General features: G+C 45.0%; 1 protein-coding gene across 1 annotated transcript; it reads left to right on the forward strand.

Moving 5' to 3' along the window:
* The first annotated feature begins 27,274 nt into the window (after positions 1-27,274).
* Positions 27,275-56,808, forward strand: LOC122929554. The gene is made up of 8 exons (XM_044283173.1): positions 27,275-27,300; positions 27,433-27,477; positions 38,842-38,928; positions 39,510-39,729; positions 41,041-41,186; positions 50,358-50,468; positions 51,933-52,026; positions 56,754-56,808. The coding sequence occupies exons 2-8, from the start codon at positions 27,466-27,468 to the stop codon at positions 56,774-56,776; spliced, it is 693 nt and encodes a 230-aa protein (XP_044139108.1). The 5' UTR covers positions 27,275-27,300; positions 27,433-27,465; the 3' UTR covers positions 56,777-56,808.
* Positions 56,809-72,089: the final 15,281 nt, after the last annotated feature.

Below are 72,089 nucleotides of genomic sequence, written 5' to 3' on the forward strand. Positions count from 1 at the left end.
ATGGCCATCACTGGTGCGTGGCTGGGGAGATACAGAGGACACAGACGATAAACCTCCCACAGAGGACAGCTTTTCGTTGCCTCTGGGCAGCCTGGCACACATGAGCGATTACATGCTGCAGTGTCTCCACAATGACCGCCGAGTTGGACACATTCTAACTTGTGCATATTACTGGGTGGCCACGCTGCTGGATCCCCGTTACAAGGACAACGTACCATCCTTAATTCCGTCACTGGAGCGTGATCGTAAGATGCGCGAGTACAAGCGCACGCTGGTAGACGCACTGCTGGTGGCATTCCCACCTGACAGCCGGGGCACAGTGGAAGCACAAGGCGAAGGCAGAGGATGAGGAAGAGGTTGCCAATGCAGCTGGGGCACCGCCAGCACCTCAGAAGGCAGGGTTAGCATGGTCGAAATATGTAAAAGCTTTGTCAGCATGCCACAACAACCAGCACCACCAGCTGATATGGAAAGTCTTAGCAGGAGGCAGCATTTCACCAACATGGTGGAGCAGTATGTGTGCACACGCCTACACGTACTGAATGACGGTTTTGCCCCCTTCAACTTCCGGGTCTTCATATTGGGCACATGGCCTGAGCTTGCCCTTTACGACTTGGAGGTGCTGGCCTGCCCTGCAGCCAGTGTATTATCTGAATGTGTGTTTAGCATGGCAGGGGGCGTCATCACAGACAAGTGCAGCCGTCTGTCCACAGCCAATATGGACAAGTCCACGTTCATTAAACTGAACCAGGCATGGATCCCTCAGGACTTGTCCGTACCTTGTCCAGAATAGACATGTATACCGGCACTAACCAGCTATTGTTATACTGCAGCGCAATTGCTCATGTTTGTATTTTGGATATTTCACACTCTTTTAGAGTGTACCCTAATTTTAAAAAATAAAATTTAATCCAAAAACCTGTGTTGGCTACCTCTTCCTCCTCCACCGCCGCTTCCACCTACACTGCTACGTCCACCGCCTCCTCAAACTCCTACTCCATATGGAACTCCACCTCATTAATAAAAAAAATAAAAATTTATTTGTACGTGTTTTATTTTATATCATTTCACTACTTTGTAATTTACATTTTCGGGTGAAGTTTACTGTCACGGCTGAGGATGGGGAAAACCCTCAGCCGTGCGATGCCAGAAGATGTTAATGGATACTCAGCCAGAACAACAGAAATAGGGAGCAGGTCACCTCCTATTGCGTCCCTAATCTGACCCTAAACTCCTAACCGTATGAGCCAACCCTGATGGTAGGAGGGCTCATACACCGGAACCTAATAGTCCCTGCTAGCCCTCAGGGTGGCCCTGGACTAGGAGCTGGGTAGACAACCTGTTCCTCCTGGACGCGGAGAAACAGGAGTCTAAAGTGGCCAAGCTATAAAGAAAGGGGAACAGAAACAGTCATATGGCAATGGCAGGTAAGTGCAACTAGTACCACACCTACCTGCCACAGACAGAGCCTGGAACCCAAGTATAAGTGCTGCTGTCCACAACAACACAAGAGACAGAGCACACACACCACACAGGAAGCCAGGAAACCATACGCTGCAATAAATAAGCATAACACACAAACACATCCTCATAACATCGTGTATCACAATTTATGACCACAAGGGTGGCCCTCACTGGCAGATGGTATATGGGACCAGGAGAGTGCCTCCAGCTTACTACAAGGCTGGAGTACCCTTCAGACATAGAGTCTTAACTGAGGCTATATAGCCCCTGTAGCCACACCCACACACAGACACACCCAGTGTACACACACTAGGAAGGGAATTAACCCTTCTCACACCAGGGTAGGGAAAACAGCCACTTAAAGGAGAAAGTGCACACATAACTAAAACTCTGTGCACACCAGACATACAAAAGACACACCTAACAAAGACAGGTTGCCAGGTGCAACCGCATGCACATTGCAGCAAGCTGCCTAGCACCAGCTCAGGCTGCTATACTGCGACAATACAAAACAACTTGTTCCCCGCGGCAACCACAAGTGAGGCAACATACTAGCGGCCCTCACCTGTGGTTGAACATGGCCGTGACATTTACAAATTTTTGGGTGTATAGTACCACTGCTATACCTAGTAGGCCGTTTAAAAAAAAAAATTGTCATTAACATTCAAATTCACCAATTTTTCAGTGTTATATACTACTGCTATACCTAGTAGACAGGTTTAAAAAAAAAAATTGTCAGTTTTTGGGTGAAATTCACAAATTTTTAGGTGTAATACACCCCGTTGACAGCTTAATAAATTTCAATAATTTTTCTGTTACATTCTTGGGTTGACATTATACAATTTTAGACGTGAATAAACACCTGCTATGCATAGGTGACAGGGAATAAAATTTCATATATTATTCAGTAATTAATGCGCGCCACATCCTTTCATTTAATGCTTAAACTTTGAAAAGTTTTCACACTTTTGCGCTTTAATAATTTCTCCCATATTTAAACTCTATAATTTTAAATTTGAAAAAATGAATCCTCCCTTGGATGTGGTCTCTCTTTCTCATGCTCCCTCTCTGGCCTGGAACCCTGATTCCCTGCCACCCGTGATCACCATGGTAGGCGCATAAAAGAACATCGAAAGTTGATAGAGCAGATATCAAATTGGATCGTGCCTTACAACTATTGGGTGTCCAAGCTGGACACATGTCACGAACTGGCGCTCTACACTTTGGAGGTGCTGGCCTGCCCTGCCGCCAGCGTTTTGTCTGAGCGGGTATTTAGTGCTGCTGGGGGCATAATATCTGATAAGTGCATCCGACTGTCAACTAAAAATGCTGACAGGTTGACTCTTATCAAAATGAACAACGCCTGGATTGCCCCTGACTTCTCTACTCCACCAGAGGAAAGCGGCTGAACATAAAGGCACTTTAAATGTGGCTTTTATGGTGTATTGAATACACTGTATTTCCATGCACCCCTTCCACCACAAAAAAGGGTATATGGTTCAATCTTCCTTTTCTCGTCCTCCTCCATCATATCAACATGTTTATTAGGCTGCCCTCGTTCCTAATGTTTTAGAGGGTCAGCTCAGCAGCAGGCCCTCAACCATAATTTTTTCAATGGGCAGTTCAACAGCAGGCCCTCGCCCCCAAATGTTTTAGAGAGTCAGCTCACCAGCAGTCCCTGAACCATAATTTTTTCGATGGTCAGCTCAGCAGCAGGCCCTCAACCATAATTTTTTCGATGGTCAGATCAGCAGCAGGCACTTGCCCCTAATGTTTTAGAGAGTCAGCTCACCAGCAGACCCTCAACCATAGTTTTTTCGATGGTCAGCTCAGCAGCAGGCCCTCGCCCATAATTTTTTCGATGGTCAGATCAGCAGCAGGCACTCGCCCCTAATGTTTTAGAGAGTCAGCTCACCAGCAGACCCTCAACCATAGTTTTTTCGATGGTCAGCTCAGCAGCAGGCCCTCGCCCATAATTTTTTCCATGGTCAGATCAGCAGCAGGCCCTCGCCCCAAATGTTTTAGAGAGTCAGCTCACCAGCAGTCCCTGAACCATAATTTTTTCGATGGTCAGCTCAGCAGCAGGCCCTCAACCATAATTTTTTCGATGGTCAGATCAGCAGCAGGCACTTGCCCCTAATGTTTTAGAGAGTCAGCTCACCAGCAGACCCTCAACCATAGTTTTTTCGATGGTCAGCTCAGCAGCAGGCCCTCGCCCATAATTTTTTCGATGGTCAGATCAGCAGCAGGCACTCGCCCCTAATGTTTTAGAGAGTCAGCTCACCAGCAGACCCTCAACCATAGTTTTTTCGATGGTCAGCTCAGCAGCAGGCCCTCGCCCATAATTTTTTCCATGGTCAGATCAGCAGCAGGCCCTCGCCCCTAATGTTTTAGAGAGTCAGATCACCAGCAGACCCTCACCGCTAATGTTTTAGATGGTCAGATCAGCAGCAGGCCCTCACCCCTAATGTTTTTGAGGGTCACCAGCAGGTTAGCAATCATAATTTTTCAAGGGTAAGTATGATGCCCTGCACCGTGCCAAGTAGGACGCACCAGCAATCATCAACCACGGCACACCAAAAGGAGCACTGTTTGCTCCGAAACGCATTGTCTACCTTAAATAAAGAAAAGTTTATATCTAATGCTTACCTGGTCTAGTGCCTCTACCAAGGGTGCGGACCCTCTCACGGGCTCCATCCCTTCCTATTATATTGTTCACCTCACAAGGACTGGCAACCCCTTCAAGTGAGGACCAGATGACACTGGCAGCACCGACCTCCCACTATCACCAATGTACACTAGTGTTGTGCCTAGGATAGCGCAACCACACAAGGTGAGCCAAAATTTCTCCAAACGACCCTCTCCATCACGTACATACCACCCTATCAGCGCCTTTCCCCCTATTCTTGCCCTTCTCTTATGTATAATAAAGGGTGTATTGGAGTGGCGGTTCCTTGCAATTTTTGGCAGCCCTTTCACTTAGTGCATAGGCTTTATGAGTGTAGGAGTCCCACTACCTGAACAATTGTACCACAATGTGAATGAGGCCCTCCTTTATGTGATATAAAGGTTTTATTGGCGTGCCTTGTCCTTGTAATATTTGGCAGCACTTGCACTTTATATACAAGTAAATATACAGGAAAGAATACTTCCTAACATTTCGGTTTTGTGCGTATTATTGTCAGTCTGTAAAATTGGCCTACTACTCGGACAACATCATTCCCAGCAGCAACCTGGGAGTCCAAGATGCATCCAGACATCCTCCCCATGCTGTTTCCGAACCATTTCAGGTGTGTTGCCATCAATTTCTGACCTTTTCCTGTGAACCAGATACCCTCCCCTTTTCAGAGCAGGCGGTGCCTGGTTTAATGCTCGGCCTGGTCTCAGTAGGGTGGCCAGACATCCGGTTTTAGGCTGGACATTCCAGTTTTCTGTCTCCCTGTCCTCCGTCCAGCGCAGGGCCTGGAGGGACACAGGGGTGTCCACCCTTTCAGCAGCTCACGCTCAGACAGCAGCACTGCGCTGTCTCAGCGTGAGCTGAAGCAACTGACTAGGGCTTCTCTCACCCAAACTCAGTCACTAGAGCCGCAGACATGGCTCCCTGTCGCTGACTGAAGGGGAGAGAAGCGCCCTGGGCTGCCCCCAGCTCACCTTCCGGTCTAAAAGTTCTATCCTATCCTCCCCCATGTTTTTCCAGCCAGTGGTGGGGGAGTGGCCTCACCAGACAGAGAGTGGCGGCACATGGTTTGGGGCCTTGTGGGTGTGCTTTGGGGCGTGTCCGGTGAGGTCTGGCTTTCTAGGGTGAAGCCAGTAGCCACCCTAGGTCTCAGTCTCTAGGATTCTAGTCACCAACACTGTAACGAGATGATGCATCAGCGGATGACTGTGAATCGAACAAAGGTTTCTCCAACAAGCGTGCAGTACCGCAGTGTATGCTCCTTAGCTCTCATCAGCATTCCTGGCAGCAGTCCTCCTTCCTCTGGACAGGATCAGGGTCTCGGACACTATCAGCTTCACTTGGCTGCAGCTCTGGTCACTAAAGGGTGCTCCCACACCTGGATGTCAATGGATTCTCTCCTCACACAGGTCCTCAGTGTCTCTCTCAGCCTCACTCTAAAATGGCCGCTGAATCACTTCCTCCTCCTGGCATTTTTTTAATTCCACCCCTGAGAGTTTCCAACACCACATGAAATGCAGTCTTTTGATGTGCTTAGTGCCTCCTTGTGGTCAAACAGCAGAATGACAATCCAGATCATTTAAATTCATTTATACAATGTTCACACAAAAAGTTTTCTCATCTCACATCATCTTCCACCCACTCCTTATCCCTGCTCTCCTTGTTGGTCTGGACACTGCAGAAAGCCGCAGTTGACACCTGTGTTTCGTAATTATCATCAGAGACGTGCTGCGGCGGTGCTTCTACATCCTCAGACATAAGTGGTTTGGCACTCAATCTCTTCCACTTGTGGAGCAGGGCTAGGCGGATGGGCTACGGAAACCCCATCAGCAGAGTCATCACAAAGCATAAGTGACCATTGCATGACTTGGGGCTCAGACTGCTTGGCTGATGTGCAAGGGATTGAGGAGGAAGACGGATGCCTGTGGGCTGCCGGTGACAACTCTGAGCTTTCAACAAGGGACCGGGTGGGAGACAAATGTGTCAGCCATCAAATTTACTACTGCCTTTACTTGTTCTGGCCTCACCATTTGTACAGCAGTATTCAGGCCTACAAAATGACTCCGAACGTCCTGTTGCCTGCGTGCACCAGAGGAGGGTGTTTAATTTGGGTGTGTAGCTGGCACGGATCGACAATGCTCTGCAGCAGGAGCTCCACCAACACCAGCAGCACCACGGCCATGTCCCTTATTTGATGCTCTCCTCATTTTTTGAGGGCACCCTCAAAATTGACAGCCAGATTAACCATTTTATTTCTGTGTCACGGGTGCAAAGGAGGTGTATCTCACCCCCAAAAAATGGCTATAGGTCACCCACAGCAATAACAGCCAGATTAAGTATTGTATTTCTGTGTCACTGGTGCAAAGGAGCTGTATTTTACCCCAAAAAATAGTGTTTATGGCACCCACATAATTAACAGACAGATTAGCAATTATATTTTCCTGTCACGGATGCAAAGGAGGTGTATCTCAACCTAAAAAATGGGTTTATGTCACCCACAGAATTAACAGACAGATTAACATTGTTTTTCCATTTTGCGGGTGCAAAGAAGGTGTATCTCACCCCAAAAAATGGGTTTGTGACCAACAGAATTAACAGACAGATTAACTATTGTATTTACATGTCATGGATGCAATGGAGGTGTATCTCACCCCAAAAAAATGTGTTTATGTCACCCACAGAATTAACAGATTAACCACTGTATTTCTGTATCACGGGTGCAAAGGAAGTGTATTGGTCCCCAAAAAATGGCTGTAGGTCAGAATTAACAGCCGGATTAACTGCTGTATTTCCGTGTCATTTCATTTCAACAAGCCTTATTCAGCATCTGAACACCGAACCCGGACTTCCACGGCAAAGTCCTTGTTTGCGTGCTGTGTGTTGTCAGCATCCGTATGTCCATGCCCTGCAGAAAATATAGAACATGCCTTTTTTTGTCCTTATTACGGACAGGGATAGGCCCATTCTATTATGTGCCGCACATACCGTTCCTCGAAAAGCAGAATGCATGCGGCCACTATCCTTGTTTTGTGGATCCATAATTTGCAGACTGCAAAAAAGGCAATGGTCGTGTGCATGAGCCCTTAGCCACTTCAACCCCGCTAGCTGAAACCCCCTTAATGACCAGGCCACTTTTTACACTTCTGCACTACACTACTTTCACCGTTTATTGCTCGGTCATACAACTTACCACCCAAATTAATTTTACCTCCTTTTCTTCTCACTAATAGAGCTTTCATTTGGTGGTATTTCATTGCTGCTGACATTTTTACTTTTTTTGTTATTAATCGAAATTTAACGATTTTTTGGCAAAAAAAAGACCAGGTAGCAGGTATATTAGACGCTGTTATCAAAACAGGGTCTAATATACCTGTTAGGGGTTAAAAAAATCACATCTCCAGCCTGCCATCGAACGATCGCCGCTGGCAGGCTGGAGATCCACTCGCTTACCTTCAGTTCCTGTGAACGCGCGCGCCTGTGTGCGTGCGTTCACAGGAAATCTCGGCCATCGCGAGATGACGCGCCTGATGCGTCATTGAGCGCACAGCTGCCGCCTCCGGACCGCAGATCTGCGTTAGGCGGTCGGGAGGTGGTTAGGGAACGGCTATGCGGTGACAAGAAAGTCGCACAACATTTCATATAATGTTTGTCAATGGTGTCATAATGCAACATGGGACATACTGTGACTAAAATGTAACAGTTTTAAAAAATCAAGGCATGTTAGATTTTGGGTTGCACTTCCCAAGTCACATTGAATTTAATGGAAGTTGTCAAACATGCACGTTGCCTGGAACTTAGCTGTGCTTTCAGAGCCAAATCACAGTTCTAAAACAGTTGTGTGACAACAAGCCGCACATAGTCGTGGCTCTTACTACTGAACAAAGGCTAAACAATTTGGTTCTAATGAGTTTATAATGATACAATTGCATGGAGGTATTGCGGCTTTGTGTCAACTAGTTCATAACTGCGCCACATTGCTGTGTGCTTCTTTTGTATCTGTTTTTGTCAGTACTGTCTGAGATCTGTTCTTTTTGACGGCAGGAATAGTACTCGACGAAGGACTTTCCCTCCTATTAAAAATAGCGGATTTACATGGAAATGGCTAAGGCCTTATGCACATGACCGATCAGCAAAATGTGGACACCTTCAGTGTGTAATCCACATTTTTCTCCCTCCCATTACTAGAAATGACTATTCGTGTCCACAATATGGACAAGAATAGGATATGTTCTATAATTTGTAGAAAGGACATACGGATACAGACAGCACACGGATGACATTCATTTATTAGCGGACCCATAGAAATTAATGGGTCCATGAGCAAAAAGTACAGCCGTATGCATGAGGCCTTATGAACCTGACCGTATGATTGGTCCACATCCTATCCTAATTCATTTTAATGGGGCTGCAAAATATACGGACAGCACCGTATGTCAGTTCCGCGGCCAAGTAGAGGGCATTTCTGAAGAAAACAAAAAAGAAATGGAGGCAATAACTCAATCCGCGATTTGCTGACCGCAGAACAGATATGATCATGTGCATGAGGCCTAAAACAAATGGAAAATAAGCACAACAAATGCTCAGAATAAATTATCCATTTTATATATTTTATTTTTTTTCTGTTCTGCTAAGGTCTGTTTTACAACTGTGTTCGGCTAATCCCAGAACCGGCACTGCCGGAATTCCATCCAGCTTAATTAACTATAATGAGGACAGGCAGAGATCCGGTCGCAACCCGGCAAATATACAGAGAATTGACCAGATGAAAACCTCATGGCAGTTTTCATCTGGCTGATTCTCTGCATATTTGCCGGATTGTGGCCAGATCTCCGCCGGTCACCATTATAGTTACTGGGGCCAGCAGGTGACAGGTAGAATCTAGCAGTGCCATATCCAGACATCTCCGGCAGGCTGCTCCCTGCCAGAACAGCCTGCCAAAGATGGTAAACGCTAATGTGAAACTAGCCTAACTGATCAGAAAAGCGGAAAACAGTCATATGAACGTGGTCTTACCTGTGTATTTGAAATCTCCTGTTTTTTGCTTCAAAAACTGCATTTAAAAGCCTGATTGAGTGGAAGCCCCCCTTACGTTCACACTTGCGGCAGAGTGATTCGGCAAGCAGTTCCGTTGCTGGAACTGCCTGCCAGATCAATCAATCTGCATGCAAACGGACAGCATTTGTAGACGGATCCGGATGTGGATCCGTCTTACAAATGCATTGCAAGAACGGATCCGTCTCTCCGGATGTCATCCGGAGAAACTGATCCGTTATATATATATTTTTTTCTTACTTTTACCGGTCTGCGCAAGCGGTATTTTTAATGCCGGTTCTGGCACTAATACATTTAAATGTAAATTAATGCCGGGTCTGGCATCTGATCTGGAATTTTGGATGGAGATAATACCACAGCATGCTGCAGTATTTCCTCCGTCCAAAACACAGTTTAGTGGCTGAACTGATTTCTCCCCATTCAGAATGCATGGGGATATAACTGATCAGTTCTTTTCCGGTATTGAGCCCCTATGATGGAACTCAGTGCCGGAAAAGAAAAACGCTTGTGTGAAAATACTCTAAGCCTACGCCCGTTATTTGGTCAGTGAATTCTATCAGTGGTTGTGAGCCAAAACCAAGTGCAGGTCAAACACACAGAACAGGAGCAAATCCTCCATTATACCTTATCTCTGTGTAGGTCCCACTTCTTGTTCTGGCTCACAATGGCCTCATGCGCATGGCCGTTGTTTTGGTCCGCTTCCGAGCCGCAGTTTTGGTGGCTTGGATGCGGACCCATTCACTTCAATGGGGCGGCATCCATTGCTCCGTTTTGTCCTTGAAGGAGTTAATGGATGTAATTGTGCTAACGATGCAGCATTCATTTAAAACACATGTAGGCTTTGGCCAGATTACTTGATGTTCAGTACAGGGCAGGTTTCCTTAAGGAGCAGAGGTCTGGTTTTGTGTGTATGCAGAGTGCCCATAATGGAGAAGGATAATACTAATAATCAGGGCAGTGTTGATGTGAAGGTAAGATGCTGCAGGTAGTACTGTGAGTATTATCAATCTCATCTACTGTTTCCTACAGTTCATGTTTTCAAAGGCTGTATAGGGTGTTAATGAAGAAATGTTTGTGGCTTCTGTAAGGTTCAACTAACTCCAGGCTCCCCCCAAAATATGGCTGTAGGCAGGGGCATAACTACCGTAGCGGCAGACCATGCGACTGCTATTGGGCCCAGGGCAACAGGGGGTCCAGTCTTAGTTGGGATTATCTCCTCTTCTACTGGAGGTGAAAACTTGGTCAGGACTCTACCCTCTAAAGGAATACATTATAGCAAATGAAGCAGTAGAAAGTTCAGGTGCTGTCCGTATGTTCATTCTGTGGCCCTGCAGAATATCTAGAACATGCCTTATTTTTGTTACGGCAAGGCTAGGACTGTTCTATTATAGGCTTTTCCTGCTTTGTAGAAAGTGAACCCAGAAAAAACGTTTCCAGTATGTGCAAATAACACTGCATACTGCCCTACTAATATATATGATGTGCTCATCTTACAAATGTATTTTAAGTGCAGTTGTACACTTTAAACCTTTGCCTTAGAATAGGTAGCAAATTTTAGTTTTCTGATGCATACGATACACTTAAATATGGTGTTTGAGATGGAAAGGTGTGTGTGTGTGTGTGTGTGTGGTTCTTCTTCTCTTTTTTTTTTTTTTTTTTTTTTTTTAATTGCTGCAGTTCTCAGACCAAAAACTGCTCCTCTAACCCAAACTTTGCCGTGCTGCAGCTGGACCTTCGGCCCACCCCCATTATAGTGAATGGGGCCGGAGCAGACTTCCGGCGGAACGGTGCATTAGAGGCTGCTAGTGTGAAAGCAGCCTTACATGAGAACAGTAGAATTGTGTTGAGACACGAACACACATTATAATACTGTAAATTTAGGTTAGAGAAACAGTGTTCGGTCTGGAAAATGCACAAGGAGAGTGTCTTCCAAACTGAATATGCGTGAGGAGTAACCCTAAGGTGTTATTCACATGGTCTGTTTTCTCTTTAAAATCTGATGTCCCCGATCTGAAAAACGTAGTGGGGATCATTTGTAAAGACTGACTTTTCACATTGGTCTGTTTCCCCTCTGCATTGCCAGAGGATGCATGTAACTTGTGGCGAGTTGTGTACCTCATCATAAACTGGGCCCACCTCCGCCAGTCTGTGTGCCATTAGTTAAAACTCTTTCCAGGTGTAAATGTTGGTAAGTCTGTTGCCACTTCCAAGTCACTCGAGTGCACAAAAAATCCTTGTTTTTATATGTTGGATTAGAGGAGGTTTGTGTAGTACCCTAGAATTGGTCTGAGCGCTGAAAGCAGGAAGGTTTGGCCTATTGATTGTTTACAGGGGGTGTAATTGTGGCCTAGGGTCCATGGCCCAGATTCACAACTGCTAAATGTGTTGTAAGCTTAGACCGGCTGTCAAGACCTGTAACGGATTGATCATAGTAGCTTAGGATGAATGATAAATGTGATGCAGGGACAAACTTTTTTTATTAACCCTATACCAGGGTACATGTGCTCCTTTTTTAGTATGTTAGAATGGAAAAAAGTGTAAAATCTGTGCCTATACCGTATGTTTATTTACAGGGTTTCTGCGAGTCCCTGAGGAGCCAGTGCAGAGTATGGGAGTGGTAGTGGCCCTTATGAGATCTCATGGTGTACTCCTTGAGGTCTCATGCACACGGCCGTGGCCGTATTGCGGGTCTGCAATATGCAGGCATCGGCAGTGTGCGGGACCATTCACTTCTTTTCTTTTGTGGTGGGGATGGATCATGGACCCATGCAAGTTGAATGGGTCCCAGCCGCCACACAGGCGTTGCCTGTGCTTTGGGAAGTTGCTGTCCCCAATGCACGGAACAGCTGCAAAATGACTGCATGAGGCCTCAGGCTGTTGAAATGGTGATTTAAGGAATTGGGCCAAAATTAAGTGTTTCTTTACTTGGTGCAAAACTGGAGTTGTAGTTGTATACAGTGAAATTTCTCTACCCAGATGAGGTATGGTGGCTGGCAAAGTAGCGGTTCCTGAACTTCTGACTAACCACTGTAAGCTGGCACATGTGGCTGTAGGTGTCCACTGGGTAAAAATGGTGTCTTATGAGTTGGCCTGCACTTGGTTTAGGTGACAGTTGTCTGAGCCATAGTCCTTCACCTGTATCGCTGTGGTAGTCACTCTGTAGTTTAGCAGATCTGTAATTTTGTCTTTGAACTCTCTGGAGTAGTGGTCTCGGATGAAGAGTTGGTTCTCTTGTTCCTAAGGCCTTATCAGCAGGAGCAAACAGATGTGCTTCCTCAGTCCTGGCTAATGATGCCCCTTCTGACAGGAATGGGGTGGTTAGCCCAATCCCTATGCGGACAATACATTCCCATCACATACAATTGGTGCATATCGCTAGGATATGCCCATTGTCTGATGGGTGCAGGTCCCACCTCTGGGACCTCGCCTACAACGAACGGAGCAGGGAGAGCTGTGGCTGGAGGACCCTGGATTTCCCAGGTCTATCCACCACTAAGCGCTGCTCCCATAGAAGTGAATGGGAGCGCACTGCGCGTGCGCAGCCCCCTGCTCCATTCATTTCTATGGGGCAGACATAAATGGCCGAGCCATCGGCTATTTTCTGTGGTCCCATAGAAATGAATGGAGGGTGGCTTTCATGCGCGGTGCGTCCTCCGTTCATTTCCCCACTCTGTTCTCATTGTATGTGCACCTCTCGGGCATATACTAGCGATATGCCCCCATTGTATGTGATAGGAATACCCCTTTAAACATAATTTAATAAATCATACTTGCAGATTCCCTCTGGGTATTTCTGTTGGTAGGTCTGGGGTACTGCATATGGGGTGTGCATTGTGCTCATTTTGGAGTGTGCTAAAAGGGGGTCATATGTACTATCTGTGATTGGGGTTGCTACCTGGCTGGTAAACTACTTGCCTGGTCAGTATGATCAGTGGAAGGCCAGGGTCATTATAAAATGTTTCCTGGCTACACTATCTGCTGCTTATTTTCAGTAGACAAGCGGGTATGAGACCACCTTGCTACTAATTGCTATGTTGGGCTGTATAGCAACTTCATAGGCCTTTCTTAATGCTAAGGTTACTTTTCACTTTTTTTTTCATCTTGGGCTACTTTCACACTGGCATTTTGGCTTTCCGTTTAAGATCCATTAAGGGCTCCGACAAGTGGTCCAAAACGGATCAGTTTGGCACTAATGCATTCTGAATAGAAAAGGATCCGCTCAAAGCATTATTTCAGTCTCCATTCTGCTTGGCGCCAAACGGATCCGTCCTTGCACGCAATGTAAGTCAATGGGGATGGATACGTTTTCACTGGTATAATAGAAAACAGATCCGTCCTCCATTGACTTTCAATAGTGTTCAAGACGGCTCCATCTTGGCCATGTTGCAGATAATACAAACAGATCCGTTCTGAACTGATGCAGACGTTTGTATTATCTGAACGGATCCGTCTGTGCAGATCCATGATGGATCCGCACCAAACGTGAGTGTGAAAGTAGCCTTATTTGTGGGGTTGCGGATGCCTGACAGAGGGAGCCCCATCCTTCTGAACTTCTTAGATGCTGCAGTCTCTATTGAATGCAGCATCTAAAGCATTAAATTGCCTGCATCAGCACTTCTCATCTGGGCTGTTAGATCAAGAGCCTGGATATCATGTGAGACAAGCTCATGCTCTCCATGGCATAGATCAGTGCAGAGCCTATACTAGGCTGCTGTAAAAAAGGCTTAAGGCCTCTTAGTGACTGTCATAAAAAAAGGAAAATTGGCACTCACCAGGGGGCTAAGGGCAGCATTAAAACAGGTTTAGAGGTGGATTTTTCCAAGCTATGTGGTTCTCCAAAAGTAAACTTTGCACCCTATGCGTCCTGCACTGCTTTTTGTTCCATCTTTGGGATTTGGAACTGCTGATATGAAATGGTGTTGACATGTGTGTTTTACTGACTTTATCAGCGTAACTGATGTTTTCTGTCTGCTCACTCCCAGCTGCTCTAGGGCAGGGATGCCCAACCTGCAGCCGACAGATTTAAGTCTACAGCGCAGCCTGGTGGAAGTTGGAAGTTTTACCCCTTCTCTAGGGTCTTGAATAAGGACTCGTGTAATTCGGAACGTGTGCAGACCCATTCATTTTTAATTGGGCTGGAAAAGATGCGGACAGCACGCAGTGTACTGTCCCCATCTGCACTTCAGTTCCCCATCCACACTTCCATTCCACATAAGAATAGAACATATCCTATTTTTGTCCAGACACTGACAAGAAAAGGCATTAAAGTACCTAGCATGAGCGGTCCAGGTTTTGCGGACCGCAAAACACTTGGGGGACGTGTGAATGGGCCCATTGTTGGACTATATGCAGGTTTGTGTGCATGTAGCCTTACATGGTGAAAGGTACCCTTTAAGAAAGGTGAAGCTGATGTTCAAAGCCATATAATCCAAATTTGATGCTGTATCCTATAACTTCTAACGTGGCTTCAAGGGTATTCTCCATAAGGTACTAGATATTGTAAGGTCATAAAATGAAATTGGACGATTAAGAGGAGGAGCAGGAGACAGTTGCCTCCACTACAGAGGGTAGTACCCATGGAAGTTTAATTCCATCTGTTCAGTGTGGGTGGGCAGAAGAGGCTGAGGTGGTAGTGATCCTCCTGATGACAGAAAAGTCTTGTCTATTGGTACTCTGGCACACATGGCTGCCTTTCCCACGACCCGCGTGTTATATGCCCTTCTCGACCCCCACTACAAAGAACTTCTCATCTCATTCCTCTGGAGAGGGCGAGCAAAACTTGTGCAATACCAGAAGATCCTTGTTGAGAAATTGCTCCAGAAATTTCCATCTGACAATGCTGGCGGCAGAGTTGGTAGTTCTGCAGCCAACCGAAGAGGGGAACACAGAGCAGTTTCAACAAAGGCAGGGCAACACTCTCCAAAGCCTGGGACAGTTTCATGACACCCTGCCAGCAACCTCACCCTGATTCGCAGTTTAGTGTCACAAGGAGGGAAACATTTTGGAAGGTGGTGCAGGAGTACATGGCAGACTGTTAGCGTCCTCAATGATACCTACTGGGTGTCCAAGCTGGATATGTGACACGAACTTGCGCTCTAGGCCTTGGAGGTGCTGGCCTGCCCTGCCCCGCCCCCAGCATTTTGTCTGAGCGGGTATTTAGTGCTGCTGGTGGCATTATAACAGATAAGCGTATCCGCCTGTCAACCGAAAATGCTGATAAAAATGAACAAGGCCTGGATTGACCATGACTTTCGAACTCCACCAGAGGAAAGCTGATGAACCTAAAGGCACTTTAAATGTTTATAATGTACTGAATATGCTGTACTCCCATGCACCCCTTCCACCACAAACGGGGGATATGGTCTAATCTTCTTTTTTTTTTTTTTTTTTTTTTTTTCTCATCCTCCTCCTCTTCCATCATTTTAACAGATGCTTATTAGTGATGAGCGGCAGGGGCAATATTCGAATTTGCAAATATTTGGGTGAATGTTCGCAAATTCGTGATCTCCAGGCATTATTTTCTTGATTGCGAAAAATTTGCATAAACTGGTATTTTAAAAACAAATATTCACAATTACGAATATATTCGGCGATATTCTAAATATTCGCGAATTCTCGAAGTGCTGATATATTCGTGATCAACACTAATGCTTATTTGTCACATAAAATGCCCTTTGCATATGTTCTACAGGGTCAGTTCAGCTGCAGGCCATCGCCTAATTGGATGTGGTAGCTGTTTCTTGGGCTCCATCTCTGGAATCGAACCATGATTTCCCAGTTGCCCAGGGTCTACATGGTTGGGGCTGAAAATGACCAACAGTTGATAGGGCAGACATCTGAATGGATCGTCGCCGTCACTCGGATGTGCGATTGGCCCCAGTTTATCTAGTTGCTAAAGCAGCAGCAGGCCCTCGCCCATAATGTTTTAGATGGTCAGATCAGCAAGCCCTTGCTCCAAATGTTTTTGAGGATCACCAGCAGACCATCAATCATAATTTTTCAAGGCTGTGTATGATGCCCTCCTTTTATGTGTAATAAAGGATGTATTTGAGTACCGGTTCCTTGTAATCAGTCCTTTCACTTACTGTAGTGTATAGGCTTTAAGTGTAGGATTCCAACTACCTGAACCACAATGTGAATGAGGCCCTCCTGTATGTGATATACAGGTTGTATCAGTTGCCTCTTCCTTGTAATATTTGGCAGCACTTGCACTTTATATACAAGTAAATATCCTTGTATATAATCTTTTTTTTTTTTTTCCCTCTAAAATCTATTATCTTTGGTTTTGTGCGTATTATTGTCAGTCTGTAAAAGTGGTGTACTACTCGGACAACATCGTTCCCAGCAGCGACCTGGGAGTCCAAGGTGCATCCAGACATCCTCCCCATGCTGTTCCCAAACAATTTAGGTGGTGGTTCCATCATTTTCTGATCTTTTTCCTATGAACCAGACACCCTCTCCTCTTCAGAACCGGGGGTGCCTGGTTTAATGCTCAGGTTCTCCCATTGACTTCCATTATACTCTGGTGTTCAGCCTGAGCACCCGAGCACTTTGGTGCTCGATCAACACTAATATTTGCCACTGAAGAATATTTTTATATTTGTGTGGTGTTCTGTAACAGAGAATGTTTTATGTACATCATCTGACCAGATTTATTTTTTGGTAAATGGTTTTTGTCCATTTCCAGATGCTCCCTGCTTATCTTATGTATTAACAAGTAGCAATATGGGTCAGGTCTGCCCTCTAGAGGCAGTATTGGCACACTGCAGACCAAGGATGAGAAGTGAATGGTTGTTCCTGGTTTACCCCTTCTACAGTGTCTATGTAGGGTATAAACTGGCTATCCCTATTTAGGTAAAGTAAGAAATGGTGGAACCAGCAAAGAAAATGTGTACATGTTTGATTTGAATGGTTTTGCAGACATATACACCAGATATATTTTAGAGGACCTTTCATGGGTTTTTGTATCAAACTGGTACCGCTGATCTCCTTCTCACTGGCTGTGATGCCATTCAATCACAGTGGACCCCCTCACAGCCAGGGAGAAAGGGAGCTGTTTGTGTGATATTTAAAGCAAATACTTTACTTGCTTAGCCTTTTTCTGATAAGATTTAAATCTCATGAGAACAGCTCAACCTCTCCCTGGCTGTAAAGCCGTCCACTGCAATTGGGAGGAGGAGATGCCCACTGAGAATAGCAGAGGTCTCCTCCCTGTCTGTACAAATGGTCCGAATCTGCATATAGTGCACCAAAAAACGGCAGGGAGGTTGAGTAAAGGGCCACTTTTGGGGAGGGAAAGTGTGGCCCCTGAAGATGCAACTAGTGGGGGAGATGTATCCAGCTGGTGTAAACTAGAACTGGCTTAGTCGCCCATAGCAACCAACCTAAGCCAGTTCAACTTTACACCAGTTTGATAAGTCCCCCCCCCAAGTGTTTGACCAAATTGACTTTGGATCGATCTGAAGCTTGATTCGCTGAACACTAAGGGCTGTTTCACACGAGTGGATGCCGTGCGTGACATCCGCTGCGTGACTGACAGCCAAGACCCGATGCGGACAGCAGAAGCAGTAACATGACTGATAATGCTCCGTGCCTCTCTGTGATCTCTTTACTACGAAATCAGTGACAACTTTATCTCACTGTGATTTCGTAGTAAAGAGATCAGAGAGGCACGGAGCATTATCAGTCATGTTACTGCTCCGTGTCTCTGCTGTCCGCATCGGGTCTTGGCTGTCATTCACGGAGCAGATGTTGCGCATGGCATCCGCTCGTGTGAAACAGCCCTAAGCATAATTTTTTTTTTTTTTTTTTTTTTGGGGAACTCTATAGTGAACAGATGCCACTGTATGGCATCAATCTGAGGCGTTTGGTGTACATGTTAAAATGAAGGGTGGAATCTGTTTATGGACAACTGTTAGTTCCACCTTACATCAGTTTGATAACTTCCCCCGCTACCTGTTAACCCCTTAAGGACCAGGCTCATTTTCACCTTAAGGACCAGGCCATTTTTTGCAAATCTGACCAGTGTCACTTTAAGTGCTCATAACTTTAAAACGCTTCGACTTACCCAGGCCGTTCTGAGATTGTTTTTTCGTCACATATTGTACTTCATGACACTGCTAAAATTGGGTCAAAAAAGTTAATTTTTTTGCATAAAAAAATACATTTTTTACCAAAAATTTTGAAAAATTAGCAAATTTCAAAGTTTCAGTTTCTCTACTTCTGTAATACATAGTAATACCCCCAAAAATTGTGATGACTTTACATTCCCCATATGTCTACTTCATGTTTGAATTGTTTTGGGAATGATATTTTATTTTTTGGGGATGTTACAATGCTTAGAAGTTTAGAAGCAAAATTTGAAATTTTTGAGAAATCTTCAAAATCCCACTTTTTATGGACCAGTTCAGGTTTGCAGTCATATTGTGAGGCTTAGATAATAGAAACCTCCCAAAAATGACCCCATTCTAGAAACTACACCCCTCAAGGTATTCAAAACTGTTTTTTCAAACTTTATTAACCCTTTAGGTCTTCCACAAGAGTTGATGGCAGATGGAGAAACAATTTTGAAATTTCTATTTTTTGGAAAATTTTCCAATATAATCAATTTTTTCCAGGAGTAAAACAAGGGTTAACTGCCAAACAACACTCAAAATGGGTTGCCCTGATTCTGTAGTTTGCAGAAACACCCCATATGTGGTCGTAAACTACTGTTTGGCCGAACGGTAGCACATAGAAGGAGGGGAACACCATATGGGTTTTGGAAGGCAGATTTTGCAGGACTGGTTTTGTTTATACCATGTCCCATTTGAAGCCCCCTGTTGCACCCCTAGAATAGAAATTTCAAAAAAGTGACTCCATCTAAGAAAGTACACCCCTCAAGGTATTCAAAACTGGGTTTACAAACTTTGTTAACCCTTTAGGTGTTCCACAAGAGTTAATGGCAGATGGAGAAACAATTTTGAAATTTCTATTTTTTGGAAAATTTTCCAATATAATAAATTTTTTCCAGGAGTAAAACAAGGGTTAACTGCCAAACAACACTCAAAATGGGTTGCCCTGATTCTGTAGTTTGCAAAAACACCCCATATGTGGTCGTAAACTACTGTTTGGCTAAACGGCAGGACATAGAAGAAGGGGAACGCCATACGGTTTTTGGAAGGCAGATTTTGCTGGACTGGTTTATTTACACCATGTACCCTTTCAAGCCCCCTGATGCACCCCTAGAGTAGAAACTCCATAAAAGTGACCCCATCTAGGAAACTACGGGATAAGGTGGTTGTTGTTTTGGGACAATTTTTGGGGTAAATTAGATTTTTGGTTGCTCTATATTACTCTTTTTTGAGGCAATGTAACAAAAAAATGTAATACTAAAATTGTTTCTACATTCGCTATTTAGTTTTGTGGAACACCTAAAGGGTTAACATAGTTTGTAAAGTAATTTTTGAATACCTTGAGGGGTGTAGTTTCTTAGATGGGGTCACTTTTTTGGAGTTTCTAGTCTAGGCTACATCAGGGGGGGCTTCTAATGGGACATGGTGTAAAAAAAAAAAACTGTCCATCAAAATCTGCCTTCCAGAAACCGTATGGAGTTCCCTTCGTTCTATGCCCTGCCGTGCGGCTATATAGCCATTTACGACCACATATGGGGTGTTTCTGCAAACTACAGAATTGGGGCAATAAATGTTTAGTTTTGTTTGGCTGTTAACCCTTGCTTTATTACCGGCAAAATGGATTTAAATTTAAATTTTGCCCAAAAATAGGTGTTTTGGCACCGTTTTTATTTTATATTTTTAACACCGTTCATCCGAGGCGTTTGGTAAAAAGTTATTTTTATAGCGACGACTTTTACGCACGCGACGATGCCCAATATGTATGGCTCTCAGACTTTGGAGACACTAAGCAGGCATCCTAAAACTGCGGCCCTCCAGATGTTGTAAAACTACAATTCCCACCATGCCCTGATGATGGCTGTAGGTTGTCTGGGCATGCTGGGAGTTATAGTTTTACAACATCTGGAGGGCCGCAGTTTGAGGATGCCTGCACTAAAACTAATATTTTTTGGGGAAAGAAAAATTGTTTTCGTGTCTCCAAAGTCTGAGAGCCATAGTGTTTTATGTTCTCTAGTGAACTGTTGGGGATTATAAAAATTTAGTACTCCATGGAAGTGTGATACTCCCTGAAGCAATCGATAATGCAGAGGCCCGGATGATCGGGGCACGTGTCACATTGAGTTGTGGTGTCCTTCCGTATCCCCCTCTTGTGACACACTCTGCACTTTTTTTGGGTTCGTCCCTTCTTTCCAGTATGGGGGACCACACCTGGAAAGTGTTGGCCAGGGACGATCCGGGCGCCTCCAGTTCCCGAGGTACTCCGGCCTGCTCTTTCCCGGTCCGAAAAGATCAGGTCTTTGAGGACTGCCTCATAGAATTGGAGGAATGTCCCTGTGCTGCCAGCGCTTCGGGATAGTACAAAAGAGTTGTACATGGCAACCTGCACCATGTAGACCGCAACTTTTTTGTACCATGCCCGGGTTTTGCGCATGGCGTTATATGGCGTGAGGACTTGATCAGAGAGATCAACTCCTCCCATATACCGATTGTAGTCGACGATACAATCGGGCTTGAGGACCGTTGCCGCGGTACCTCGCACAGGGACTGGGGTGGTGCTGTTACCGTGGATTGTGGACAGCATAAGGACATCCCTCTTGTCCTTATACCTGACCAGCAACAGGTTTCCACTGGTAAGTGCACGGGTCTCACCCCTGGGGATAGGTACCTGGAGGGGGTAGGCAGGGAGGCCGCGTTGATTTTTCCGCACGGTCCCACAAGCGAACGTGGATCTGGCGGCAAGGGACCTGAACAAGGGAATGCTGGTATAAAAGTTGTCCACGTACAAGTGGTAACCCTTATCCAGCAGTGGGTACATAAGGTCCCACACGAGTTTCCCGGTAACACCCAGAGTGGGGGGACATTCTGGTGGTTGAATCCGGGAATCTCGCCCCTCGTACACACGAAATTTGTAAGTGTACCCTGAGGTACTCTCACAAATTTTGTATAGCTTCACGCCATACCTCGCCCGCTTTGTGGGAATGTATTGGCGGAAACTGAGTCTCCCCTTGAACGCAACGAGAGACTCATCAACCGCGACCTCCCTTCCAGGTACGTAGGCCTGCTGAAATGTGGCCCCAAAGTGATCGATGACCGGCCGTATCTTGTACAGCCGGTCATAGGCAGGATCACCTCGGGGGGGACATGCTGCATTATCGGAATAATGCAGACATTTCCGGATGGCCTCAAACCGGGGACGTGTCATGACCATACTGTACAGTGGGGTCTGGTATAGGACGTCCCCACTCCAGTATTGCCTGACACTGGGTTTTTGGACTAGACCCATATGCAGCACGAGGCCCCAAAATGTCCTCATCTCGGCTGCACTGACCGGCGTCCAGCCACCGGGTCTAGCCAAAACTGAGCCTGGGTTTTGAGCGACGAACTGTTGGGCGTACAGATTCGTCTGCTCCACCATCAAATTCACCAGTGGGTTACTGAAAAAAAAACTAAAAAAGTCTATTTCAGTAAACCCCACTGTGGGAATCTGGATTCCAGGATTGCCAGCGAAATCCGGAATCTCAGGCTCAAAGTCCACTGGGGGACACCAGCTAAGTTCATCGGCAGGGGGCTCCGGTGAACTTATTTGGTGGGCCGGGAAACCAGTACGAACCCCAGGGCGGCTCGTACTAGGGTGGGCCACAGGATCCCTAGCATGTGTGGCCCCTGGCTCCGCCTGGCGGCGTCTCCGCTGCCTTGGTGGCTCATCGTCATCCGATGATGATGAGGAGGATGCGGATGACAAAAGGAACGTGGGGTCATCCTCATCCTCACTGGGGCTCTCAGAGTCGGAGGCAATCTGGGCATATGCCTCCTCGGCTGAGAACACCCGGCGGGCCATGGGTGTGTGTGTGTGCGTGTGTATGTGCGTGCGTGTAAACCTTTATTCTATGTGCGTGTGTGTGGGGGCACGGGTGTTCACGTACTAAAAAGTCCAGGCAAAAAAAATGTGTTAGGAAAAAAAAAAAAAAAAAAAGTTCAAACTTGCTGATCTGCGGTTCAACGCTGATCAGCGGTAGGTGGGGTGGTGGGGCGGGCGATGCGCTAACAGTGGACGGACGCTAAAAAGTGCAGGCCAGTCAGCGCACGCAGAAAAAAAAAAATGTGGGGGAAGGGTCTGGTGGTGGGGGGAGGGGGTTGGTGGGTGGGGGGGGGGGCTGGTGGTGGGGGGGGGGGGGGCTGGTGGTGGGGGGGATGCGGGGGGGGCAAGTGGCGTGGGGTCTGGGGTCTGAAAGTTGTAAAAAAAAAAAGTTTGGAATAAATGTGTGTTTTTTTTTTTTTTTTTTTTTTTTTTTTTTTTTTTTTTTTTTTTCTTCTAACTTTTCCCTTCTTTCCCTGCCTAACGGTGCCTCTCCCTCACTGACCCTAACCTACCTGGGTGGCGATGGGTGCAGGAGGGTGATGGATGCCGATTTAGGGGGACACAGGAGCTGGTGCTGGACGATGCTGCACGGTCAGGGTGCTGGACAGGAAGAGGAGGGGAGAGAGGAGCGCAGGAAGTTTGAATCTCGCGCCTCTCTCCCCTGCACCAATCAGCACCCTGGACAGCGGCGTTCAGCACCAGGGCCAGCTCCGCCTCTGCAAATCCTCGGACTGCGATTGGTGGTGTAAAATTACGCCACCGATCGCAGTCTTTTTCCGGTTCATCGGGTCACAGGACACCCGAATGGACCGGAAACGCAGAAAACCGCAGGTCTGAATTGACCTGCGGTTTTCTGCGATCGCCGATACGGGGGGGTCCAATGACCCCCCCCTGCGTTGTTACGGGATGCCGGCTGAATGATTTCAGCCGGCGTCCCGTTCCGATTAACCCCTGCGGCGCCGGAATGCAGATTTTAAGTCAGGACGTACCGGTACGTCCTCGGTCCTTAAGGACTCGGGAAATAGGGCGTACCGGTACGTCCTCGGTCCTTAAGGGGTTAAGCATACCTCCTTTTTATAGTATACAATATTGCTGGTTATCCATTTTAGATAATTGGAGTCACGCTGTGGCACTTGGGCGAGTGCTGCGGTCTCTGCTTTGACTTGCTCCGTGCACCTGGACACTTAGTACTGGCTGTACAGGATATTGTGGCAGCTGCAATAGCAAGTTAAAGGGGTTGTCTGGGCTACTTAATATTGATGACCTCTCCTCAGGATAGGTCATCAATAGAGAGCCTTGCAGTTCACCCGGCGGTTGTTTCGTCGCGAACTTTGCTCCTTCGCTGAACAGGCAAATGTATGGCAATGTCTGCCAGCGCCATATTCCTTTGCATTGTGCAGATCTTTGATCCATCAGGTGGGACAGGACAGCCAATTAAGACGTTTCATAACATGCCCCACCCCCACCCCCTATAAATAAACCCGATCTGGCCACCATTTTACATTGAGTCTTTTGCCAGTATAGGGAGAGGTTGATGTGTGGAGCAGGGACACTGTTAGGGACACAAAACGCTAGCTAATAGGGCCACAAAAGGACTGGTATAGGTGTGACATACTGAGGGGTGTGATACTTATAATATACTTTCTAACATTGAAAGTATTGTGCAGCAGTTGTGTCCTTCTGTATAGCTGCGGTATCGCAGCAGAACCAAACTCTATTGGAACAACTAATTGCAACTGGTTTGATATAACAGTTGGGGCCCCCCCCCTTCCCAAAAAAAAAAATGATGGGTTTGATATACCTGCTTCCAGCAAATGATCATTAAGGGTTCTATATACCTGCTTCCACAAATACTGTTTTTCTATAGGGACTTTGTCAAAGGGTCATTTTGAAAATGACAGGCAGAGGAAGAAGCATGCCATTCCGCAGGGGTGGTAGGGGTTGGGCAGGTGCACCAGGCCGAAGCCTAAGTGGTAAGTTGGAGTGCAGTTACGTCAAAGGACGCACCAGAGTTGGTTGAGTGGCTTACTCAGCCTTCTGCTCCTGCACCCTCCTCATCCTCTGTATCTGCACCCTCCTCACGCTCTGTGTGCACCCCCAAAGACACCCCCTCCACTTGAGTCAGAGGAATTATTTTCCCATCCATTCCCAGACCTTACTGATGCACAGCCGTTCTTGACATCGGATGAGGAAGAGTTAGCAACGGCTGCCACACAGCGGTCTGATACCCAGATCAAGTGCAGGATCTGCCCCCCCCCCCCCCCCCCCCCCGTATAGATGCACCACTGCATATGGGGTTGAGCACTTCCTGCTTTTTTAATACCACACCAATCTATAGTTTGTATATTTAATTTTTTGGAGGCGTATAAACTCCCAGTCTGTGCCTTATTGCCTTATTTCCATCCACAGGCAGCATTCTGGTGCACATGTGAGGGCTGGGCTAGATCAGCCAGTTTTGGGTGGGGCTTAGAGCTCTCTGCCTCCTCCCATTGTATGCATGGTTACTGGGAGATTGCATTGAGTTGGACCTTGTGCTCCTGTTATTCGCCCACTGACTCCTGGTATTGTCCGTATGGTCCAAGTATGTTTAGTGTTGGGTCCCGAGCTACATGAGAAACCTTGGTGCAGTGCTCGGGCATGTTCTCCAAGCAGGATATGTTGGCTAATCTCTCAATTTTGCATCAGTAAGAGGGTTAGTAAGACTGCAGAGGGCACCTGTCTTTGTTTGTTATATTGTTACCCAGATCAGCCAGAGTTCCCCACTGTTGCTGCCTACTCCGAGATCTCAGTGGTGGTGAATAGTGTTAATCACAAATATCATCACTTCGAGAATTTGCGTATATTTAGAATATAGTGATAATCACAATTTTGAATAGTCTAGATTTTTTTATTTTTTTCATCACCTCCCTTCTTGCTTGTGGGCCAATGAGAAGGCTGTAATGTTTGTCTAAGCTGAGAAACCTCCCTAGCAACCAATAGGAAAGTTGCCTACCCCTATAAGAACCTCCCCAGCAGCCCTTGTATGTAGTATTTTGCAGATCTGAGACACAGCAGTGTTGCTACTGTGCTCTCTGCTGTCTTGTCATATTAGAGATTAGTGATGGACTAACATCTGCCGGGACGTTTCACAAACGTTCGCAAACCGCAAGTTCGTGGCGGGTCCCATTCATTTTAATAACCCGGACAACGGCAGTGTGCATTCTGCAATTTGTGGACTGCACATCACCGGCACTATAATAGAAAATGCCTAATCTTGTCTGCAATTGCAAACAAGAATAGGACATTTATTTATTTTTATTTTCCTCCTTCTCCGCTGCACCCGCTCCCCAGAACCTACTCAACGTGCCATGCTGGTAACTACTACCTGTATGAACTCTGAGCCTTCATGCTCCAGTATTTGAAGAGGGACCCCGTATAAAAAGCATAAAGGGCAAGGACTAGTACTGGGTGGCAATATACATGGACCCCTGGTACAAATGCAAAATGGCGGACATGTTACCAGTATCAGAGGGCTGTCAGAATGCAGCATTTGCAGGCTTTGCTTCGAGAGATGCTGCATTCTGCTGTTGAGGGCGTTGGCAGAGAAATTTCCAGCCACAGAGAAACTGTTGCGGTACCAATCCGACTGCGCATGCAAGAAGAGGGCAGTTTGAAGATGTGTTGGTCACTTCGGATACGAGATCATTCTTTCAGCCAACCGCCCTCCGCATCCAGCCTCAGGGAGCCCCTTGACTACTGGTGTGCAGGCTTGACCTGTGGCCAGACCTGGCAAAATTTGCTATGAAACTCTTGGCTTGCCCCTTGTCAAGTGTCCTGTTCGAAAGGACATTCAGCGCAGCGGGGGGGGGGGGGGGGGGGTGATCGTGACTGATTAGCGCACTCTCCTGGCTCACAACAGTGTGGACTACCTCACATTTCTAAAAACGAATGAGGCAAGGATCTCTAAGGAATTCAACACCTGTGATGACCACGTTTTAATAGAATTTTGCCTATTACCTTTTATGTGTGTTTGTTTTATTTGGGGCCTGTACTCCTGTGGCCTAAAATAAAATGTTATCTAGGCTCCAGCAGGGCACGTTCTTGAGTTTCAATTTAAGACTCCTAAAATGTCCCCTGATTAAAAACGTATTTTTTTTTTTTTTTGGGGGGGGGGGGGATTTTTGCCAGTGATTGACGATTTTTGCACTTCTAGTAAGTATTTGGCTGCAAATATGACCTAAAGGTTTTGTCATGTTCACCTGCCGTTAAAGTGAATGGGGCCTGTCGCGAACTTGCGGTTAGCACATTTGATCGCCTTCGCGAATCGTCCCGGCCGATTGTCCATCAATATCGGACTGCTAGGGGTCAGACACCCGGCACCCCTGCCGATCATCTGTACAGGGAGACAGTGTGTACGTGCCATGTCCCTTCTCTCTTCCGGCTCACTACTGTAGGCCTATGGGACAGGAGACGGCGCCTACAGTCTCCCCGTACAGCTGATCAGCGTTGGTGTCAGACCTCCGCCGATCTGATGATGACCTATCCTGAGGAGAGGTCATCAACAATAAAAAGCCAAGACAACCCCTTTTTAAGATGTACAGACTAATGCAAACAATGTCGGGGCCGTAGCACTTGCCCAAGATGTATTAAGTCCTCCTGTAAAGTAGTTAATTAAATGCTGTTCAGCCAAATGTCTTTGAATTTCATCCCATATTTACTAATGTGAGTGCACCTAGAACTTGCTGTGATTTGTGGTACAGTTTGGCAAATCTAGACGTAGAGATTTTTTGCACCTAGTCTGACAAGGGGTGGGGCCTTATAGACAACATCTTTGTCCAATATTGCACCACAGTTGTAGTGTAAAAAAATCTGTCTCAAAGTAAACAAACCAATATTTGGTGTAGTCAGAAAAGTCTGTGCTCCAGACTGAGCCCCAATGATAAACCTGGGGCAGGTCTAGACGGCCTGTCTTTGCAATTAGTAAATGCCCAATTGTCCCATTCTTTAGGGGCCATGTTTACCATGAACCATATTACCACTTAATAATTTAGATTGACTAGGTTTTAAACATGCATACTTCAATAGTAACCAAGCCTGTCCCTCTTCCAAAGGAAACCAACGAGGATGCAAAGAATGTATGTGGTGAAGGTTTAAAGGTAAGACCTTTTTATAATCTAGATAGAAAACTGATTTGTAAGGCAAACCATTTCTTGATGGTCATATTTATCCAGACTTTATTTATTCCTCCCCCCCCCCCCCCCCCCTCCTCCTCGACTAACCTCAACTAGGAGTCAGATGGACACGCTAAGAAATCAAGTGGCATGGACTCAAAGGTAAGGGGTTGATGGCCGTGGAGAACTCCTGAGTAATTGGTTTGTGAAGATTGCATGGAAATTGTGATAAAACCCATGCTTTCTTTCTACCTGGTGTGGCATTAAAATTCACACAATCAAACAGCGGTATGCTGCCAATGACATGCTGTAAGCACTAGCTTAGTGTAGTTTATGAATGGTCGCAAGCAAAATGTGGCAGTTTAATACCTACAGAAAAAGTGTGTTAACTGGAGTTCCATTGTAAAAGTCATGTGACCTTAGCAACCAGTCAGATTCCAGCTTTCATTGTTCACAGCTCCTTTGGAAAATGAAAGGTGATATCTGGTTGCTATGGGCAACTAAGCCAGTTCTACTTTACACCAGTTTGATAAATTCCCCCCCCCCTTTTTTTTTTTTTTTTTTTTTTTATATATGCAGTCTGTTTTTATTTTGAGGCTATTTTAAAGCAGGGGCTTTTATTAGCCTTGCCATGTATGGTGTGCAGTGGGTTTCCTGTTTGCTGGATTCCCCTTTGACATGGTAGGCCTCTACGGTGCTCCAGGGGTAGCTTATGTGTGGACCATTTTCTTAGCCATTACCCGTTTGGACGTTGGGATAGTTTTGGCAGGAGAAGGTGACACGGCTGCTGCAAGAAGTGGTGAGCGAGTCTGTGGTGGCATCCTGCCTCACTTCCGTTATGTTGGGACCCATGCACGTGGGATGGTACATTCCATGTGGACACACCTGGTGTGAAAAGCAGACATGTCCCAGAAAGACTAAGAACGTCACATCTGGACCTGGCAGGTAGGAGGTGGTCCCTCTCTCCAACCAGCTTATTCCTGTTGCGTGCAGCGATGGACGAACTGGCTGCACGCAGACTGGGGCTGAGGGGGAGGGGCTCATTATGAAACTATTACATTAGGATTTTATTTAAAATAAAATTTTCTATATATATAATATATATATATATATATATATATATATAAATTTTTTTTTTTACCATACCTCCCACTATTTAGTGCTAAGTACTTATATAGTGGACAACCCCTTTTAATACTGAAAAAGGTGCTAAGGGTATAGAAGACATTAATAAAGCCAGGAGTAGAGTTGAGCGAACACCTGGATGTTCGGGTTCGAGAAGTTCGGCCGAACATCCCGGAAATGTTCGGGTTCGGGATCCGAACCCGATCCGAACTTCGTCCCGAACCCGAACCCCATTGAAGTCAATGGGGACCCGAACTTTTCGGCACTAAAAAGGCTGTAAAACAGCCCAGGAAAGAGCTAGAGGGCTGCAAAAGGCAGCAACATGTAGGTAAATCCCCTGCAAACAAATGTGGATAGGGAAATGAATTAAAATAAAAATTAAATAAATAAAAATTAACCAAAATCAATTGGAGAGAGGTTCCATAGCAGAGAATCTGGCTTCCCGTCACCCACCACTGGAACAGTCCATTCTCAGATATTTAGGCCCCGGCACCCAGGCAGAGGAGAGAGGTCCCGTAACAGAGAATCTGTCTTCATGTCAGCAGAGAATTAGTCTGCATGTCATAGCAGAGAATGAGGCTTCACGTCAGCCACCACTGCAACAGTCCATTGGCATATATTTAGGCCCAGCACACACACAGGCAGAGGAGAGAGGTCCCGTAACAGAGAATCTGGCTTCATGTCAGCAGAGAATCAGTCTGCATGTCATAGCAGAGAATGAGGCTTCACGTCAGCCACCACTGCAACAGTCCATTGGCATATATTTAGGCCCAGCACACACACAGGCAGAGGAGAGAGGTCCCGTAACAGAGAATCTGGCTTCATGTCAGCAGAGAATCAGTCTGCATGTCATAGCAGAGAATGAGGCTTCACGTCAGCCACCACTGCAACAGTCCATTGGCATATATTTAGGCCCAGCACCCAGGCAGAGGAGGGAGGTCCCGTAACAGAGAATCTGTCTTCATGTCAGCAGAGAATTAGTCTGCATGTCATAGCAGAGAATGAGGCTTCACGTCAGCCACCACTGCAACAGTCCATTGGCATATATTTAGGCCCAGCACCCAGGCAGAGGAGGGAGGTCCCGTAACAGAGAATCTGTCTTCATGTCAGCAGAGAATTAGTCTGCATGTCATAGCAGAGAATGAGGCTTCACGTCAGCCACCACTGCAACAGTCCATTGGCATATATTTAGGCCCAGCACACACACAGGCAGAGGAGAGAGGTCCCGTAACAGAGAATCTGGCTTCATGTCAGCAGAGAATCAGTCTGCATGTCATAGCAGAGAATGAGGCTTCACGTCAGCCACCACTGCAACAGTCCATTGGCATATATTTAGGCCCAGCACCCAGGCAGAGGAGGGAGGTCCCGTAACAGAGAATCTGTCTTCATGTCAGCAGAGAATTAGTCTGCATGTCATAGCAGAGAATGAGGCTTCACGTCAGCCACCACTGCAACAGTCCATTGGCATATATTTAGGCCCAGCACCCAGGCAGAGGAGGGAGGTCCCGTAACAGAGAATCTGTCTTCATGTCAGCAGAGAATTAGTCTGCATGTCATAGCAGAGAATGAGGCTTCACGTCAGCCACCACTGCAACAGTCCATTGGCATATATTTAGGCCCAGCACCCAGGCAGAGGAGAGAGGTCCCGTAACAGACAATCTGGCTTCATGTCAGCAGAGAATCAGTCTTCATATCATAGCAGAGAATCGGGCTTCACGTCACCCACCACTGTAAGAGTCAATTTTCATAAATTTAGGCCCAGAACCCAGGCAGAGGAGAAAGGTCCCGTAACAGACAATCTGGCTTCATGTCAGCAGAGAATCAGTCTTCATATCATAGCAGAGAATCAGGCTTCACGTCACCCACCACTGTAAGAGTCAATTTTCATAAATTTAGGCCCAGAACCCAGGTAGAGGAGAAAGGTCCCGTAACAGACAATCTGGCTTCATGACAGCAGAGAATCAGTCTGCATGTCATAGCAGAGAATCAGGCTTCACGTCAGCCACCACTGCAACAGTCCATTGTCATAAATTTAGGCCCAGCACCCAGGCAGAGGAGAGAGGTCCCGTAACAGACAATCTGGCTTCATGTCAGCAGAGAATTAGTCTGCATGTCATAGCAGAGAATCAGGCTTCATGTCAGCCACCACTGCAACAGTCCATTGGCATATATTTAGGCCTAGCACACAGGCAGAGGAGAGGTTCATTCAACTTTGGGTAGCATCGCAATATAATGGTAAAATGAAAATAAAAATAGGATTGAATGAGGAAGTGCCCTGGAGTCCAATAATATATGGTTATGGGGAGGTAGTTAATGTCTAATCTGGACAAGGGACGGACAGGTCCTGTGGGATCCATGCCTGGTTCATTTTTATGAACGTCAGCTTGTCCACATTGGCTGTAGACAGGCGGCTGCGTTTGTCTGTAATGACGCCCCCTGCCGTGCTGAATACACGTTCAGACAAAACGCTGGCTGCCGGGCAGGCCAGCACCTCCAAGGCATAAAAGGCTAGCTCTGGCCACGTGGACAATTTAGAGACCCAGAAGTTGAATGGGGCCGAACCATCAGTCAGTACGTGGAGGGGTGTGCACACGTACTGTTCCACCATGTTAGTAAAATGTTGCCTCCTGCTAACACGTTGCGTATCAGGTGGTGGTGCAGTTAGCTGTGGCGTGTTGACAAAAGTTTTCCACATCTCTGCCATGCTAACCCTGCCCTCAGAGGAGCTGGCCGTGACACAGCTGCCTTGGCGACCTCTTGCTCCTCCTCTGCCTTGGCCTTGGGCTTCCACTTGTTCCCCTGTGACATTTGGGAATGCTCTCAGTAGCGCGTCTACCAACGTGCGCTTGTACTCGCGCATCTTCCTATCACGCTCCAGTGCAGGAAGTAAGGTGGGCACATTGTCTTTGTAGCGTGGATCCAGCAGGGTGGCAACCCAGTAGTCCGCACAGGTTAAAATGTGGGCAACTCTGCTGTCGTTGCGCAGGCACTGCAGCATGTAGTCGCTCATGTGTGCCAGGCTGCCCAGGGGTAAGGACAAGCTGTCCTCTGTGGGAGGCGTATCGTCATCGTCCTGCCTTTCCCCCCAGCCACGCACCAGTGATGGACCCGAGCTGCGTTGGGTGCCACCCCGCTGTGACCATGCTTCATCCTCATCCTCCTCCACCTCCTCCTCATCCTCGTCCTCCTCGTCCTCCAGTAGTGGGCCCTGGCTGGCCACATTTGTACCTGGCCTCTGCTGTTGCAAAAAACCTCCCTCTGAGTCACTTCGAAGAGACTGGCCTGAAAGTGCTAAAAATGACCCCTCTTCCTCATCCTCCTCCTCCTCCTCCTCCTGGGCCACCTCCTGTTCCATCATCGCCCTAAGTGTTTTCTCAAGGAGACATAGAAGTGGTATTGTAACGCTGATAACGGTGTCATCGCCACTGGCCATGTTGGTGGAGTACTCGAAACAGCGCAACAGGGCACACAGGTCTCGCATGGAGGCCCAGTCATTGGTGGTGAAGTGGTGCTGTTCTGTAGTGCGACTGACCCGTGCGTGCTGCAGCTGAAACTCCACTATGGCCTGCTGCTGCTCGCACAGTCTGTCCAGCATGTGCAAGGTGGAGTTCCACCTGGTGGGCACGTCGCATATGAGGCGGTGAGCGGGAAGGCCGAAGTTACGCTGTAGCGCAGACAGGCGAGCAGCAGCAGGATGTGAACGCCGGAAGCGCGAACAGACGGCCCGCACTTTATGCAGCAGCTCTGACATGTCGGGGTAGTTGTGAATGAACTTCTGCACCACCAAATTCAGCACATGCGCCAAGCAAGGGATGTGCGTCAAATTGGCTAGTCCCAGAGCTGCAACGAGATTTCGCCCATTATCACACACCACCAGGCCGGGCTTGAGGCTCACCGGCAGCAACCACTCGTCGGTCTGTTGTTCTATACCCCGCCACAACTCCTGTGCGGTGTGGGGCCTGTCCCCCAAACATATGAGTTTCAGAATGGCCTGCTGACGTTTACCCCGGGCTGTGCTGAAGTTGGTGGTGAAGGTGTGTGGCTGACTGGATGAGCAGGTGGAAGAAGAGGAGGAGGAAGCCGAGAAGGAGGAGGTGGCAACAGGAGGCAAAGAATGTTGCCCTGCGATCCTTGGCGGCGGAAGGACGTGCGCCAAACAGCTCTCCGCCTGGGGCCCAGCTGCCACTACATTTACCCAGTGTGCAGTTAGGGAGATATAGCGTCCCTGGCCGTGCTTACTGGTCCACGTATCTGTGGTTAGGTGGACCTTGCTACAGATGGCGTTGCGCAGTGCACACTTGATTTTATCGGATACTTGGTTGTGCAGGGAAGGCACGGCTCTCTTGGAGAAGTAGTGCCGGCTGGGAACAACATACTGTGGGACAGCAAGCGACATGAGCTGTTTGAAGCTGTCTGTGTCCACCAGCCTAAATGACAGCATTTCATAGGCCAGTAGTTTAGAAATGCTGGCATTCAGGGCCAGGGATCGAGGGTGGCTAGGTGGGAATTTACGCTTTCTATCAAATGTTTGTGAGATGGAGAGCTGAACGCTGGCGTGTGACATGGTTGAGACGCTTGGTGACGGAGGTGGTGGTGGTGGTGTTGGTGGTACATCCCCTGTTTGCTGGGCGGCAGGTGCCAACGTTCCTCCAGAGGCGGAGGAAGAGGCCGAGGCGGCAGCAGCAGAATAGGCCGAGGCGGCAGCAGCAGAAGAGGTAGCAGGGGGAGCCTGAGTGACTTCCTTGGTTTTAAGGTGTTTACTCCACTGCAGTTCATGCTTTGCATGCAGGTGCCTGGTCATGCAGGTTGTGCTCAGGTTCAGAACGTTAATGCCTCGCTTCAGGCTCTGATGGCACAGCGTGCAAACCACTCGGGTCTTGTCGTCAGCACATTGTTTGAAGAAGTGCCATGCCAGGGAACTCCTTGAAGCTGCCTTTGGGGTGCTCGGTCCCAGATGGCGGCGGTCAGTAGCAGGCGGAGTCTCTTGGCGGCGGGTGTTCTGCTTTTGCCCACTGCTCCCTCTTTTGCTACGCTGTTGGCTCGGTCTCACCACTGCCTCTTCCTCCGAACTGTGAAAGTCAGTGGCACGACCTTCATTCCATGTGGGGTCTAGGACCTCATCGTCCCCTGCATCGTCTTCCACCCAGTCTTGATCCCTGACCTCCTGTTCAGTCTGCACACTGCAGAAAGACGCAGCAGTTGGCACCTGTGTTTCGTCATCATCAGAGACATGCTGAGGTGGTATTCCCATGTCCTCATCATCAGGAAACATAAGTGGTTGTGCGTCAGTGCATTCTATGTCTTTCACCGCTGGGGAAGGGCTAGGTGGATGCCCTTGGGAAACCCTGCCAGCGGAGTCTTCAAACAGCATAAGAGACTGCTGCATAACTTGAGGCTGAGACAGTTTCCCTGGTATGCATGGGGGTGATGTGACAGACTGATGGGGTTGGTTTTCAGGCGCCATCTGTGCGCTTTCTGCAGAAGACTGGGTGGGAGATAATGTGAACGTGCTGGATCCACTGTCGGCCACCCAATTGACTAATGCCTGTACCTGCTCAGGCCTTACCATCCTTAGAACGGCATTGGGCCCCACCATATATCGCTGTAAATTCTGGCGGCTACTGGGACCTGAAGTAGTTGGTACACTAGGACGTGTGGATGTGGCAGAACGGCCACGTCCTCTCCCAGCACCAGAGGGTCCACTAACACCACCACGACCATGTCCACGTCCGCGTCCCTTACTAGATGTTTTTCTCATTGTTATGGTTCACCACAACAACAAATATATTATTTGGCCCAATGTATTGTATTCAAATTCAGCGGGATATAAATTTGAGGCCTAGTATTTAGGCGCTGGGTGACCGGTATGGATTTAGTGACAGAATTAGACTTGGAAATGCACAGAAGCGTGTGTGTGTGAAGTTATTCTGAATGACCCAATGTGCACCTTCAATATTATATACCCTTTTTGGGATAGATTTCAAATAGCTCTGATATAGCAGGAACCACTAAATTATGAAATTGCTAAATTGGGAATTGTACTTCAACCCAGAACAAAAAATGTGCTTTGACGGGCACTAAATAACTTTCCCAGCTACAACAGGACAACGGTAACGAGAGATTTAGAGGGAATTAAATTTGAGGCCTAGTATTTAGGCGCTGGGTCACCGGTATGGATTTAGTGACAGAATTAGACTTGGAAATACACAGTAGCGGGTGTGTGTGAAGTTACTCTGAATGACCCTATGTGCACCTTCAATATTATATACCCTTTTTGGGATAGATTTCAAAGAGCTCTGATATAGCAGGAACCACTAAATTATGAAATTGCTAAATTGGGAATTGTATTTCAACCCAGAACAAGAAATGTGCTTGAACGGACACTAAATAACTCGCCCAGCTACAGCACTAGGGACAGATTTAGCTGGATATAAATTTGAGGCCTAGTATTTAGGCGCTGGGTGACCGGTATGGATTTAGTGACAGAATTAGACTGGGATATGGCCAAAAAATGAACAGACTATTGCTGGTTAAATGCACTTGGTGTGACAGCTTCACCCTGATGTAGGCTTTAGCCAAAAAACAACCACACCATTGAGGGTTAAATGCACTTGGTGACAGGCGCAGCTTGCCCCTGATTTTGTATATGGCCAAAAAATGAACAGACTATTGCTGGTTAAATGCACTTGGTGTGACAGCTTCACCCTGATGTAGGCTTTAGCCAAAAAACAACCACACCATTGAGGGTTAAATGCACTTGGTGACAGGCGCAGCTTGCCCCTGATTTTGTATATGGCCAAAAAATGAACAGACTATTGCTGGTTAAATGCACTTGGTGTGACAGCTTCACCCTGATGTAGGCTTTAGCCAAAAAACAACCACACCATTGAGGGTTAAATGCACTTGGTGACAGGCGCAGCTTGCCCCTGATTTTGTATATGGCCAAAAAATGAACAGACTATTGCTGGTTAAATGCACTTGGTGTCACAGCTTCACCCTGATGTAGGCTTTAGCCAAAAAACAACCACACCATTGAGGGTTAAATGCACTTGGTCGCAGCTTGTGCTGGCGCACCACAAGACACAAAATGGCCGCCGATCACCCCAGAAAAATGAGACTGACAAACGGTCTGTGCAGCCTAAAAACAGTGAGCAATTGAGGATCAGCAGCTCAATGATCCACAGCTGCAGATCGATCAGTTAATCAAGTCCTTTGGAGGAGTTAATCTGCCTAATCTCGCCCTACTGTCGCAGCCGCAACCTCTCCCTACGCTAATCAGAGCAGAGTGACGGGCGGCGCTATGTGACTCCAGCTTAAATAGAGGCTGGGTCACATGGTGCTCTGGCCAATCACAGCCATGCCAATAGTAGGCATGGCTGTGATGGCCTCTTGGGGCAAGTAGTATGACGCTTGTTGATTGGCTGCTTTGCAGCCTTTCAAAAAGCGCCAAGAAAGCGTCACAAAAGCGCGAAGAAAGCGACGAACACCGAACCCGAACCCGGACTTTTACGAAAATGTCCGGGTTCGGGTCCGTGTCACGGACACCCCAAAATTCGGTACGAACCCGAACTATACAGTTCGAGTTCGCTCATCCCTAGCCAGGAGTATCTTTTTAGTTATCTGAATCATATGTCCAACCATATGCAGTGGACGAAATGTCAATCCCATGGTTATTTCATCTAGCTTTTGCCTTCCAATTCCATTAATTCAAAGGGTGCTCAGGAAGACAAAGAATCAGTAATTCTAGTAGCTCCCTTTTGACCCAAGAGGACTACTTTTTTATTTTTTTTATGGTAAGATCTGATTGTTTAGTCCCCAAGTACACTGCCAGTTCAAAAGGACAAACTGATGCAGGGCCCAGTTTCCTATCTGACTCTAGGAATTCTACGACTAATGGCATGGATGATTGAAGGCAATTGCTGATTTTATATATTTTTTTTTTTCAGACAAGATAGTCGGAACTTTACTTTTTAACCGTAAATCTTCCATCACGGGTATATATAGGAAAGTGTAGTGGAAATTGTGCTTCCTTCTGTGGTGACCAGTTTTCTAGGGAAGATATTAAGATACTTATCCTGTTAGATTTTCTAAGGGGGTTTAGACAAGGGCTTGAGTCAGTCTTGGCTCTTGCTAATCTCTGGGAGGTTGGTCTTAGATTCTATGGTAATAAGATTCCTTAAGGCAGCTGACAAAATAAGATTCACTATACGTGATCTGGTGCCTCTGTCGGTTCTAAATACTATCCGAACAGCTCTTATGTCAGAACCCTTTGAACCATTAGAAAAACTATAAAGTATCTCACTATTAAGACAGGTTTTTCTTGTAGCAGCATCCTCCACCAGAAGAGCTTTGTGAGATTAAAGCATTATCAACCTCCTTTTCATATTGTCAAATTTCAAAAGATGAAAGTTTTCAGACTAGAACTGGATTCGCTCCCTAAATCTGTTTTCCCAGATCGCAGCAGGAGAGTTGCTAGGTCAAAACATTCAGGGCCTTGGCCCCTGATCTTTTGTCCCAGGCCCCAAATGTCCTGCCAGTTAGATAAAGCTGCATTGCCATCCTCAGGAGGGCAATACAATTTAACTAATGCACTGGAACATCTGAAGGACCTGTGATGACATTACAGGTCATAGACCAGTAAAACAGGCAGTGGTTGGGAAGAACCTGCCATGATGTCACCATGTGACCAGTGCAGGATAGGACACTAGTGAAGAGAAGTGTGGGGAAGAAGCTTTGGTGGTCTGGTACATGAGGAGAGGTAAGTGAAGGGAGAGGCAGAGCAATGCTGGGAGTTGTGGTTATTTAACTGGGACTGTATGTTAAGGCTGAAGGGAGGGATGTTACATACGACTGTTGTGGAGGTGGCTGGGAAGGAAGTCATGTTTACATGGGACTGTATGATGGTAGCTGTAGGAGGGGGTGATATTTACTTGGGACTGTATATTGGAGGGGACTGGAGAAATGGTGTGATTATTTACATGGGACTCTCTGGCAGGGGGAGGGAAATGGTGTTTACATCGGACTGCATGTTGGAGGGGGGAATAGAGCTACAGGGGACACTGCAAATCTAGGGGACATTATAGGCATTCTTATTACTACTAGGGGCGCTATTGGAAGGACTTGTAGATCTGCCTTATTTCTACTAAGAGCACTGGGGGCATTATTAGTATTGGGGGGCTCTATAGGAAGGACTTGTAGATCCGCCTCATTTCTACTAAGGGCACTGGGGGTCGGGTCTTATTACTACTGAGGGGTCTGGAGCGCTTTACCACTGGGGGAACAGGTGGTCTTATACTAGGGGCTCTGAGGGTATTAATACTGGAGGGCTCTTATACTAATGGAGGCACTCTTGGGGAGCACTAGCACTGTGGGGGGGGGGGGCAGGATTACTAATGAGGGCATTCTAGAAGGTAATTGCTGTTGATGGGACTATGAGGAGCACTTACTATGTGGGCACTCATTTTTCTTCAGGATAGTATTTTGGGGTTTTGGGGAGCACTGCACACACTTACAAAACACTATAGACTCCATGTGGTAGCAGAACAATACTGTGTTTGGTTGTAAAGTTCGACAGACGGCTATCCCACCCTAGAGAATGATTCTTTGTAGGTTCTTGGGGTACTGTTTTGGAGATGACTGGGGAAAACTGTTAGTATACTTACTGGAAACTGGGTTTCCGGGAAATCTCCAACAGCACCCATAATTTCCCTCCCTTTCAACGTTTTTCACTTTATTGTTTTGTGTTTAAAACTATTGATGATTAAAGCGGGGTCTGATTAGGGACTTAAAGTGGTCCTGGAAATAATAAAATTGGCTCAGTTTTGTAATCTGGTCCAAATTGATGGAAGGCAGGGCTAACACAATTAGGCACTGCCAGCAATAACTTATTGTGGCACATACCAACCCAACAGAGCCAAATACCACAGTCCAACACAATGCTGTGGAGATTTCCAGTAACTGGAATTCACTTTTTTTTTTTGTCCCCCCCCCCCCCCCCCCCCCCCTTGCCTCCACTCCTCTGTAACCCTGTGAGACTAAGATTCTATTGCAATACAATAGCTTTCCAAACTCTAGGGCAGTGATTGGTGAACCATGGCAGCCCAGCTGTGGTAAAACTACAACTTTGAGCTGCTCTCAAAACTCTATAGAAATAAATGGAGCATGCAGGGAGTCGTAGTTTCACCACAGCTGGAGTGCCAAGGTTAGCCATCACTGCTCTAGGGGTTACACAGCATTATAAATCAGTATGTTGTGCGATCCTGCCATTGCTATAAAATGTATTAGCTCAGTCACCTTTATGTAATACTAACAGCTCAAAGCCTTACAATACTTTTCTCTTGTGTAACTACTGGGTGCAAGTATGGTGTTTTTACTGCATAGTTTCACATTTGTCTCCTATAGGTAAAGAGTCCTGTGAAACCTGAAAAGCATGGATACCTAAAGTCACTTCTCTTAAGAATTTCTCATATCTGGCCTCTCAAATATGTGGTAAGAATTTCTAATCAGCTTAACAGTTTTACCTCAAGTCCAAACTGTTTATAGGTCCAACATCTTGTGCTGACCCTTTGTAATTCGTTCTTTACAATGGCCCTTCTTCCAAATCCTTGCCAGTCACCAACACAAGGATTTTACTGCATACTTTTTAGGGTTCAGTTCAATGTAAAAGCTATCAGAGGCTCTATACTGGAAAACCAGAGCTCCGAACCCTGTAATACTTGTATGACATGCTTTCCGTCCAAGGGACATGTCGTCATGGTTTAAAGGATCAGTTTTTCCTGCATACCTATACACTTTTATAGTTTTCTTACACAATAGTATCTGGATATAGAAATTCCAGGATGGGACCCAGTCAAACGCTTTCTGGATTCGTATTGTAAATGTAATAATGCAAATCTATACATCAGATCAAAGAGGGACTTGGGTCACAAGTAGGGACTTTCCCTCCAAAAGGGGGACACTTAGGAGGCCCAGTATAATGACTTGGCACAATTTCAAACTCATTTGACTAAAGACAATTACTTGGATATGTGTGCTGTATAGTGTCTGTAAATATCTTTATTTTTTATTAGTTTAAGATACTTAGAAAGATTGCAGTGTTCACTGGCCTTTCGGACGAGGTGGAGAATGTTGGAAGTGCTGATCAGATGTCCCCAAACAAACGACGTTTCTTGAGTGGCAAGAAGAGGATTGGACGCTTGGCCAGGCTCATTCTTATGGTTACTCCCTACAGAATACAGTGTGCATTGGGCTATCGCACAGGAGAAAGCATAGGGAACACCTCTGCTGATGGTAACTTATAACTGATATTACTTATTTTAAAGCTTTGCTGGAGTAAGATGCTTCACCAAATTCTCCCCCCCCCCCCCCCCCCCCCAAATTTAATTCACCAACACAATGAAGTCTCCTATTGCAGTAAGACAGATGTAACTGCAATAAGACGGATGTAACAAAACAATTAAGACTGATAAAAATGTGGAGTGTGGGACCAAAAAAAAAAAAATGGCTACAGGTCACCCTCCAAATTAAAAGCGTGATAAGGCCCCTTGCAGATGAGTGAGTACAATGCGTGACACAAACGCATTGCGCCCGCACAGAATCTGGACTCATTCATTTCAATAGAGCTATGTACATGAGCATTGGTTTTCACACATCACTTGTGTGTTGTGTGAGAATCGCAGCATGTTCTAGTGCGGATGTGATGTGTGTTTCAAGGATGGTTGCTAAGAGATGTTTGTATATGTTCAGTTTTTAATCATGCACGTGCGAAACAAATTGCACCTGCGTGATAAAGACTGAACACGATCGCAGGCAAAACTGAATGACTTTGCCCGAAAATTGCCCATATTTCACTGAACGCATCCGGACATGCTTGTCTGCAAGGGGCCTTAGTGTATTTCACCTCCCCAAAAAAATGCCTTCAGGTCACCCACAGTTATCAGCGATATTTAAACCCCAACACTCCCTCAGTGCAGAACCGTCCTGTCCCTACACTAGTCAGAGTAGAATGGCAGCACAACGCGTGATCTGGCATTTATGCATGTGGGGTCACATGCATCAGCCAATCATAGCCATGCCAATACTAGGCATGACTGATGGCTTCCAAGTGCCCTTGGCTTAAAAGCTTGTTTATTGTCTGTGCTGCAGCCTTTCAACAAGCTTTATTTAAAAGCTGAACACTGACTCTTGTGCCAATGTCCATTGTAATGTTCAGTACAAACCTGAACATTACAGTACATGTTTGCTCATCCCTACCTGTAACATCTTTCCTTGCACCAAGTTCCCTGGAAAGGTGTGGAGACCGGGCAGGATAAGGCTATTTGTAGGGCTGTGACATCACAGGGGCAGGCTGGCTGCAGATAATTATGGGTGATCCCTTATTCCCATACATCTTACTTTCACTTTGTAACATGTGCAGCAGAAAAAAATGATTTGTTACCATGATGCGAGAGAATATTCAGATTTGTGACTAATCAAGTTTTTTTTATTTTTTATTCTCCCCCCCCCCCCCCCCCCCCCTGAAATTTGGATCAAATTCCACACTGTCAACTTCGATTCGCTTAACACTAATGGCAATATTTACATGTAAACGTTTGCCTATAGACATAAGGAAGTCTCCTCTGAAACCATGTGGAAAAGGCAGTAAACGGAAACAGGATGACTTGGATATGGAAGAGCAGCACAGCTGGGTAGCTTTCATGACTGAAGATTTTCCTGATGAAGACCAAGATGATGACCCTACATATGAGGTAAGCTAGATTTGTGTTGCAAGAACTGTCGGGTCCATAAATATATTGGGACACTAACACAATTCTAACATTTTTGGCTCTATACACCACCACAACGGATTGGAAATGAAACGAACAAGATGTGGTTTAACTGCAGACTGTCAGTTTTAATTTGAGGGGATTTACATACAAATCAGGTGAACGGTGTAGCAATTACAACACTTTGCATATGTGCCTCCCGCTTATTAAGAGACCAAAAGTAATGGGACATAATACTAATCATAAATCAAACTTTCACTTTTTAATAGTTGGTTGCAAATCCTTTGCAGTCAATTACAGCCTGAAGTCTGGGACGCATAGACATACCCAGACGCTGGGTTTCATCCCTGGTGATGCTCTGCCAGGCCTCTACTGCAACTGTCTTCAGTTCCTGCTTGTTCTTGAGGCATTTTCCCTTCAGTTTGGTCTTCAGCAAGCTAAATGCATGCTCAATCGGATTCAGGTCAGGTGTTTGACTTGGTTATTGCATAACATTCCACTTATTTCCCATTGGTTGCTTTTGCAGTATACTTTGGGTCATTGTCAATTTGCACTGTGAAGCGCCAGCCAATGAGTTCTGAAGCATTTGGCTAAATGAGCAGATAATATTGCCTGAAACACTTGAGAATTCATCCTGCTGCTTTTGTCAGCAGTCACATAATCATCAATAAATGCAAGATAACCAGTTCCATTGGCAGCCATGCATGCCCATGCCACTACCACCACCATGCTTCACTGATGAGGTGGTATGCTTAGGATCATGAGCAGTCCCTTTCCTTCTTCATACGCTTCTCATCACTCTGGTACAAGTTGATCCTGGTCTCATCTGTCCATAGGATGTTCCAGAACTGTGAAGGCTTTTTTAGATGTCGTTTGGCAAACTGTTTTTGAGGCTCACCAATGGTTTACATCTTGTGGTGAACCCTCTGTATTCACGCTAAAGTCTTCTGATTGTTGACTTTGACACACATACACCTACCTCCAGGAGTGTTCTTGATCTGGGCAACTGTTGTGAAGGGTGCCTTCACCAGGGAAATAATTCTTTGGTCATCCACCAGTTGTTTTCCATGGTCTTCCAGGTCTGTTGGTGGTGTTGAGCTCACCAGTGAGTTCCTTTTCCTTTTTTTTTTTTTTTTTGCTTTGCTGATCGATCAAAATGACCGAACTGAAGACATCCTGAACGGATTAGGCTACTTTCACATTTGCATTCAGAGCGGATCCGTCTGGGATGGATCCGCTCATATAATGCAGACGGATCCGTCCAGACTTTACATTGAAAGCCAATGGGGGACGGATCCGTTTGAAAATTGAGCCATATTGTGTCAAATTCAAACTGATCCGCCCCCATTGACTTACATTGTAAGACTGGACGGATCCGTTTGTGTCCGCCTGCTGAGCGGAGCAGAGCCCAAACGCTGCCAGACTGATGCATTCTGAGCGGATCCGCATCCACTCAGAATGCATTAGGGCAGGACGGATGCGTTCGGGGCCTCTTGTGAGAGCCTTTAAACAGAACTCGCAAGCGGAGCCCCGAACGCAAATGTGAAAGTAGCCTTATTCTCCCTTCAGAATGCATGGGGAGATACCTGATCAGTTCTCTTCCGGCATAGAGACCTTTTGACGAACTCTATGCTGGAAAAGTAGAACGCTAGTGTGAAAGTACCCTTAGCGTGAGTTCAATACACTGCAGTACACTATATAGTCCATAAAAAGTAAAACAAAACTTTTTATTTTTAACCAGTTATGTGTAGATAGAAACACTAAACATGTTTGGTATCGCTGTCCATAAGGACCCGATCTATAAAATAATCATGTTACTTTTATCACACAGTGAACACCATAAAAAAATAACTATGATGGAATTGCAACTTTGCCCACCACACCTCCCAAAACATGGTATAAAGGTGATCAAAAAAGTAATGTATCCAAAATTAGCACCACTTAAACTGTTACCTCAGCCCACAAAAAATGATCCTCTACATAAGCCAATTGCCCAAAAAATGCCTTTCAGAAAAAACTGGTGCTCGTGGCAAGCAGGTCGGAGCACCACCATTTCTGTTCATCAGTCATAGCACATCAGCCACATAGAGGGGAGCCCCTGTTGGCAGTCTGACGTGCCAGTCATACAGCCACCAGTCAGTGCCAGCAGTGTCTGCCTCAGCCAGCACTTGGTGCCAACAGTCTCGGCCATGGATGTTAGCAAGCCCACGGTGGGTTGATTTTGGGGGGAGGGGGGGGTTCGCAGTCGTACTCACGGTTTTGTAACTTCCTGGGTCAGCGTGCAGTGATGAGGAAGATGGCACTAAATCCTCCGGGGCACTCTGGCAGGGAACACCAGCCAGATAGAAGTTGCAGTGCCCTTGATGGTACTGGGTATGCTTGGTGCTTTGGTGGCTGTGCCCCTGCGTTCATGATGCCAGCATTGTAAGGTCCAATTAGGAGATGATGTGGAATAAGGAGACCAAGTTTCTTAAACTCAGTACTTTACTGAAGCTGATCCAAAGGTAATCAATGTATCCACAAGTCATTACAGCAAGGCAGCTTTTACAGTGATTTGGATTAATTCTCTGAAGTTGTATACAGAGCAGTTTTCTAGGACTATCAATCTTTCTCCCTTATTTCTCTAGGTTGGTAATCATATACTTATGTATTGCTTCTAGGAATACTATATGCTGACAGATGGACTTTCTGTCCTGGTTATGGTGGTAGCTTAGAATCTCTCTCCACCTAATGCAAAGGAGACTAGAGCCTGATAAACAAGTTACCTTCCTTTTCCAATATTCTCCCTCCCTCTCTGGGTTGCCTGGTTCTTCTGTATGCTTTCCCTTCTATGGGCTGGTTCATGGAACTAACTATGGAGTTTGGATAACTCTCCAAAATGGCGGCTGAGGTCAGACATGACACAAACTGACCACCTTCTCCTTCTCTGTACTGTGTACAGGGTGTAGTCAGCCCTGGGAGGCTTGTTGGAACCTCCCCCTCCCTATACAACTTTATTGGAACTCCTATAACAGCACAATTAACATGAAACGCCATCACAGTAATGAGCAGTGTGTTTCACTTCCCCGCTTTAATGGAAGTTGTTTTCATTGCACTCTTGCCACGATGATGCATCACCTGAAAAATATAAAAAGCATGCATATACACAGTACCATTACCCCATTATTGTGGGTTCTCTTTGGCTATAAGAGAATTGGGTTGGGCATCACAATATTAAAAACAAGTGACAGGGGCTGTAGTTTCTTTTGTAACTGGGGATCTGGCGGCACTGACCTGGCACAGCAAACGGTAAAAACCAGGATAGTCCATAATGTAAACAAAGAACATTTCTCAGGAGGCTCACAGGGCATGACTCTGTTCCCTGGGCATGAAGCATGATGGTTGCAGAGCATCATGGAGGGCTTAAGTATGTGGAAGTCCATTTCCGGGCACATGACTTGAATGTTGCAAATTAAGAACAAAGGGGTCTTTAGCGAGTCCTTAGAGCAAGGCAAATAATCAAGACAATGATGCTCTGTAGCTTTAAATAATGTAAGAATGCAATCACAATTGAACTGGAAGTCTCATCCTCGGCTGCAGCTGCTGGAACTCCCTATAACAAGCAGGCAGCTGATCATTAGTGGTCCGGTCGGATCTCCGAAGTGGCTGTGGCTCTATAGGCTTTGGTTTAAGGTCACTTGGTACATCTTGAGCTTCTGAGGATCCTTAACAAGGTAGTTCTTCTGGCTGAAGTGGGGCTGTATTGGTCTTGGAAGAAACAACAAAGTTAAGCCATCTTAACCATGGTTCCTCTGGATCAGGTGGCTTTTCAGACAATTGCTCTGTGGATGGCGTTTCTTCTTGGACAATATCTTTAAAACACAACTTGAGACTGTTGCGATGCACTATTTGTGGTACTCTGTGATCTTAGATTTTTGTAGATATCAGTCTCCGGATTAGGAATAGCTGTGATGTAGGGTTCTTTCCCATTTACTATCCAGCTTAGTGCGATTATTTTTTTCAGCCACATATGGTTACCAATTTGGAAAGGTTCCGCTTTTGCAGACTGTTCAGTGTTTCTGCTGCTTTTGGCTTACATTGTCCAGATCCTCATGGTGAATCTCTTGGGCATCAACTAGGCACACTGACCACCTCCTTCTCTTCTGTACTGTGTGCAGGGTGGTGTCAGCCCTGGGAGGCTTGTTAGAACCTCCCTGTCCCTATGCAACTTTATTGGAATTCCTATACAAGCGCAATTTAAATGGAACACTATCACAGTATTAAAGGGGTTCTGCTTTTTTTTAAATATTTTTTTATATATTTTAAACTGATCTATCCTCTGGATAGATCATCAGCATCTGATCGGCAGGGGTCTGACACCTGCTGATCAGCTGTTTGAGTGTTTCAGTAAATATTGTTACTGATAAAAGGGGTCTCATTGCAAAAATAAATAAAAAATAAATGGGTGGGCATGCTTTTGGTACTGTGTAACTAACACCCTTGGAGGTATGGCTTATAGCGATGGTACACCAGTCTCCATGATGGCACACTCAGTTTTTGTTTTCCTGTCCTATCGGAGGAAGTCAGAGGTTACCCCCTCATTGCCAGTGTGTCTTTTTTTTTTTTTTTTTTTTTTTTTTTTTTGTGGTTTGGCTGGACTTCTTCCAATTGAACAAAAACAATTAGTTTTTCTGGGCATCCTTCTAGATTCCATCCTCCAGAAATCAATCCTTCCCAAAGGTCCAGGATCTGGAGGTCAAAATCCAACAATTCCTGAGGGGTCAGGTTTGCACAGTCGGGGCATGAAAATGCTGGGTTGTCTCTCGTCCTGCATCCCTTCAGTTGCCTGGGCTCAACACCATGTGAAACCCCTGCAAGATCTGATCCTCAGGAAATGGAACAGGTCTTGGCTAACTCTGGACCAGAAGATTTATCTACCCAGGGACGTAAAAATCTCTTTACAGTGGTGGCTCAGACAAGAATCTACAGACTGGGATCTGCTGGAATCGGGAGGAGGTGATCTCATTGACAACAGATGCCTGGGGTTGGGGTGCCCTTGCTGCCAGGAATTCCTAACAGGGGGCCTGGTCAGAATCTCAGGGAAGGATGTCATCCAATTACAGGGAGCTTAAGGCAATATAGGAAGGTCTAAAAGCAACACAGACCCAGTCAAGAAACCGACATGTATTGGTCCACTTGGACAACTCCACAGCAGTGGCTTTGATCAGTCATCAAGGGGGTACAAGGCATGTAATCTAAGGAGTCTCAAGGCAGATATTCTTGTGGGCAGAAAAAAATATCTAAAATGCCTTACAGCAGTACACTTAAAGGGCTCCTTCAATCTAAGGGCAGATTTTCAGTTGGCAGAGACTAGATCCAGGCGAATGGTCTCTCAGTCTTTTGAAAGATCCAGGTTCAGTGGGGCAGTCTGAGTCTGGATCTGTTCACCTCAAAGAAAAAACACAAGGTTACAATTACTTCTCCCTCAATCCAAGCGATCCTTGTGTGACAGACTCCTTCACCCAGGATTCGACGTTGGGTCTTGTCTATGCCTTTTCCATCAATTCCCAATAATCCCAACTGTCCTGCAGAAATTCCAGACCGAGAAGTATACCCTATTTCTGGTGGTCCCATTTTGGTCCAGAAGGGGCTGGTTCTGTCTTCTGAGATCACTCAGCTGGGAGGATCCGATCCTGTTTAGGGTCCAATCAGCCATCCGAACCCCAGGCTTCTCAAACTATCAGCCTGGTTACTGAACAGTCCACCCTCCTAGGTCTGTTTCTCAGAGGGTGGTAGATGCCCTAATGCTCAGTAAAGTCCAATACCTCTAGAGACTATCTTATGGTGTGGAAAAAGTTTGCCTCGTGGGTGGAGGGGTTTGATATGGGTCTCACCAATTACTAAGGGTGAAGGTGTCTGCCCTGGGTGCCCTCTAACACTAGTCTTTTTATGATGTCCCCCAGGTTTCTAGGTTTTTGAATGCTGCAGATGGCTAAAGCTGAGAATTAAGAATTTCGTAGCCCCATGGAACCTGAATGCAGGTTTTTTCATGCTTTGTCAGAGTCCCCGTTTTGAGCCTATAGATGCTTTATCAAATGCCTTACTCTTAAGAGTTTTCCTGGTAGCAATATCTTCTGCTAGGAGAGTTTTGCAAGCTTCAAGCCCTATCCATCCAGGAACCCTTCCTTAGGGTCCTAGAGGAGAAGTTAATATCCAAGTTGGACCCCAATTTCCTCCCAAAGGTCGTAATCCATGTAAAAAAAAAATATTATTTTTTCTTTCCTTGTAGAGGTAGGAAAGCCACTAAGGGCTCCATATCCCAGTGGATAAGGAGTGCTATTACAGAAATGTATACAGCCTCTGGTAAAGGGCCTCCTCCTTCTGAGCCCATTCAGTAACAGCAGTGTCTACCTCCTGGGCCAAAAGGGCCTCTGCCTCCCTAGGGCAGATGTGCAGGGTGGCCACTTGGAAGAGGGCCCATACTTTTACCAAACATTTATAGGCTTGATGTATTTGCCAATGAGGACATGGCCTTTGGACGCAATGTCCTGGGAGCTGTGGTCCCTCCCTGAGTTTTCACTTTGTTAGCTCTTAGAGTGTGCTGTCATGGAGATTGGGAAAATGAGTATTGCACTCGCGGTAATCCAGTTTCCTGGAAGTCTCCATGACAGCACATATATATTCCGCCCTTTATTAAAAAAAATTTTTGATAAATTTATTTTGGCTTCTACCCTTTATCATCGTCTCGTTTAAAATACACTGGCAATGAGGGGTAGGGGTGGGGTTTTTAACCTATGACTTCCCCTGATAGGACAGGAACACACAGAGGTTAAAAACCCCACCCCTACCCCTCATCGCCAGTGTATTTTCACTGAAACCATGATAAAGGGTAGAAGCCAAACAAACTTATCAAAAAATAAAAGGGCGGTAATATATGTGCCATCATGGAGACTTCCAGGAAACCGGCTTACTGGTGAGTGTTACTCATTTTATATAGAAGTTACCACTGCACTGGTGAAACTTACACCAGCTCACAGCCTTACAACTAAGATGTGCCAAATTTATGAAGAGGCCTGTACCTTTAACGTGTCGCATCTTAATTATACTTGCTAACTCGGCAGGACCCAGGATTGCTGACCAGAATTTTTCCCTAAGTTATTCCAAAATTGTGGATATTTATTTTTTACATTTTATTTTATTGGAAAACCATAATGAATGATAAACATTATAATTTAGTATATCACAATATACTGATAACTCATTACCAGCACTTTCTGTGAGCTGTAAAATACCACCAAAATAAGTTATTTACAAACTGCCTCAAAAAAAATCTTTCCTGGAACAGCATGGAAGGCTGCTTTTCTTCTGGAAAGCAGCCCTCCAGGTACTTTTTTTTTAAAGGGAACCTGTCACTGGGATTTGTGTATAGAGCTGAGGACATGGGTTGTTAGATGGCCGCTAGCACATCTGCAATACCCAGTCCCCATAGCTTTGATACATTTGCAAATTAACCGGAGATGAGTCCTGTCCCTGACTGATCTCACATACAGGACTCATCTCGGGTTAATTTGCATATGTATCAAATCAGTTTTTTTACACAATAAAAGCACACAGAGCTATGGGGACTGGGTATTGCAGATGTGCTAGCGGCCATCTAGCAGCCAATGTCATCAGCTCTATACACAAAATCCCGGTGACAGGTTCCCTTTAAATACAGGCACATTGCATGGTTGGGTGAATTCTGCTGACTAAAATTATATTGGTTTTGCAAAAATTATTTTTAGAGAACTTCCCGAATAGTTTTTTGTATTTTCATAAGAAATGTACCCTCTGGCTCAAGGGAAAGGGAAAAAAAATGTGCTTTAATTGGGGATTGAACACTCTTACATGATGTCTGACTTTCATCTTTTTAGCTGCAGATCTGTAAATTCCCAGGCTCCTTCTGCCTTCCACAATAGTAGCCCAAGAGAATCTGCTGTCCTTTGTTTGGCCAGCACTGCTCACAAGAACATTGCTGGCAAATCCAACAGCAGGGTGGGATATGTAGGAAGCGTCAGACTGTACCCATGAAGTAATGGAACACTATTTAGTAAATGGCCTTCTCGTTATGTGCTTGGGAGTCCAGTGGTCTGTTTGATGGACAGCCTTCCATGTGAGCATGTACTTAGAGATGCCTTTCAGTCATTGAATGTCAAAAGAAATGGCAGCGATTTAAAGAAAGTGAAATTCAGTGTAGGCTTTGTGCATATTTGTATACATTTCATTGCAACAAAATATTTTCCAATGTATACAGCTGATGGAAATCCCAACAATACAGTGCCATGCTTGATCCATTAACCACAATGTTAAAAAAAACAGGGGCTTACAGTATACACACAATCTGCTCAGCAAGCAGCTATGGCTTAACATAAATTCCCTCGATGCCCATGGGTTTAACATTTATCACCAGTTTTATGCTAACCTATTTACGGTAAGTGCAACCTACACTAGCTGCTAATCCCCAGAATAAAATGCCCAGGGTGCCAACAAGCCACTTTACTCTAGCACTTTGATATAAGGTGAGGGCAGGAAATTAAACTTTGCCCTGGGTAAAGGAGAAACTTGGCCTTAAGCGGACCTTTCATTGGTCCAAACATTGTAAGATAACTATCAGGCTGTGTAGAGCGGCGCCCGGGATCTTGCTGCACTTACTATTTCAGGGTGCCGCTCTGTTCTCCCACTATGTCCCCCGGTATTTTCGCTGACTTGGTAACACTGGTAACAGCCTGCCCTTTTTCTCCTTGGAATCTACGTCTCCCAGGCTGCAGCGCAGAACTCATAGCTTGGGAGAAAAAAAAAAACTCACAGGCTGAGCGCTGCGCAGCAATTAGACAGCACTACAGCCTGGGAGAAGGAGATGCCAAGGAGAGAAAGGGCAGGCTCTTCCCAGTGTTGCCAAGTCAGCGAAAACACTGGGAGAATGGAGTGGTGCTCCAGAATAATGGGTGCCGTGAGATCCTGGGGCGCAGCTCTACACAGCCTGATTTGTAACCCAACTATGTCTGGACCGATGCAAGATCCTCTTAACTCAGAACTACCATCTCAAGCAAGGCCTTGATCACCAGTTTAAAGAAAATGTTGCCATTTGTCACTATAAATTAAGCTTGTACCCAGAATGTTCCTGTTTGATTCCAGCCTAGTAAGTCAGAGTCAGACAGTGAAGAGAATAAGTCAAAGAATGACACTGAAAGTGATCTGGAAGTTGAAGAGAAAGATGGCATTGTGATGCTGAAAGAAACTGCACAGGTAAGTGATGCAGCAATGTAGTTCCCTTCAGTTTCTGTCAACATGACCTGTCATTTTTCATACTGCATGTTCTCCCCATATATTGCATTTGTTTTCTGCACTGCAAAAAGATACTGGGGGTCTCCCTTTGACGCGTTGCATCCTCTCCCAGTACACCTAGACTGAGTACTCCAGCCCCTAACTGCAGTAGATTTCAATCATCACTTATGCCTGATAACTAGTGTTGCTTGCAAATATTCTAATCATTAATTTTTATCGCAAATACCAGCACTTCAAGAATTCTCAAAGATGTAGAATTTAGTGCTATATATTCGTAATCAAGACAATTTTTATTTTTTTCCCTTCAATAACCACTTCTTGCTTTTGGGCCAATGAGAAGGCTGCAATCTTTGTCAGAGCCTAGCAACCAATAGGAAAGCTGCCTACCCCTTTTTACTATATCAAACTCCCCAGCAGCCATTTTCTGCAGTTCTGAGAGGGCAGTGACATTGCTGTGCTTTCATCTGGATCCTGTTCCTTATCCAATTACATTAGTTAACTTAGAGGGGAGAGAGATGGTTAGATGGTGACAGTGTAGCTGATGGGTTCCAGTGCAGGGTGTTAGGTAGTGTCATAGGAATTAGTTTCTCTGACTTGCATACATGCATAATTACACTTACATCTCACTCCACTTTTACATGTCCAAAGTCACTTTTGGCTAAAAGTCAGATTTATTAATGGTCCTTTAATACTGTGATAAATGTGGTTTGACGGTAGCAGTTTATCTCTCAGTAAGCGGCTTTACGAAAGTCACGTGCTATTAAAAAGTTGCATAAGATGAGCATGGTCCTCACTGGAGTTAAATTGCGCTTTTTTTTTTTTTTTTTAATTGTCGCAATAGTAATTCTGTCTAGAGATTAATTTACATAAGAAAACACTACTTTAGCGAATGATAAATCTGGCCATAGTGCTGTGATGTCACAGCAATACTTAATGCACAAATCAGTAATACCTACTCAGACCTGATAAAATGTGAATGTGCATGTATTGCGCAAAAAATATGCACATTAGTACTGATTCGCGCAATCACGAATGACTGGAGATCTAGAATTTGTAGATTTATTGCAAGTATACAATGCAAAAAATTCACTAAATATCAAACTATTATTGCCAATGCCGCTCATCACTACTGATGACAGGCTCAAACAAATTCACCCTCAACTGTCGAGGACTGCAGAAGTGTCACATGGGCCTAAATAGGTAGGTGCATGGACGTTTAAAAAGTCATGAAAAAGGGTCCAAGGATGTTGTGGTAAATGGACCCCCCCCCCCCCCATGACTTGCTAATGGGCTTTCTGTACCCTTCACTGTGTGTGATGAGGGTTCAAATTTAACAATATTTGTGACTGACTGCGTAATGACAATTTGTGTACAGTGCTGCAGAATGTGGGTGAAAAACTAATTTTCTAATGCTCTATTACATAGGAAGACACACCAGTCAATGAAGACCAAGAAAATGCATCAGAAAGCAAAGGGCCCAGCTCAGATGGAAAAGAGCAGAAGAACACAGCTGCCACAGGTTAGAATGTGCATTCTAAAATTAATGTAATGATGCCTTAAAGTGTAACTGTTTCAGGTAATGTTTCAGCAGAAGTTGCAGTGTACAGGAGTAATAACTTTCTGAGCTAATGGGTGGAGGACTGCACATTAGAACTAAGCTATTTAGTTGTAAATCCAGCAGAAAATTAGACAGTAAATCAATTACATTCTCTGCCAGCCCCACCCTTAGTGTCCCCCACGTACATTTTTGCTGCATAAAATCCAGTGTTGACCTACTCATTCCCTGCAGTGATGAGTTTGGAAACTGCATGCAGTTATTGTAACAAACGTTCATTTACAAAGCTGTTATAGCATTTAACCAGTCTTATGCTATACTGAAGATCAGTGTTTAATATCTAAATTATCTGTAACTGGATAAAAGGGGTTCTCCAGAAATTAAGAAAATGTTAATACATAAATATTAATTATAAATATATTCCCAAATACCCTTCATAATTTATAATGGTTAATTTTGTCTGGGAAGCAATTAGGAGAAATAAATGTTAGCTTGGTGTTCTGTAGTAAAGAGCTGCCTAATCGTCGTTGCTCTGCTTGTCAGGGATTATGGTCCTGAATACAGTTTAATAATAATCTGAATCTCTGTAGGAATGGAGTTCATGAGGGGACATGAAGTACAGGGAAAATGGTGGGGGGGGGGGGGTGTGCAGTCTTCATTACCACAGTCTGTCCTCTCTGTACTTCATGTGTCCTCATGAACTCCATTCCCACAGATCTTTAGTTGAAGATTTGTCTATTCAGGATTATAATCCTTGACAAGCAGCGTTGTGAAGTAGCTTGTCCTCCTGTGTGATTAGAACCGGTTTTCTGTGTATTAACAGGACAGTGGCCATTTTATTTTGCCTAGAGATTGCAATGTAGACAAAATGAGCCATTATAACTAATGAAAGTTGTTTGCCAATATTTATAATAAAGGAATTATGCACTTTAATTTTCTTAATTGCTGGAGAACCCATGAACTGCATAAGAACTCTGCTGTGTAATAGCACCGTCCAGGAGCCTGCACATGGTGTAAAAATCTGCACCAAAATCTGCAGGTTTTTATAGGGGGTTGCCAGGAGAGTAACAATATCTCACATTGGGAGTCAGACTGGTGCTAGGCGTCAATCAGCTCTTTGAAAAGACTGCATTGATCGTACTAGTCCCACCTGCTCGCCGTTGCAACCACAGCTGTGAGAAGGTGTAACTGCAACTAGGCTGCCCTGTTCACTTCAGGGAACAGCTCCTTCCTGTTCATCAGGACACTACAGCCATCCCATTAAAGGGCATCTGTCAGCAGATTATACCTATAAAAACCAGCTGTCCTGTGGCATGAGCACTTGACAGCTGAAAGCATCTATGTTGGTCCTATGTTCATACGTGCCATCATTGCTGAGAATGTTTTGATATATGCAACCGGGCATTGCCATTACTCCTAGAGGCTCTGCTCTTTCTGCAACTGAATTGAATGCCTCTTAAAGGAAAGCCATAACGGAATACAGAACGCTGATGTGAACCCACCCTTACACACCGATTTTTAGTTGCATCTTTCTGCACTTTCAGATTTTTCGCAGCAAAAACACTGCCACTGTTACAAAACAACATCATTACACCTGGCCTCAACTTCTCCTAAAGTTAAAGTTCAGCGGGTTAAGTCTATGGGCAGCATAGCGGGTCCATTACGCAGGAGTACAATCCTGCATAACAGAAACCAGGATGGACAGTTATGCTGCCCATTAGAGTCGTTGCGATACCACATTTTTTTATTCTATTTCGATACCATAAGTATTGTGATATTTGATACCATGCCAAAAAGTAAACCAAAAAAGCCATGTGCATTTTAAAAAATGTCGAATTGCACAGTTTTCTTCGTGTTCACCGCATTGTGTGTGTGTGTGTGTGTGTGTAATTATATATATATATATATATATATATATATATATATATATATATATATATATATATATATATATATATTTTTTTTTTATTTTAAATCATTTTAGTATGAGTTTGGACTTTGATGTGGCAATATAAACAATAAATATACATATGTTAAATTGGGAAAGTGGGCGATTTTATACTAGGTTAAAAAAATAAATAAAAAATTCCTCCCCTTTGGGGGCAAGAACCTGTGATCTTCTAATTCCTTGTCCTATTCACCCTAATAGAGCTCTATTAGGGTGAATAGGACTTCACACTCTCCCTGCTGCCCTGGGCTTTGTGCACACAGCAGCAGGGAGCTGACTATGGCAGCCAGGTCTTCAGTAGTGTCCTGGCTGCCATGGTAACTGATCGGAGCCCCAGGATTACACTGCTGGGGCTCCAATGAGGGGAGCCACTGACACCAATGATTTTAATACTGGGGGAGCTGAGGGGTGGGTGCACTGCGCCACCAATTTTAATGGGGGGGAGGGGGTGCACTGTGCCACCAATGAACCCTTTTACAGGATCTGGGTACTGGCAGCAGTTAACCCCTCACGTGCAGCACCTAACTGCTGCCGATCACAGCTCCCTTTAAGAGGCAGGGTGCCGGCTTGTGTGTTAAAGACTACCTGATATGGGTCCAGACTTTAAGTAGCAGGCTACACAGAGCAGAGCCCAGCACTTACAATTATTCCTGGGCGCCGCTCTATTCACCCGCTGTGCCCCATTACTGTCTCCTGCACCATATGCTAATTATTAGCGGAGCAATGGGAGGAGACATCAGCTTCTCTAGTGGGTGTTCCATCTCCCTGACTGTAGAGCTGTCCAATCGCAGCACATGGGAGGACGACTGCCCAGGAGAGAAGCTGTCTCCTGCAGTGTCCCAGGGGGTCAGTAGTGTATGCTGGGCTTTGTAGTGCAGATTGACCACTAACCTGGGATCCACTGTCTTCAATTGGGGCAAATACAGGAACAGGCAGATGTTAAAAGTTCGTGACTGCCAGTGTCAATTAAACGGTGACACGCCGTGTAAAGTATGGTGGAAGAATGAAGCAAGCACAGGATAGCCAACAAAAACTGGAACTTTTACTGAATATCAGTCAGGATAATACATGGACACAGGTACAGCACAGTTCCATGAAAGACGGTTGGTTTCTTGTAGCAATACAGGTGGTTCTTGGGAATTACAGAATGGCCGGTCTTAGCAATGTATAATACAGAGTGTTGATTGCAGGAGATGCAGTACAGGCGGCTTGCACACTATTCCTGACTGGTCCCGCTACACGTGACTTTCCCTCCAAGGTCTAATGCCCTTTATCTGGCGTACCCTTGAAGCTGTCCTTATCTAGTACCTCCTCTGTTATCTTGAGTACCTCTTGCTTATCTGATCGGCCTCTGTGGTAATCTGTGTCTTGGCTGGTGTCTGGCTTATGCTGCTTCAGCTAAACGGATGATGACTCAGGAGGGGAACCTTTTTCCTTGGATCCGGAACCCGGTTACAGGGCCTTTACTACCCTCTCCTAGCCGGCAGGCTTGAGGCCTGCTTTGCTCTCACAGGCCCATAGCCTTGCCTTCTCTCAGACACAGGATCATTTCTGACCTCTGCTCCCACTGTCTGTCTCTCCTGCTACTACTTCCTGACTGGGCCTTATATAACCTAGGGTTCCCTAGCTCCCTCTAGTGACTCAGAGCTGGAACTACACCCTAGCCGGCCCGCAAATGCACGTTTCACAGTAACAGGAAAATACATAGCATGACATTACAAGATGTTTTTACCAACCTCCCCTTAAAGGGGGAACGACAATACCCAAGTGACCCTTCTGTAGTGACGGGGTATTACTCTCCCGTACACTACACTCCTCCCCATTGCTCTGATGGTAATTGGCATATGGTGCAGGAGACGGTAATGGGGCACAGCTGGCAAACTGAGCGGCGCCCAGGAAAAAGTGCTGGGACATCACTTGGCGCTGCTCTGTATAGCCTGCTACTTTGGTCTGGACCCAGGAAAAGTCCTACCATTGGTGGCGCAGTGCGCCCGCCCCTCTCCTCATTGGTGCAGTGGCACAGGGGGAGAGAGAGACTGCTTCCTTCTCCCCCGTGCTGCTGAGAGAACATGAGTGTGCTGACAGCAGTGCAGCCATGTTCTGTGATACTAGACTGTGCAGCCCAGTATCGATAAAAATACTATTGATACTGGGACAGAATTATCGATTTGGGTATCAAATTTTGATACCTGCAACAACCCTACTGCCCATAGACTTGTATTATGAAGGAATGCAAAGGAAGCCTTTAAAAAGCATTCGGTTTTGCTTTCCATCATTATAGAAGTCTATAGGAATCATAACTGAGCCGCCTGGTTCCTGTTATGCAAGATGCAAAACAAGTCTGACAGGACTTTGGTTCCCATTATGCAGGGCAGACAAAGTCTTGTTGGACTTTGTTTTGCATCTTGCATAATGGGAACCAGACGGCTCAGTTATGATTCCCATAGACTTCAATTATGACAGATCAAAACAAAATGCCTCTTAAAGGCTTCTGTTTTGACTTCAGTCTAAGGATTGTTATAACTGAAAATGGAATACATGACTGTAAACCCACCCTAAGAGGTTGTGGTTAGAGTGTGTGTGTGTATATAGAGATTTATTATATTTTTCTTTGCAGTGTTAGCAGTAACTTAAATTTTTTTTTCCTTATGTACATAAACCTTCTCCTAGAACCCTTGTTGTACATCCAGTTAATGTATGTTTTTTTTTTTTTTGGTTTTTGTTTTTGTTTTACCCCCCGCAGAAGAAACAAAAGGAACAGACTGATCTCTTCCCTAGACATGAATAAACAGTTTGGATCCAGTACGCCAAAATCTGCCTGTTACTAATGACAGTTGCACATTTTTCATAACTTAATAAAATATTTTTCAATCATTATGGCTTTTTGACTACATAAGCATTTGTGTACAACTGTGGGTAAAATGGCTGCCTTCATACGTTGAATTTCTTAAATATGGGCACTTTTTTTAAAGTTATTTAGGGAGACAAAGGGAGGGCTGAGATCCCGCGGCAGATGAGAACCGGAAGTATGTTACACGACTTCCAGTGTTTGGAATGCAGACAGTGTGCGTTCCGGAAGTAGGAAACCTACTAAGCCGCACTGAGCACCAGCAGGGACCCGACCGAGGGATTTTGCTATTCCCTGGAGTACACGGTCAGAAGCAGTCCAGCCAGCCTACAGAGGGCCTGGATTTCTTCTCTTGAAAAACGCTTTATCCTGGATGTCTACTATGGAGGATGAGAGCGGTCAGTGCGCTGAACTGCAGGAGGGTCATGAAGTCAGACTGGTACTCCTGGTGGTTGTTCTACAGACTTTAAATCCAGAATGAAGTTTCCCTGATGTATAAGATATTGCAAGGACAAGAGAATACATATATCACATAGTCAGAAATACATGTCAAGTGAAAACTAATGGGGTAATTCACGCCTGTAAATGGATGACTAAATGCAGTAGATTTGCACATATACCTACAATTGACACAACGTAGACAGGGAAAACAACCCAACCAAGGCAGTGTCTAAGTGGACTGTCTCAAAACTTTTTTTAGTTCCAACATCAGCCCTAACCAGCTAATCCCTCAAACTCATGGATCTCCAATAGGGGAACAATGGTGGACTGTTGCATTCTGGTACATCCTTAACCACCTCCGGACCGCCTAACGCAGATGTGCGGTCCGGAGGTGGCAGCGCTGCGCAGAGTCACGCATATACGCGTCATCTCGTGAGACGCGAGATGACGCGAATATGCCCCTGCGCATGCGCAGTTCGTGCCGGCATTTCGTTCAGGAGTATTTCGTCAGCAACCTGCCAGCCGTGATCATTGGCTGGCAGGTTGCTGATTTTGAAAAAAATCCAATCAGAAGCCAGATAACAGATCATATTTGTAAATATGATCTGTTATATGGCTGCCTGCTCCTCTGCTGGTTCTTTTCGTCGGTTGGATCCAGCAGAGGAGCAGGCTTCACAGTGAGTACACCAAACACTACACTTTAGCCCCAGATCACCCCCCTGAACCCCAATTAACCCTTTGATCACCCCATTGATCGCCCCTGTCAATCACAAGTGAAAAGAAAAAAGTGATCAGTACAAACTGTCACATTTTTTTTTTCACTGGTATTGACCGTTAGGTTTCAGTATAGTTTAGGCCCCTTGGTTAGGTAGTTTAGGGATCGGTTAGCGCCCACCGCACCGCAGTCCTTTATTCGCTGATTAGCGTATCGCTAATCAGCATTTGTACTTTTATAGTATCTGGAAGTGATCAAAACTGATCACGGTCAGATCTATAATTGTACTAGTGTCACTTTAGTTCTCCCTACACCCAAAACGCAGTGTTTGCCCGATCAGGCCTGATCGCTCGCCCACACGTGCGTTCGCCCACGCCCGCCCCACCGCAGTGACAAAAAAATATTATTTTTTTTGATCGCTGCACATTCACTTTACACGCACTGCGGCGATAAAAACAGTTTTGATATTTTTTATCAACCGCAGCGGCCTCCGGTACTTCGCTAGCCTCCCCTTTGTAAGAAGGGCTTGCTTTTTTTTTTCTTGGATAGTCTCAGGGAATACCCCTAAATTTAGTTGCCCACATGTCTAACAGGGGATATTCCTCTGAAGAGGCCTACAGGCTTCTGACCCAGTCGGATGAGGAGTGGGAACCCTCATCTGATGAATCCAGCGGGTCAGAATACAAACCTGTAGAAAGCAGTGGCTCTCTGACCCAAAGTTCGGACGAGGAGGCTGTGGTCCCTGATAGCACCAGGCGTACCCGGCCCCGTGTCGCTAGACCGCAGGATCCGCTTCAAGAGCAGCAGAGTGGGGCTGGTGCTGTCGGATTACGTGGTGAGGCATACACCAGCAGCCCAGCCCTTCCTGGACCTAGTACCAGCACTGCCGTACAACCTGGTGAAGTAGCGAGCACCAGAAGGGCAGTTGAAGCTGGTACGGTGGCATGTGCAGTAGTGACCCCGTCGCAGCCACCGCAAAGACGTGCCCGTAGAGCCCCTAGAATCCCAGAGGTGCTGGCAAACCCTGATTGGCAGTCCCCAACTTCAGCCGCACCTGTAGTTTTCCCTTTCACCGCCCAGTCTGGAGTTCGGGTTGACAGCTCAGATCGGTTCGGCCCTGGGATTTTTTTGAGCTGTTCTTGACTGCGGAGCTTTTAGACTTAGTTGTGGCAGAAACAAATCGGTATGCCACACAATTTATAACCGCTAACCCAGGAAGCTATTATGCCCAGCCTTTCCGGTGGAAACCAGTCCAAGTTTCCAAAATTAAAACTTTTCTGGGCCTCCTCCTCAACATGGGCCTGACAAAAAAGCATGAATTGCGGTCATATTGGTCCACGAACCCGATTCATCACATGCCCATGTTCTCTGCTGCTATGTCCAGGACACGATTTGAGACCATCCTGCGTTTCCTGCACTTTAGTGACAACACCGCCTCCCGTCCCAGGGGCCACCCTGCTTTTGACCGGCTCCACAAAATTCGGCCCCTCATAGACCATTTCAACCTGAAATTTGCAGATATTTATACCCCAGAGCAAAACATCTGCATAGACGAGTCCCTAATACATTTTACCGGGCGCCTTGGCTTCAAACAATACATCCCAAGCAAGCGCGCCCGGTATGGGGTCAAATTGTATAAGCTCTGTGAAAGGGCCACAGGCTATACCCACAAATTTCGTGTCTATGAGGGAAAAGATCAGACCCTGGAGCCGGTCAGTTGCCCTGACTACCTGGGGAGCAGTGGGAAGACAGTTTGGGACTTGGTGTCACCCTTATTCGGCAAGGGGTACCATCTTTATGTGCACAATTTTTACACAAGTGTGGCCCTCTTTAGGCATTTGTTTCTAGAACGGATTGGCGCCTGTGGTACCGCGCAAACTAGTCGCGCGGGCTTCCCCCAACGGCTCGTTACCACCCGTCTTGCAAGGGGGCAGAGGGCCGCACTGTGTAACTAAGAACTGCTCGCGGTGAAATGGAGAGACAAGCGTGACGTTTACATGCTCTCCTCCATTCACGCAGACACGACAATACAAATTGAACGAGCAACCCGTGTCATTGAAAAGCCCCTCTCAGTCCATGACTATAACCTCCACATGGGAGGGGTGGACTTCAATGACCAGATGTTGTCTCCGTATTTAGTTTCCCGCAGAACCAGACGCTGGTATAAGGTGTCTGTATATTTAATTCAATTGGCTCTGTACAATAGTTTTGTTCTCTACAGTAAGGCTGGGAGAACTGGATCCTTCCTCAAATTTCAGGAAGAGATCATCGAGAACCTCCTGTACCCAGGAGGTTCCGTGGCCCCATCCACCAGTGTAGTTAGCCGTCTACACGAGCGACATTTCCCCAATGTCGTTCCTGGTACCTCAACCCAACCGTCACCCCGAAAAAGATGTCGTGTCTGTAGCAGGAGTGGAATAAGGCGTGACACCCGCTATTTCTGTCCTGACCACCCTGCCCTATGCTTTGGAGAGTGTTTCCGGAAGTACCACTCACAGGTACACTATTAGCATAGGGATCATCTCACCAGGATAGGCACACAGGGCTATTAGGGACCATTCACTCACACAGCTGCTGCAAACGTCTCCTTTCACCTGGGACAAAGTGCATAACGCACTTCGCCACATCTTTGGGCGATTTGTGCTTTGCACATTGACCCATGGGGAAGGAGAGGTTTGTTCTATAAAGGTAAAAAAAAAAAAAAAAAACAGTAAGCAAAAAAGTTAATGTTCAGTTAAAGTTAGTTATATGTTCTGTTGCAAAGTTAATAAAATTATTGCGTTGCGGCCTTTTTTTTTTTTTTTTTTTACCTTCCAGGTGGACCAACCGATCGATTAGCTGCAGCACTGATGTGCATTCTGACAGAAGCATTGCGCTGCTGTCAGATTACACGCAAGTCAGTGTATGCGGCGCTGCAAGACGAGATTTCTACTCTGCAGTAACAGATACGTTTGCCGATGCATACGAGCTGAGGAGGAGGCGGCGTTCCTATGCTTTGGCAAACACTTTGTATGTGTATATATATATATATATATATATAAAAAAAAAAAATCCCGGCAATGATTTATTCATCCACATCGATGTGACAAAAAAAAAAAAAAATTCTAGGAACTCGCTGTGCCCCTCATGACATACCTTGGGGTGTCTTCTTTCCCAAATGGGGTCACTTGTGGGGTAGTTATACTGCCCTGGCAATTTAGGGGCCTAAATGTGTGAGAAGTACTTTGCAATCAAAATGTGTAAAAAATGGCCTGCAAAATCCGAAAGGTGCACTTTGGAATATGTGCCCCTTTGCCCACCTTGGCAGCAAAAAAGTGTGACACATCTGGTATCGCCGTACTCAGGAGAAGTTGGGGAATGTGTTTTGGGGTGTCATTTTACATATACCCATGCTGGGTGAAAAAAATATCTTGGTCAATTGCCAACTTTGTATAAAAAAAATGGGAAAAGTTGTCTTTTGCCAAGATATTTCTCTCACCCAGCATGGGTATATGTAAAATGACACCCCAAAACACATTCCCCAACTTCTCCTGAGTATGGCGATACCAGATGTGACACTTTTTTGATGCCAAGGTGGGCAAAGGGGCACATATTCCAAAGTGCACCTTTCGGATTTCACTGGTCATTTTTTACAGATTTTGATTGCAAAGTACTTCTCACACATATGGGCCCCTAAATTGCCAGGGCAGTATAACTACGCCACAAGTGACCCCATTTTGGAAAGAAGACACCCCAAGGTATTCCGTGAGGGGCATGGCGAGTTCCTAGAATTTTTTATTTTTGGTCGCAAGTTAGTGGAATATGAGACTTTGTAAGGAAAAATAAATCATCATTTTCCGCTAACTTGTGACAAAAAATAAAAAGTTCTATGAACTCACTATGCCCATCAGCGAATACCTTAGGGTGTCTACTTTCCGAAATGGGGTCATTTGTGGGTTTTTTCTACTGTTTGGGCATTGTAGAACCTCAGGAATCATGACAGGTGCTCAGAAAGTCAGAGCTGCTTCAAAAAGCGGAAATTCACATTTTTGTACCATAGTGTGTAAACGCTATAACTTTTACCCAAACCATTTTTTTTTTTGCCCAAACATATTTTTTTTTTTTTATCAAAGACATGTAGAACAATAAATTTGGTGAAAAATTTATATATGGATGTGTTTTTTTTTGCAAAATTTTACAGCTGAAAGTGAAAAATGTCATTTTTTTGCAAAAAAATGAACATTTTGATTAATAACAAAAAAAGTAAAAATGTCAGCAGCAATAAAATACCACCAAATGAAAGCTCTATTAGTGAGAAGAAAAGGTAAAATTCATTTGGGTGGTAAGTTGCATGACCGAGAGATAAACGGTGAAAGGAGTGTAGTGCCGAAGTGTAAAAAGTGCTCTGGTCATGAAGGGTGTTTCAGCTAGTGGGGCTGAAGTGGTTAATAGACCCTGCTAGAGTGGGCCAATGTTGTCTGATAATACAACCAATATCATTGCTCACCTCTGTATAGGTAGATACAAAGGGAATTCTAGATGTTGTACCTTTCACCACTGGATTGGAGAGGATGTTCTTACTGTCAAATTCCATTACCACACTATGATGTTCTTTCAATAATTTATATGGATATCCACTATTTTGAAATTTGTGTATCATGTTATCCATAGTTTGTCCAGATTCCGCATCATCAGACAATTCTCTTGATGCGAAGCATCTGCGAATATGGAAGAGCCTATCATTTTTTTTTTAGGATGACAACTACTATACAGAAGTGCAGTGTTCTTATCTGTAGGTTTGGTGTACAACTGTGTGGGAAAATTCCATCCACAATTGACACCTTTGTGTCCAAAAATTGCATTTCACTGGTAGAATAAACCAATGTGAATTGCAATGTATAAACACCATTGAGAAAACTACCTGTTCAAATGAGGAAGACTTAGGCCTCTTTCACACTTGCGTTGTTAGGATCCGGCGTGCACTTCTGTTGTCCCATGCACATGGCTCACGTGATCATGCACATGGGGCGCCCTGACGTCACTCTGAAGCGCCCCGGGAGCCGCACGGATGGTAAGTATACTGCTCCCCCACTCCCCACTACACTTTACCATGGCAAACAGGACTTTAGCGTCCTGGCAGCCATGGTAGCCATTCAGAAAAAGCTAAACGTCTGATACGGTAATGTGCCGAAACGACATTTAGCTTAAGGCCGGATCCGGATTAATGCCTTTCAAGTGTTCAGGATATTTGGCCGGAGCAAAAAGCACAGCATGCGGCGGTATTTTCTCCTGCAAAAAAACGTTCCGGTCCTGAACTGAAGACATCCTGATCGGATTTCTCTCCATTCAGAATGCATTGGGATAATCCGCGATGATGCCCCGACGACGGAACTCTATGCTGGAAAAGAAATACGCAAGTGTGAAAGGGCCCTTAATCTGTTTATCCACCAGTATATACCTAAAATGGCTAGATAGATGATGCCCTCCTCAAACACACGCATGTATATATTGGTGTAAGTGGGGGGCCATATTAGTCCCCATAGCAACACCCTGCTTTTGGATATAAAAAGTATCTTGAAACAAGAAATGGTTATGTTCCAATAAGATAGTCTGCTTACTAAGAATGAAGTCCACAGCCACATCAGTCACTGTGAAGGTGGACAGCATTCTCCTAACCACATTAATCCCCATACAATGTTCAATTGAGGTATACAAAGAAACTACATCAAATGATGCTAGAATTACATTCTGAAAATCAGAAATATCCACTTCACTCAATCTAACCAGAAAATCACTGGTATCGCGAATATAAGTACCACCAATAGCAAAACCTCTTAATAATCTATCAAGGAATGTGGCTGGGTGACTAAAAATAGAATCAGAACTGGATACTATTGGTTGACCAGTGTCTTGTGGATCTTGGGTAGTACATATAGTACTGGGGTTATAGGATGAGCTACAATGAGAATTCATGAGCTCACTATCAATTACCCCTGCCATATGAGCATCATTAAGGCACAGTCTAATCATGGAGCTTATTTGAAATTTCGTATCACCATCCAAGATTCCATAGAAACCAGTATCCTCCAATTGCCGTAATATCTCTGCCAAATATTTCTTGGAATCCAGAACAGCACCACCCTTGTCCACAGATTTGAAGACAAGGGTGGTGTCGTTTTTAAGTTGTTTCAGGGCTTGTACCTCATCCCTAGTGAGGTTAGAATGTTTTAAAGGTGGAATCATCATGGCTAGATCTCAACTTCTCAATATCAAACCGTACGTCTTTGATAAATGCATCAACAGCAGGTTCACCCGTATCAGGAGTGAAGCCGCTCTTGGTATATAAATCAAAGTCGCGTAAAGATGATTTACAAATTTTGTCAGTGACCTTATTGCTTTTACCCCTGAACCAAGTTTTCAATTTGATGGAATGGAAAAATGCAAATCATATTCAATCATATTCAAGTTTCAACCAATGCACATGCATGGTAGGACAGAAAGGAAAAAACATTATTTAGAACACTCACTTGATTTGCGGTGAGTTCCTTTTAAGTCATTTCTTCTTGTTCATGGCTTTGCTGGACATGCCTCAAGTCTTGGAACTTTTTTTTTTTCATTCCCCCCCCCCCCCCCCCATTTATGGCGTCGCCCGCCACATCTGGTTCGTAGCCTAAAAAATCACTTTGCTTATACAATTGTAATATTTTGATGTATTTATTGCACATGCCAGCATGAGTTAACCCTTTCAGGACCAAGCCATTTTTTCACCTTAAGGACCTTTTTCGTCATATTGTACTTCATGACACTGGAAAAGTCCCCCAAAAATTTTTTTGCACAAAAAAATGCCTAATTTAAGAAAAATTTGCAAATTTCAAAGTTTCAGTTTCTCTACTTCTGTAATACATAGTAATACCCCCCAAATTGTGATGACTTTACATTCCCCATGTCTACTTCATGTTTGGATCATTTTGGGAATTACATTTTATTTTTTGGGGACATTACAAGGCTTAGAAGTTTAGAAGCATTTTTCAGAAAATTTCCAAAACCCTGTTTTTTTTTTTTTTTTGTAAGGACCAGTTCACGTCTGAAGTCACTTTGTGAGGCTTACATAATCGAAACCACCCAAAAAATGACCCCATTTTGGAAACTACACCCCTCAAGGTATTCAAAACTTATTTTACAAACTTTAACCCTTTAGGTGTTTCACAAGAGTTATTGGCAAATGGAGATGAAATTTCAGAATTTCAACCTTTTTTTTGTGTGCAAATTTTCAATTTTAATCCATTTTTTTTCCAGTAACAAAGCAAGGGTTAACAGCCAAACAAAATTCATTATTTATGGCCCTGATTCTGTAGTTTACAGAAACGCCCTATATGTGGTCGTAAACTGCTGTACGGGCACACGGCAGAGCGCAGAAAGAAAAGGTGCGCCATATGGTTTCTGGAAGGCAGACTTTGCTGGACTGGTTTTTAGACACCATGTCACATTTGAAGCCCCCTGATGCACCCCTAGAGTAGAAACTCCATAAAAGTGACCCATCTACAAAACTACACCCCTCAAGGTATTCAAAACTGATTTTACTAACGTTGTTAACCCTTTAGGTGTTCCACAAGAGTTATTGGCAAATAGAGATGACATTTCAGAATTTAAATTTTTGGGCAAATTTTCCATTTTACTTTGCTTTGTAACTGAAAAAAAAAAAGTTAACAGCCAAACAAAACTAATTATTTATGGCCCTGATTCAGTAGTTTACAGAAACGCCATATGTGGTCGCAAACTGCTGTACGGGCACACGACAGGGCACAGAAGGAATTCCATACGGTTTCTAGAAGGCAGCTTTTGCTAGACAGTTTTTTGGACACCTTGTCCCATTTGAAGCCTCCCTGATGCACCCCTAGGTAAGAAACTCCAAAAGGATGAACCCATTTTGGAAACTACGGGATAAGGTGGCAGTTTTGTTGGTACTATTTTAGGGTACATATGATTTTTGGTTGCTCTATATTACACTTTTTGTGAGGTAAAGTAACAAAAAATTTAAATTCTGAAACTTCATTTCCATTTGCCACTAACTCTTGTGGAACACCAAGTGGTTAACAAAGTTTTGAATACCTTGAGGGGTGTAGTTTCCAAAATGGGGTCACTTTTTGGAGTTTCTACTCTAGGGGTGCATCGGGGGGAGGGGGGGGGGGGTTAAATGGGACATGGTGTCAAAAATACCAGTCCAGCAGAAACTGCCTTCCAAAAACCATATGGCGCTCCTTTCCTTCTGCGCCCTGCCGTGTGGCCATACAGCAGTTTACGACCAAATATGGGGCATTTATATAAACTACAGAATCGGGCCAATAAATATTGAGTTTTATATGGCTGTTAACCCTTGCTTTGTTATGGGGAAAAAATGGATTAAAATGAAAAATTTGCAAAAAAAATAGCAGTTTTGGCACTTTATTTTTTATTTACAACGTTCATCTGACAGGTTAGATCATGTGCTATTTTTATAGAGCAGGTTCTTACGGACGTGGCAATTACCTAATTTCTACTTAAAAAAAAAAAAATTATCTAGATTTTACAATCATTTTTGAAACCAAAGAAAATCATGTTTTAGTGTCTCCATAGTCTGAGAGCCATAGTTCTTTCATTTTTTAGGCGATTGTCTCATGTAGGGGCTCATTTTTTTGCGGGATGAGGTGACGGTTTGGCACTATTTTGGCATACATGCGACTTTTTTCATCACTTCTATTACTTTTTTTTTTTGGGACGTAAGGTGGGCAAAATTTCTATTTCCTCATAGTTCTTATTTTTTTTTATGGCGTTCACCGTGCGGGGAAAGTAACATGATTGTTTTATAGATCAGGTCGTTACTGAAGCGGCGATGCCTAATGTCGTGTATTTTATTTTTATTCAGTGATAAGTGTGTGTGGTTTTTTACTTTCCCATTTTTTTTTTACTTTACCCAGACCCACTTGGTTCCTAACCGCCTCCGGACCGCCTAACGCAGATGTGCGGTCTGGAGGCGGCAGCCCTGCGCAGAGTGACGCATATACGCGTCATCTCGCGAGGGCCGAGATTTCCTGTGAGCGCGCGCACACAGGAACAGAAGGTAAGCGAGTGGATCTCCAGCCTGCCAGCGGCGATCGCTCGCTGGCAGGCTGGAGATGTGATTATTTTTTTTTTAACCCCTAACAGGTATATTAAATGCTGTTTTGATAACAGCGTCTAATATACCTGCTACCTGGTCCTCTGGTGGTCCCTTTTGTTTGGATCGACCACCAGAGGACACAGGTAGCTCAGTAAAGTTGCACCAAACACCACACTACACTACACCCCCCGTCACTTATTAACCCCTTATGATCCCCTGATCACCAATGATCACCCCATATAAACTCCCTGATCACCCCCCTGTCAGGCTCCGTTCAGACGTCCGTATGATTTTTACGGATCCATGGATCGGATCCGCAAAACACATGCGGACGTCTGAATAGAGCCTTACAGGGGGGTGATCAATGACAGGGGGGGTGATCACCCATATACACTCCCTGATCACCCCCCTGTCATTGATCACCCCCCTGTAAGGCTCCATTCAGACGTCTGCATGTGTTTTGCGGATCCGATCCATGGATCCGTAAAAATCATACGGACGTCTGAATGGAGCCTTACCAGGGGGGTGATCAGGGAGTCTATATGGGTGATCACCCCCCTGTCGTTGATCACCCCCCCCTGTAAGGCTCCATTCAGACATTTTTTTGGCCCAAGTTAGCGGAAATATATTTAAAAAAAATTTTTTTTTTTCTTACAAAGTCTCATATTCCACTAACTTGTGTCAAAAAATAAAATCTCACCATACCCCTCACGGAATCCAAATGCGTAAACATTTTTAGACATTTATATTCCAGACTTCTTCTCACGCTTTAGGGCCCCTAAAAAGCCAGGGCAGTATAAATACCCCACATGTGACCCCATTTCGGAAAGAAGACACCCCAAGGTATTCCATGAGGGGCATATTGAGTCCATGAAAGATTAAAATTTTTGTCCTAAGTTAGCGGAAAGTGAGACTTTGTGAGAAAACAAAAAACAAATCAATTTCTGCTAACTTATGCAAAAAAAAATAAAAAATTCTATGAACTCTCCAGGCCCCTCATTGAATACCTTGGGGTGTCTTCTTTCCAAAATGGGGTCACATGTGGGGTATTTATACTGCCCTGGCTTTTTAGGGGCCTGAAAGTGTGAGAAGAAGTCTGGGATCCAAATGTCTAAAAATGCCCTCCTAAAAGGAATTTGGGCACCTTTGCGCATCTAGGCTGCAAAAAAGTGTCACACATCTGTATCGCCGTACTCGGGAGAAGTTGGGGAATGTGTTTTGGGGTGTCTTTTTACATGTACCCATGCTGGGTGAGAGAAATATCTTGGTCAAATGCCAACTTTGTATTAAAAAAATAAATGGGAAAAGTTGTCTTTTGCCGAGATATTTCTCTCACCCAGAATGGGTATATGTAAAATGACACCCCAAAACACATTGCCCTACTTCTTCTGAGTATGGCGATACCACATGTGACACTTTTTTGCAGCCTAGGTGGGCAAAGGGGCCCACATTCCAAAGAGCACCTTTCGGATTTCACAGGCCATTTTTTACAGATTTTGATTTCAAACTACTTTGCACGGCCCCTAAAATGCAGGGCAGTATAACTACCCCACAAGTGACCCCATTTTGGAAAGAAGACACCCCAAGGTATTCTGTGAGGGGCCTGGCGAGTGCCTAGAATTTTGTATTTTTGTCACAAGTTAGCGGAATTTTTTTTTAATTTTTTTTTTTATTACAAAGTCTCATATTCCACCAACTTGTGACAAAAAATAAAAAATTCAATGAACTCACTATGCCCATCATGAAATACCTTGGGGTGTCTTCTTTCCAAAATGGGGTCACTTGTGGGGTAGTTATACTGCCCTGGCATTTTTGGGGCCCAAATGCGTGCGAAGTAGTTTGAAATCAAAATCTGTAAAAAATGGCCTGTGAAATCTGAAAGGTGCTCTTTGGAATGTGGGCCCCTTTGCCCACCTAGGCTGCAAAAAAGTGTCACACATGTGGTTTTGCTGTACTCCGGAGAAGTTGGGGAATGTGTTTTGGGGTGTCATTTTATGTATCTCGGCAAAAGACAACTTTTCCAATTTTTTTATACAAAGTTGGCATTTGACCAAGATATTTATCTCACCCAGCATGGGTATATGTAAAATGACACCCTAAAACACATTCCCCAACTTCTCCTGAGTATGGCGATACCATATGTGTGACACTTTTTTGCAGCCTAGATGCGCAAAGTGGCCCAAATTCAAACTCAGACTTCTTCTCACGCTTTAGGGCCCCTGATATGCCAGGGCAGTATAAATATTATTATTTTTTTTTGGGGCACAAGTTAGCAGAAATTGATTTTATTTTTTAGTTTTTTTCTCACAAAGCCTCCCTTTCCGCTAACTTGGGACAAAAATGTAAATCTTTCATGGACTCAATATGCCCCTCACGGAATACCTTGGGGTGTATTCTTTCCGAAATGGGGTCACATGTGGAGTATTTATACTGCCCTGGCATTTTAGGGGCCCTAAAGCGTGAGAAGTCTGGAATATAAATGTCTAAAAATTTTTACGCATTTGGATTCCGTGAGGGGTATGGTGAGTTCATATGAGATTTTATTTTTTGACACAAGTTAGTGGAATATGTGACTTTGTAAGAAAAAACAAAAAAATCAATTTCCGCTAACCAAAAAAATGTCTGAATGGAGCCATACAGGGGGGTGATCCGGGAGTCTATATGGGGTGATCAGGGGTTCATAAGGGGTTAATAAGTGACAGGAGGGGGTGTAGTGTGGTGCTTGGTGCTACTTATTACAGAGCTGCCTGTGTCCTCTCGTGGTCGATCCAAGCAAAAGGGACCACCAGAGGACCAGGTAGCAGGTATATTAGACGCGGTTATCAAAACAGCGTCTAATATACCTGTTAGGGGTTAAAAAAAAATCGCATCTACAGCCTGCCAGCATGCCAACAATCGCCGCTGGCAGGCTGTAGATCCACTCGCTTGCCTTCGGATCCTGTGAACGCGCGCGCCTGTGTGCGCGCGTGTTCACAGGAAATCTCGCGTCTCGTGAGATGACGCATAGATGCGTGACTGTGCCTAGGACAGGCTCCTCCGGAACGCGATCCTGCGTTAGGCGGTCCGGAGGCGGTTAAATTCAAAAATTTTATTTTTAATATTTTTTTGTCCGCATGGTAGGGAGTATCGCAATACTTTTTTATAGTGACGGAAGCGAATCAAAATTTTGGTATCTAAACAACCCTGCGTTGTCACGATACCCAAATTTTGATTCTGTTTCGATTTTGGCGACTAATTTAATTTGGCTCCTAAATTTTTCAGTTCAGGAGCCAATGGCTACTAAATGTGTTTTTTTTTTTTGTTTTTTTTTGTCTGGAGCTGGCATGACTACAGGATTAAGCAGCGGTCCTCTCCTCCAAATCTGTGCTGGGCAGTAGCTGTTGAATGTTCTCAGTAATATCTTCCTTGCTGAAAAGCGGAGCAGAGGTGGCAGCATACATCAACTGCAACTTGCACTTTTTGCTGCTCCTTCTGCCAGGCAGGACAGGTGAGGGCATAGAGGTTGTTCTGGGGTCATGCCAACTAAGTGTGGTGTCAGAGGAACCCACGACTTCTAGCTGTGGGTGACTGATTTCAGTTGAGATTATGTTAAAGATCGAGTAAAGCATTCCAACTATGAGATTGGTTGTCAAAACATGACTGCTGGATGACACTGGCAGCTCTGCCCTGTTGCTGTGGCAAGCACTACCCCTTGTGCTGCTGGTTCCAGCAATGCTTTTGACACTGCCAGTCCCTTTGGAGGACCCTGGCATCTTTTTGTTGGATATACTGTATGTTAACAGTAACTATATATGTCAAATTTATTCAATGTGGAAACCGCACTAAGTTATATTAGTTTATTCACCCCAAAATGAAAATCAAAACCTAATGGAATGGCTAGTCTATGAAATCAGGTGGACACAACACTGTTATATTACACAGGTTATTCACCCAAATTTGAGAATACAGGAGTAACATAATTGCTTATCTATTAACCCCTTAAGGACTCAACCCTATTTCACCTTAAGGACTTTTTTTGCAAATCTGACCAGTGTCACTTTAGGTGCTGATAACTTTAAAACACTTTGACTTATCCAGGCCATTCTGAGATTGACTTTTCGTCACATATTGTACTTCATGACACTCGTAAATTGAAGTAAAAAAAAATAAAAAATTTTATTAAATACCAAATTTGCCAAAAATTAGTAAATTGCTAATTTCCAAGTTTCAATTTCTCTACTTCTATAATACATATTAATACCTCCAAAAATAGTTATTACTTTACATTTCCCATATGTCTACTTTATGTTTGGATCATTTTGGGAAGATTTTATTTTTTGGGGATTTTACAAGGTTTAGAAGCAAATCTTGAAATTTTTCAAAAACTCAATTTTTAGGGACCAGTTCAGGTCTGAAGTCACTTTTCGAAGCTTACATAATAGAAACCACCCAAAAATTACCCCATTCTATAAACTACACCCCTCAATGTATTCAAAACTGATTTTACAAACTTTGTTAACTCTTTAGGTGTTCCACAAGAATTAATGGAAGATAGAGATACAATTTAAAAATTTCACTTTTTTTTTTATAATTTTTTTTCCAGTTACAAAGCAAGGGTTAACAGCCAAACCAAACTCAATATTTATGGCCCTGATTCAGTAGTTTACAGAAACACCCCATATGTGGTTGTAAACAGCTGTACGGGCACACGGCAGGGCGCAGAAGGAAAGGAATGCCATACGTTTTTTGTAAGGCAGATTTTGCTGGACTGTTTTTTTTTTCTTTTTTTTTTTGTTGACACTATGTCCCATTTGAAGCCCCCCTAGAGTATAAACTCCAAAAAAGTGGTCCAATTTTAGAAACTACGGGATAGGGTGGCAGTATTGTTACTAGTTTAGGGCACATATGATTTTTGGTTGCTCTATATTACACTTTTTGTGGGGAAAGATAATAAATAGCTGTTTTGCACATTTTTTTTTTT

Source organism: Bufo gargarizans, chromosome 1 (assembly GCF_014858855.1).
Source record: "Bufo gargarizans isolate SCDJY-AF-19 chromosome 1, ASM1485885v1, whole genome shotgun sequence".
Lineage (NCBI taxonomy): Eukaryota > Metazoa > Chordata > Amphibia > Anura > Bufonidae > Bufo > Bufo gargarizans.

What these genes read in the sequence shown, in the direction of transcription:
- LOC122929554 (XM_044283173.1), top strand. An exon ending in TCTGGCCTCTCAAATATGTG is followed by an intron (nt 38,929 to 39,509) that starts GTAAGAATTTCT and finishes ATTTTTTATTAG; the next exon opens with TTTAAGATACTTAGAAAGAT. An exon ending in GAAGAACACAGCTGCCACAG is followed by an intron (nt 52,027 to 56,753) that starts GTTAGAATGTGC and finishes TACCCCCCGCAG; the next exon opens with AAGAAACAAAAGGAACAGAC.